This window comes from Anopheles bellator, chromosome 2, assembly GCF_943735745.2.
Source record: "Anopheles bellator chromosome 2, idAnoBellAS_SP24_06.2, whole genome shotgun sequence".
NCBI classification, from domain to species: domain Eukaryota; kingdom Metazoa; phylum Arthropoda; class Insecta; order Diptera; family Culicidae; genus Anopheles; species Anopheles bellator.
In genome coordinates this window covers 41573070-41643050 of record NC_071286.1, presented here as the reverse complement: position 1 = coordinate 41643050, position 69981 = coordinate 41573070, and the positions used below count along the sequence as shown (strand labels likewise).

At 49.2% G+C, this 69981-nt stretch overlaps 6 protein-coding genes across 6 annotated transcripts; 2 read left to right on the top strand and 4 right to left on the bottom strand.

Annotated features, from left to right (window-relative positions):
• Positions 1-946: 946 nt before the first annotated feature.
• On the bottom strand, positions 947-1933 carry LOC131210715 (uncharacterized). Its single transcript, XM_058203998.1, has 2 exons — positions 1832-1933; positions 947-1564 (listed from the first exon to the last, which is right to left on the bottom strand). The coding sequence occupies exons 1-2, from the start codon at positions 1931-1933 to the stop codon at positions 947-949; spliced, it is 720 nt and encodes a 239-aa protein (XP_058059981.1).
• A 31899-nt stretch (positions 1934-33832) lies between these two features.
• On the top strand, positions 33833-34661 carry LOC131207542 (uncharacterized). Its single transcript, XM_058200160.1, has 2 exons — positions 33833-34256; positions 34321-34661. Exons 1-2 carry the CDS (start codon positions 33833-33835, stop codon positions 34659-34661), a joined length of 765 nt encoding a protein of 254 aa, XP_058056143.1.
• Positions 34662-39136: 4475 nt separating this feature from the next.
• On the top strand, positions 39137-40207 carry LOC131207541 (uncharacterized). The gene is made up of 3 exons (XM_058200159.1): positions 39137-39515; positions 39594-39783; positions 39853-40207. The coding sequence occupies exons 1-3, from the start codon at positions 39137-39139 to the stop codon at positions 40205-40207; spliced, it is 924 nt and encodes a 307-aa protein (XP_058056142.1).
• A 4063-nt stretch (positions 40208-44270) lies between these two features.
• Positions 44271-47091, bottom strand: LOC131211127 (uncharacterized). The gene is made up of 3 exons (XM_058204484.1): positions 46978-47091; positions 46725-46909; positions 44271-44871 (listed from the first exon to the last, which is right to left on the bottom strand). Exons 1-3 carry the CDS (start codon positions 47083-47085, stop codon positions 44271-44273), a joined length of 894 nt encoding a protein of 297 aa, XP_058060467.1. The 5' UTR covers positions 47086-47091.
• A 5054-nt stretch (positions 47092-52145) lies between these two features.
• On the bottom strand, positions 52146-53365 carry LOC131207540 (uncharacterized). The gene is made up of 2 exons (XM_058200158.1): positions 52968-53365; positions 52146-52896 (listed from the first exon to the last, which is right to left on the bottom strand). The coding sequence occupies exons 1-2, from the start codon at positions 53363-53365 to the stop codon at positions 52146-52148; spliced, it is 1149 nt and encodes a 382-aa protein (XP_058056141.1).
• An 8895-nt stretch (positions 53366-62260) lies between these two features.
• On the bottom strand, positions 62261-64390 carry LOC131211098 (uncharacterized). The gene is made up of 5 exons (XM_058204452.1): positions 63961-64390; positions 63779-63892; positions 63576-63707; positions 62568-62955; positions 62261-62468 (listed from the first exon to the last, which is right to left on the bottom strand). The coding sequence occupies exons 1-5, from the start codon at positions 64388-64390 to the stop codon at positions 62261-62263; spliced, it is 1272 nt and encodes a 423-aa protein (XP_058060435.1).
• Positions 64391-69981: the final 5591 nt, after the last annotated feature.

Sequence of the window (69981 nt, the reverse complement as noted above, 5' to 3'; positions counted from 1 at the left end):
GGTAATTGGCCACCGCAGCCACCGGGTTACAGTTAGCCGGCGTGTCGGCTTTTGGCGTTCACAGTTACCGGGCACCGTGAGCGGGCGGCGCCTAACGGGCCCGATCCCCGCCGGAGCACCCACTTCGGGCCGGCCCCACCGATTGGCCGATTGGCCGATAATGGCCGCACCCCGGTGATCGGTGAAAAAAAAGTCTTGGGAACGCGCCCCGGTGCGGGACGCGCGAAAGACTAGATCTCGGTTCTACGGGGAACGATGGCAGAAAAAGGTAGCCAAAGTGGGAGACAGAGCGAGATAGAGAGAGAGAGAGAGAGAGGGAGACGGCGAACCGGTCCTTCACCCGGCGGAGTTCCGGGGCTTGCTGAGATGAGAAGGCGCGGATGGGATTGCGATGCGGAGCGGCCCGACTCGCTTCGAGCCGGGCACGTCCGCGACTCGGGCGACGGCACCGTCGCCACTACTGGGATCGAGGGACGCCAGATCGAATTACCTCGATCGGCCTTGTCCGCCAGAAGCGTTTAACCAAGTAAGGGTAGTAGACTAGAGTCGTGGTAGTAGTAGTGGTAGTAGTAGGTAGTAGTCTCAGTAAGTGTACGCGCGCAGCCTATCAGTGGTGGTGCTTGGTGTATGTGTGTTGGTTTGGTGTCGAGATTCGATCGCGCGCGGGATCGATGGCCCCTTTCAGGCCCGGTCCGGGACGCCCCGAAAGGGGGGGAGGAAATGGTTGCTAAGACGTGTTCTGACGGCCTGGTGCGGGTTCCGGTGGTCTAGTGGTGGGCATCCTTGCGTAAGGGTAGAGCAAAACCTGGTCACAACAAAACAAATGAACAAATTCCAATTCCTCATCCTCATCCTATTGGCTAAGTTAATAAATTAATCTCTCGTCGTCGCCGATCTCCACCGGTCAATAAATTAGGGGATGGGTGTCTCGTGCCGGACGGTCGCGTTACTTCCGGGCGGGCTTGTGGCCGGCGTAGGCGATCGAGTGGGCGGGCTGGCTGTGGGAACCGTAGTCACCGTAGCCGCTCGACTCCCAGCCACCGGACGAGCCGTGGTACGCGGTGCCGTGATCGTCCTTCTTCGACAGCAGCTTCTTCAGGAAGAGGAACTTGGACAGGACGAGGGCGATAACGGACACGATGAGTGCCTTCTTGGCGATCAGCGCGATGCCGAGCAGGGCGAGCAGCGCCAGGCCGACGATCTTCAGCTTCACCAGCCCGAGGATCGGCAGCAGGGCCTTCAGGATCTTCTTCTTGCCGCGCGCTTCCGCCACCATCGAGCGCATCTGGCCCTTGACCTCGTCCGGGATGACGGAGGACAGGCTGCGGGCGGCGCCGGCCATGTCGAGGTTGAGCGAGCGCTCCCGCAGGAAGCTGACCGACCGCTCGAACACGTAGTTCTCCAGGGCGTCCTCGCGCGTCTCCACACTGTTGGCCGACTCAACCGGCGCACCGGCGTCGACGTAGGCGCGGGAGTCCCGGGCGCCGGCCCCCTTCACGAACGACAGCCCACCGGCCAGGCTGATTTGTGGCTGGTCGAAGAAGTCGCGCGCTTTGCGGTAGAACTGCAAAGAGAATGGGAATTCGTTGGTGATCGGCTCGGGAATCGGGAATTCAGGGCGGGGGGCGGAACGCGCCACTTTGCTACACGCCAACTTCTCAACCGGTGCGCCCCAGCTCATGTCTGATTGCTTTCGGGCCAGTCGGGGGGCACTACAGCCAGTGGAACTTCACCAGAACCAATCACGACAAGTTCACGGACCTCCAAGGCGTACTACGGGACCAGGGGACACTTCGTTACGACACTGGGGCGTTTCACTAGGGGCACGTACCGTCATCTGGAGGCAGGAGATCGAATCCTTGTCCAGGCACTCCTTGAAGTCCTGGGCAGCGGCCAGGGCGCACACACTCAGCACACAGACTAACAGCTTCATCGTGGCGGTGGCGGTGAGGCGATGATCAACACACAAAAAGGCTTGGCACGCGACACTCTACGTTACGGCGTCACTTCGATCCGGACTTGGCTCTCTGGCTCTCTGAGGCTCCTCACCGGTACGGAACTAAACACGGATTGACAATTTCCCTCACGCTACCGAGGTGTTTATAAGCAGCGCCCGGAATCCCCGGGATTGCCCTCTCTCCGCTGCCTCTGGTGGCGCTACGGTGCTTTCTCCCGCTCTCTCTCTCTCTCTCTCTCTCTCTCTCTCTCTCTCTCTCTTTCTCTTTCTTCTTGCTCTCCTTTTCACCTTTCTTCTTGGTCCCGGGCCCCGGGGCCTTTCTTTCTCTCGGGCCAGCTCTCGGATCGGCTACTGACTTGGGGAGGCCACCCCCCCCCCCTCCCCCTCCCGGGGTTTGGGGCCACGATCGCTGGCGCAACAGTAACCGCACACACCTACACAAACACACGCGCGTAGAGGCCTTCTTTCTTCGCGGGGGCCTTTCCTGGAGCTTTCTCTCTCTCGCTCGCTCCGTGGCCAGCCGTGGCTTTTGAGTCCGAAGCGCGCCCGGATGTTGGGCCGTTTTTTTCTCTCGTCTCCTGTCCGGTGGTGCCTTTTCGGGGGCCGGAATCAATTCACAAATATTTACATTCTCCATCCCCTCGCCTCACCCATCGGGTTCCACCCATCGGGCCCAACCCGTATCCTGGGTTGTTCGGGCTGGCTCGAGCTGTTCTCGGTGGCTTGTGTCGAAAAAGGTTGATGAACAACAACTGTTTCAAAGGCTTAGGCTGCTGCCTCCCCCTGACCACCGTTGGCACCCCTTTTCCCCCCCGTTGACAGGGGGTTAGGGGCGGGTTTTTCGCAATCCCCAAACCGAAGCTATCGGCGCGCTGATTGCGCGATTAACATTCCAAGCGAGTGAGAGTTCGAACCGGACCACCATTGACCATCATTTTTTTGAGATCCGAGGTCCCCCGGGACCTCCGAGGGAGGCGCGGACATGCGAAACGGACGCGTGAAGATCGATTAGGCAGCGCGCCGTCGCAGTCTCCGGGGCGCCGGACCCGGATTTCCTGGGCCCAGTGGCGGTGAGTGGCGACAGTGATCCTTCGCATGGTTCGGGGGAAGAAAGTTCACGGGCCGCCCGCCGACGGTCGGACTTTTGCGTCACTGCGGTGAGATTAGGTGGCCCCGTATGCGGTCCACGGTCGCGTCCACGGAGCATCCGGCACGCGAACCGGACGTCGATTTCTTTGGGAACCGCGGCGAAACCGCGCGGTGCGGGGGATACTAAATGGTGAAATGGCCTCTAGTATTTTTTTCTTTTTAATACGGGTCGGGTCGGGTTGTGGTCGAAGAAAGACGCCGAAGCCTGTTTGGGTGGGCAATGGTCCACGGTCAATGGAACCACGGTTTCATTCATTCGGGTGCTGTAACTGAGCATCGTAAATGTTACTCCGCGTGCACGCAATTGGAGCACTGTCGAGTACTTATTTCGCTACTCGAGCAGCTTCCAACCGTAGACGGCAAAAGGACATGCATTTTGTAAACAAAAAGCACTCCAATGGCACTGTGGAGAATCGTATCTAGCACAGGTGTTAGCTGTTCTATGGAGTTCTAGAATGGAGATATTTATCGTCAAGAAAGAGATGCAGTGCTATGCTTTGCAGGCAAAAGGCTTCTGCAACCTAAGCCGTAATCCACGAAGGATCAATCCGCACGGAAAAAGCCGTTATCGACCTATAGAAACATGCATAAGAACTAGAAAGGGCCTGGCTAAAACATGGCTGCACTTCTTATTTGAATAAAACCAACAAAGAATGAACGAAGTTGGGAACATGGGGCCACCAGTCTTTCCATTTCGTTTAACGTTACCAGTTGTTGATACACATGGTGGAAAGAATTGAAAAAGTTCTTCAAGACTTCAGTCCCAATAGATTATTCGAGCCTCCATTGTTGGAAAGAAATGAAAAAAATAAGTAAAGAATATAGAAACTGGATAACAAAGCGAAGTGACAAATCCATTTCATTACAGCATTATTGACATACGCGGAGTGACAAATACAGGGTGGTCGAATAAGCGTTCTCTTTTTCATTTGGTTATAAAACAAAAACGGCCTCATATTTTCGACGCTTGAACAATTATTTGAAAGGTCGATTCATCAAATTTATGTAAAATATACAATTTTGGTTGGAGAAATTGGGAAATATGAAAAACTTTTTTCCGAAGTGGTAGGTCGTCAACTCAAACGGTACGATATTTGAATAGCTCATTTTCACTTCGGTGGCTAAGTAATTAAGCAGAATGGTCATTTTGGGATTCGCAAAATCCAAACGTCGTGCAAGAGAAGCCAATACACCCAAAACGACTGACTGTTTGATGTAGATTCAGGTCTGCCGTATGAATGAATGAAGAAGAAGCCGCACTAACCTTCGATGGCGTACGAGCAATGTTGGCTGATTGGTTCTTCTGTCAAATTTAAATTTGTTCAAATTTGTTTTCTTGGACGACATGTGGTGTCAAAAGGACGACGCTACGTGCCATACAGCGACAGTCACGATCGATTGTTTGCACAGCATTCTAAACAGTGTTCCGAATGGACCTCCAAAGAGTTGCGATTTTCCACCATTGGACTATTATCGTTTGGGGATCGGTGAAAGACAAATGAGACGCAAACAAACCCACAACCATTCACGATCTCAAGACCCAAATTCAAATGGCTATTGCCGAAATAGGACCTGATAAAATCGAAAATGTACTCAAAAATGTACTCAAATTAATGGTCAAGCATCGAAAAATATTAAGATTCCTAAATATAAAAAAATCCTAGACTCATACGACAGAAGGTCGACGGATCTCACGGATCCCAACCTTACTTATACGAAAATTAATTCTAAATTAAACAAAGAACTTAAATTTTAATTAAAGCTTGAACAGCTTCTCGTTGAACACACTGCCAACTCCCAGTGTCCCATTCTTGTCTTGTCAGTACTTGGCTACGGACCATCCCGTGGAGGATGGTCCATTGAGTCCATTGAGTGTTGGAAATTATTTGGATGTTCACACTTTCACGCGCTGTCGATGTCGGAGGGCTCTCTCTGCCCAGAAGGTTGCCCCTGATCTGAATAGGAATTGGACTAACGGAGACAGCGCACTTTCGAGCGACCGTGTGATGTGTCAACAATATTTGATCGGCCATTAAACATGATGGGGCCCGGATCCGGGGCCCCACTATTTAGCACGTTTAGCCCGTGCGACCCATTACGCCACACTTCCTCGAACCGCCGCGGAATGCGCAAAACGGAACGGCGGACCGGCGTAATATGGCCCCCCCGAGTCCTCCCCGTGAGTTTTGTCAACATTTCACCGATTTCGGCCCCCGGTCCCGGAACGTGCGCCACGCAACGCACACCGCTCCAGGGGCCGGGACCGGGACATTGCTCATTGCGTCACGCAAAATAAAATCACGCTCGTGACTGGCATGGGTCCCGCGGTGCGATGCGAGAGGAGAAACGGTCCGCCCGAATCCGGAGATCTCGGACGGACGGTCGGACGGACAGCTCCGATCCGGATCCGGTCCGAGAAGTCCGAGCGCCGCAGATGCAATCGCAGTGACGATTATCGGCCCGACCGCCGGAGATGAAAGTTGTTGTTAGGCCACCCACCCCCCACTCACCGCCCTCCCCGCACCCACCCTGTCCATCGTGGGAAGCTCCGTTGTCCCCGGGGAGTTGTGCGGTTGTGTGGTTCGCGCGTTTGATTTCCTTTCGCGTCGCAGTGGCCGCGGTTGCGGTTTTTAGGTTGCATCCGTCGGTCCCGACACCCGTCCCATTTCATCATCCCGATTGGGCCCCGCGGGGGAACAAGCAACCCATCGATCCGATCGGTGACGTCAATGGCTCCCTCTCCCTCTCTCTCTCTCTCTCTTTCGCACTGGACACTGGCAATGAAAGTGAAAGAGCCTCGGCCGAGGCCTTCGCTGTTCGGACGAAGATCGCGGATGCGTGCAGAAATGCATCTTCCGTTTATGTTGCCGGCGACGGTGAAGGCAAGCGCGTTACGTGAAAGCACTTGCATCACTGAGTCGCGGACCTGTCACTCCAAGTCGGCCCCGTTTATGGGGTTGCGGCCAGGCATTCCCGGGCGCTGGGGACACTTTCACTGGTCCATATAAACCCCGGCGACCGGAGGTGACTGACTGACTGACGGCTACGGCGGCCTTTCGGGCCAACGATCCCGGACCGCCGCCGCCGCCGCCGCCGCCGGAACGGAGCTCGGGTGTCATCTCCCGTTTCGGCCACGACCGGTGTCGGTGTATTAATTGTTTCGCCGGAAACACAATTACGGGCGAAAGAGCGCCGAAAGAGAAACTGGGGATTATGCTCTTCTCCGGGGCCGGGCCGATCGATTTTCCACTTTTCGCCGGGAACCACTTACTCGGACTCCCGGAGATTTGAACAACAATTAAAGCGGGAACGTCCGAGGGCATGCAAATCGGGGTCCTGGGGCCTCGGGAACCCCGGAGTCTGGCTAGTGGCCACTTCAAAGACTACAAAGTGCGCCCTTCGGGCAGACTGGGGAAAATCTCGTGACGACCGCGTGGAAAGCTGTTTCGCGTGGCTTCGAGTGGCCTCGGCTGCTGGGTGTGGAGTTTTCACCGGCAGAGGCGCCCGAGCGAAGGGAACGAGGCCGCGACGAGCAACAAAAATCGGTTCCAACAAAGTGGACTCGAGTCCTCTCGGCGGAGGCACCGGAGAGCTTTCTCTTAAATCGCCCAATTAGACTACACGCGGCTGCGTCGAAGACGACACCCAGCCGGAAGTCGGAAGCGCGTGGCCCGGTCCATTGTGCGTCGGGGCTGGGCTCGGGCTGACTGGAAACCAATCGGTCCCAGATCCAGCGATCGCCGTAGAAACCCTGCCGATCGAAGGTACCGTTGGCGCTCTGAGTTTGAAGACCGTCGGACGAGGCGGATCCTGGACCTGGGTGGAACTCGGCCGAATTACAGGGTACCAGGGCTCCGCAAAGCAGTTGCAAATTGGGCGGCGGCCAGCGCAACGTGACACGCTCGGTTCGCGTCGTGCCGTGCCCGTCTAGCCCGGCTAGCGGATTTTGGCCAAACCCCCCCAGCGGCCCGGGCCTGTGTCCGTGCCCGTGTGTGCGCGTGGCCTCGAGTTGGCCCAATTTTTGCGCCCCCGTAACTCCGAACTCATGCCTATTCATCGGTGCCCCACCGATGCCCCGGCGGTGTCCGGGAGTTTTCGGGAAAATTATCGCCTTCACCGTGTGCCCCGTGGCCACGGCCACGATTTTCGACTCTCGACCCCGCGCTGCCGCGGCATGGCGATAAAACAGCGCGAAGGCGACGGAGAGGCGGGAGCAGGCCGGGTTGAGATGGACAACATAAAAGAAACAGAAAATTTGTGCCGTTGGTAGATTTCATTTTAATGGCCGGGCAATCGGCAGCATTTAATTAGACGCGTGCGCTCGCTCGTGCGAATGGCCACCGCTGGCCGCTTCATGCTTTCTGGACCGATGGATGGCCCCGTGTCGACGGCCGACAGCTGGCTTTTTACTTTTGCTGCTTTGCTTCCGGCCGGCTGGCCAGCCCGGGGGCCACCGATTTCGCCGCAGCTCCGGCGCTCGTGACGGGGCGCGAACTCTACGGACACCTTTGGCCGCGCGCTCAGCGCTGGTGTGTAATTTTCTCTTTAAGTCTCTAATGACGTCAAGCCGGAGAAGCATAACGTTCGATATGCAAAATGAACCGAAATGAAAAAAAATGAAAACAGTAAGAAGCAAAGGAAGACGCAACCTTAGCGGGCCATTGTTTGCAATGTAGCGCATAGGGATTGAAGGTGTAACGAACAGCGTAACAAAAAAAGGCTCACCAGAAAGCAAGAAAGTAAGTGGAGAAGAAAATGCAACAGTAAAAGAGAAAAGTGCAATAAACATCCGACCAAAAAATGGGCAGGTTAAAATCGGAATGCAGACAATAAAAGGTTAGCCGAAGTAAGCAAGCAATGTTTAAAGTAACAGTGAAAGAATGGAAAAGACCAAAGCTGACGAAGCTTCCAATTAATGTGGAGCATTGAAACATGGAATTTTGGGTAAAAAACCAATTAAAATTAGTACAAAAAAGGAAAGAATGAAGGAAATAGAACATTAATACAGTTCGATCAACAAAGTAGAATAAAAAATTTAAAAATTGCAGAAATGAAGAAGTAAGTCTTTCGGGCTAATTTACAAAATGAAGAATGACAGTCGCAATGTATCTACGGTAAAAGCAGTAGCAAACAGCAAAGGAAAAGAACACAAAAAACATGAAATTCAGTTATCTCCTAACTAAGAAAAAGAAAAAAATGAGCATAAAATGGTCGCTGGCATTTCATCATCAATTCATCGATCTGTTTTCTGTTCGTAATTTCCGTTTCCCCATTGTTTATCTTTCTTCGAGCATTGTTCGTCCCCTGTTCGTCTATTTTTTGTTGTGTTTTGGGCTTAACCTAGAAAATGGATACTCTGTTTTCCACTCGACAACCGGATCACCGGATGCCGCGCGTGTTGGGTATCACCAAATCGAACGGCGCGGAACGCGTTCGCCGGTTCGGCATGACCGTTGACTCATCAGACTTTCAGACATCGCCAAGCTTTCCATTCCGCCCACACGACGCCCGGCACCAAAAAATGTGTGTTCGCCAAATTTGTAACATCACCCGCGGCCAGCGCCGGCCTGAACCAGAGTGGAACCGAGCGGCGGACCCCATTTCTCCCTCTTTTAGGCTGTTGACCGGTCAACGCGCCGGCCGAGCTCGCCGAGCAGCCCACAGCGTTCCGGTGTATTAGCCGCCCGGTTCGGCCCAGGACCCGGATCCGGTCGCCGATGGCCGCAACTAAAAGCCCGCGCGCGACCCCGCGCGCCCCACGCGGATCAGCGCGGCCCCGGAACCGGACCGGACGCAATCGAAATGAAATAGAAAGTGCAACCTCTTCACGCACCCATTTGGCTTCATCGTCGGCCGCCGGGCCGGGCCGTGGCCGTGGCCACGAAAACGGAAAACAACTCGGCCGGGCCGTGCCATTATGATGATTATGCGCCGTTCCGGTTGCGGTTCTCCACACAGTTCGTCTTCGCAGCTGCCACTAACCTCAAATATCACCTTTCCGCTCTTTCGGGTGAAATGGGCCTCGTGGGAGAGGCTGCGTTTTCGGTGCGCTCGAAATTAGGAGCGCACGGAGCGACTGGCTCTGGGCTCTAGGTGTGGCTGCAAATTACGGTACCGCGGTACTGATTTTCCCGGCGCGCGGCAAATTCGACGGACACCCAGACCTATCTTGCGTGCCGTCCTCTCGCGCCAGTAAACGTGCAATTACTTGCCCATTTAGCCGTGCCGTCGTCATCGGTGAGAGAGAGGCCACAACACAATGGGCGCCCTCGAGGTTTCCCGAAGCAAGGGCTCCAGAAGAAGGAGCTCGGGCCGAGAAGTGGAGGTTCACACGGCACTCCGAAAAGAAAGGCCACCAAACCGGGGTCCGGGGTCGGTTTTGGGCGTTGTTTTCTGCCGCTGGCCTCTGGCGTTGTTCCCGCCTTTCTTCGCAGCTTCCGCACCGGTGATTGAATCATAAGTATTTTCGGGCCCACGTGGCGCCGCACGGTAAATTGCGTCAATTTCCCGCGGGACCAGGCCTAGGGACCTCAAAGCGTGCTGCAAATCGTCGGACATTGCTTGTCGGACAAATGGAGTCTTAAGTAGCTGCGATGCTGGCCCTCAAAAACGTATCCATCACCGAGTGGCCAGCATCCGGACAGTGGCCCAGTCTGATTGACCATCCGGCGATGCGACAGGATTGCGAGTGACAATTGATGTACAAAATGGCGAAACAATATGCGGCGCTGGTTAACGGCTGGTTCGAGTGAACACACTTAATTAAAGTCCACCGATGATGGTGGCCGACAGTTCCTGACCTGCTGGCGCCTTGACCCGGTACGTGCCGGATCGCTACGCCAGATTGGCGTTTGACGGATTAGCGTGACCCGACCAGCAGGGACCACGGTCTGTACCAACATACTGTCCTGCTTTAGTTGAAATTAACAGCACTGGTGCGGAAGCTACCTTGACTCAGGGAAATGTTTTCCACAGTTCGTATCGTAATCTGAAGTCTCTGTACGAAGTGGAGCTCCAGAAACTGGTTTCCTGGAGGGCCTTGGAGCCGTTGTCTGGTCTTCTGGAAGTACAATCTGCTAACGAAACTAGGGTATGTTCTCTAGCGAATGAAGTGTCGTCATATCAGGCCATATAAGGCTGTTCAGTAAGTTTTGCGGTTCGATAAAAAAACCCTTTTTTTGTTTAAAATACTACTACTTAAAATATTACTACTGAACATTGTCTCACTGAACATTATTACATTTGTTCAAACGACTTGACTCCAATTTATGAATTCCATGGACGCGAACCCATTTCGGAGCCGAAGTACCAAGTTCACAACACTCTTTGGCATCTTGTTTTGATTCTGGATCATTGTAATAAACCTATTCTTACTCATTATGAAGAGTCGACCCACTGAATACATTTTATCCTTTCCAAAGAGACCAAGAATCCTTTCCTTTATCCTTTCTAAATGTTGCCGAGAAAGGTGCATTCGAATGTGTTGCTGTTCCATCGTTAACGAATGCGGCACTCATTGTGCAGACAGCTTTCTGAAACCCATCACTTTAGTCAAAATATTTCTTACACTGTCCAATGAGGTGTCTAGGGCTTGAAAAAATCTCTTACGATATCCGATACGATATCATCCTATTTTTTATACGATTTCAGAAGTAGCTACTGTTTTTTGACGTCCTTGACGTGGATCGCCTTCAAGACTTGTACGACCACGTTTGAATTCAGCATCTAATCGAAGGCGAAGAGTCCAGGATAAGGATCTGCTTTCATCATTCGATCGTAAATTTCCTTTGCTTTTAATCTTTCAAAATTTAATCACTGCACGATTTCTCATTGTAAAAATACTGTGAAACGTCGATTGAAATGTAACTTCAAATGTTGAAGTTGAAATGTTGAAGAGTGTACCAACATAACAAAGTATATTTAGGTTATTAGCAGCGCCCTCTTGAACTGCAAAACTCATTGAACAACCCAGCATATCTACGACCAAGCTGCCTCACGGTCAGGCGCAAAAGTTTCTCCGGAAAAAAGTCCCTATTTTATCACCAGACCTGTGCCAGGCAGATGCTCAAGTGCTCCCAGAGCACTGCTCGGAAGATGCTCGGTGTGGGTGGGACTCGGGTGTCATCCCGTAAAGTGCAGTACCCGAGTTGTCTTCCTATGCTGGTCACCCATTCGTATTCTAATTTTATCGTCACCATCACGAGCACTGCAGCCTGGGCTGTGCTGGGCTGGAGGCTATCGAACGGAACCCCGAAAATCCGGCTCGGGCGAATCGGGAAACTACCGCCCAATTTCTACCGTCAGCAAAGCACCGGTGAAGACCGCGGCCCAAGAAACGCTCATACACACGGAACTGCTGCTGGAACCGCTACACCGTTCATAAACGGGGCAAGATGCAGATAATTGTCCGAAGCCCATCACATTGGCCCATTTTTTTTTTCTTCTCCCCTTTCGATGGCTCAACAGCCCGTGGGGGTGCATTCCAGGCGCGATTCCGGCCACCGGAGGCAAGAATGTGAAAGTGTGCGGGCGGGTTGGATCGGGAGCCAGAGAGCTGCGGGTTCCGGGGGCTCCGAGTGGCCCCCCAGCATGGCTGTTGGGCGCGTAGAAATGGTTATCGATGAGTGAGCGCTGCTCATTCACCGGCCCAAAGATGGTGCGGATTAGGATCACCGAAATAGTTCAGCTCGTGGAGTGACGTTGAACGGGGCGATAGGGAGATCTCGCACAAGAACAATGCTCCTGCTGGTGTCTCCTTTCTCCGGCCGGTGTTTCTGCGGGCCATCTTGGGCCTTGGGAACTGTGGAGAAAGAAATCGGTCCCTCGTCGGGACGTCGAAAGTAAACGTTTTCTATCCGTCAACGTGAAGTGAAGCCTCGCTCCGGAAAAGCAACGAAACACTAGACTTGAATTTTCGTTCCGAACGCGAAGCGCATTCTGCCGCCCTGACTTGGGGTGAAAAGCGTAACAAGAGGCGATTCCGGAATCAATAAATCGATCCCCGCCCCTAGGGTGCACTGTTATCGCCTGCCTATAGCATCTCCGCGGGGACCGTTATGTTCCTCGCCGATAATGAGGCTCCAATTGGTAACAGTGTGAAGCGCGAAACGCGAGCGCGGGGAACGCAGAATCGGCCACAGAACGCGAGGCCGACCACACACGAGCACATTTAACGGCGAAATGGGGAAACGAGACAGCAACAGAGAGAGAGAGAGAGAGACTCTCCCAATTTGCCACAAACGCGACGCAGAGTGTGTGGTTTTTGTGGAACCGCTTCGGTTTAACCATTTCGGTTAATAAATATGCATTTGAAAGAGATTTTGTGGCGGATCTCATGCCTATGGAGCTGCTGGCTACTAACCTACTTTTCGGCGGGTTTTGGAGTACGCAACATCTACAGGCCTCTCGCGGAACGCTCGCAACTCCGGCCGTTATCGGGGAGGATTTCTCCGGAGTTTCACGGAGATACCAAACCCCCTGGGTCGGTCGAAGTCTGATATTAAACCGAACGCCCCGATGAGCCGTAAGCCGTGACAAATGGGATGCGGTTTTATTAGCCAGCAAGTGCTAGATGATAAGGAGACATATTTTGGCGAATCACCCTTTGGCGATTCGGAATCATTAGTGTCAGTTGAAGTGCGTCATAAGTGATCAAGATTGCCCCAGCTTATGACACTTTCTCTAGCACCTCCGACAACAGATGGGCTAGACGACGCACTTAGCGCGTCAGAATGTCGGCGTGGGGATGTGAATTGATACTCCCGTAAGCGGCTTAGAGATCCTTTATTTTGAAGGCACCGTAGCAAATGAGAGGGGTCCTTGTTCCTGGGCCGAAAGATTCACTTTCGAAACGCGCTTCGGGCCTGTCAAATTTTAGTACCCTGGATTATTCTGTTATTATTTATTATTATTTATTAATTATAAAATGTTCGCCGTTCAGGCTTAACAAATGTTGGAAAGAGAAAAAAAAAAAAAAAAAAAAACAAAATATACAGATGTAAAAAAGAGAAAGAAACGAAAAGAAGAAAATACTTACAGACTAAAGAGGAAGGTATGAGGAAAATAAGGTGATGAAGAAGAGGAGGGAGGAGATTATAAAAAGGATTCAAGGAGACGGGAACGGAAGAGTGAAAGGGAGGCATTATACCGTGGAAAACTTCGCATTGGTGGGTCTTATCACACAGGAAGTAAAACTTTAAATTATTCAGACCAAGTTCTCGAAGCCAATAAACTTACTTGTAATGAGAAAAACCATGCGAACATGTCGCGTTATTCGGTTCAAGTTGCTTCTACAATAGCTGAATGTTTCTTAGATACCGAGAAGAAACTTGTCTCCATAGTTCTGTGTGAAGCTGAAGACTCTTACGTACAAATCGTCCTCGATCTGTCCAAAATCTCCTGAACTTGGCGGTATCTTGTCAACATCAAACCTATTTGTTTGATTCTGTTCAGCAACATCACAGCAGGTCGGGCCAAGTGGCCGGAAATTATGTGGAAGTCCTCGCACCGGCATGAAGCGTAAGTGTACATCATTTCATCATTTTCCCGTAAATAGTGGAAGTCCAATTGTGAGAAAAAAGAGAACTCGATCAATAGGCTCACATCGGCCCCAATTGCGGCTCCTACGGTTGAAACCAGTTCCTCGCTGCGGCCCTCGATACTCGATACAAAATTTATTTATTTGCTCATCACGATTATTACCCTCGACGGGCCCCGACTGTGGCTCTTGGAATCGAGCCACGCTCAGCCGACCAAAGTAAATAAATAAAAAATGAATAAAAATAACATCGGGCACCGTTTGTGGGTTAGCAGGCTCTCGCTGCCAAGGTCCCCGAGTGGTCCAGGAACCATAAGGAGCCGCATTCGTCGCCGTCAAGTCAAGAGTCGGCCTCGTATCCGAAGGTGTCAGAAGCTCCTTCCAGCCAGGGCAAGTGCTTCGGGCAGCGTTTGAAGCTATTTCTGTGCGTCGAGGGTGACCTCCAGATGCGGCGGCAGAGAATGTGGAGAAAGCACCTCTGGCGGGTGCCAACCTGTTCCAGTGAGCGGTGTGATTGTTGTTCCTGGTGCTCCTGGAACACCCGTAGCTCCCCGCGGCTGGTGACACACGGGGTGGCCCACCCCAGTTTCGGGGGATGACGCTTGCCTGCGTGCGGTGCTAATAAAATGTGTTTCCTTAACTTCGATCGCTCGGGCGGATCGCGGATCCCGGACCTGTGAATGGAGCGCGGGCGCGCGCCGTGTTAATGCTACTTTTTCTTGTAGATTTCGTGGTTTTCGCTTCATTTTTCAACCGCTACGGCCACGGCGAGTGTGAACGAGGGAGTTGCCACAGAGTTGTGTGTGGCAACTGTGAATTTATCTCCGGTTCCGTTCACTTTCTTCGACCGGTACGCGCTTCCCCGCTGATGATGATCACTGTGTGGGGGGCTCTTAAGATTTTCGTTTTCGCTCGTTTGGAAGGAAATTTTATTGGTTCTCTTTCTTCGCTTCGGCTTCGTCTTCTTACTATTTAGGGCCGAGCTCGGAAACCTGTTATCAGTTGTGGCTGAGTGTGTCTATTGGTATTTGTCATTCCGTTGTAGCCTGCGCTGCTTCTTCCCGACCAAATTCTTCCCGATTCCCTGACTGATTGGCACAACACGCCCCAAGCGGCTTTCCGCGCAATCCGCGCAGAAAGGTCACAACAATCGCGGGCCCTATTGTTTCCCGGTACGAAAACCCGACCCGACGAAACAACGATCAACTTTACACCCCCATTACACTGGGGGTTGGCCCTCTTGGGGTCTTAAAGGGGTTGCGCTGGCGAGCATAGTTATCCTGCTCATTAGACGAGCGTAATTGATTACTTTACGACCGATGCTCGTTAATTGCCGAGGGGGGAGGTTAATGGATTTCATGTGTTGGCCGCCGTTGTTGCCGTGGTGTGGCCGGTTGATGGGCAACTAACCCACTGTGCCGTGCGCTTATGTTAATCCAATCGACAGCAGAGCGCGCCGCGCAGGAAGCGAACGCGAAATCAACAAAATGGTTGATCGCGGCCCGGGCAATAATATAACCCATCGATCCAAAAACGAAAACTTTCACCCAAAATTTAAACAAAAGAAGAAGAAAAAAAATCGGGGGCCCGCTGGATACCATTTTGTTCTTCACTTTCGCGGCCTCTCGGTCGGACCAGATCTTAATCAGGCCCTCTCTCGCTCTCTCTCTCTCTCTCACACACACCGGAGGATGAAGACATGTGCGCATTTCGTTACGAGTTTTCGATGAAAAGCCTCTCGGCTCGATCGGAGATAGAGAAACTTTCCTGCTCCGACCGACAAGATGTAGGCTAATTTTTGGTGGCTAATTCTACACGTTTGATCTCAAAATTAAACTCGTCCGGTCGTATTGGGTCATCGTGCAAAACCGACGGCCGGTGATGAATTTATTCCTCTTTTATTCAGGGAGACTGCATGATTCGAAAGAAAATAGCTTTCCCGGTTGGGGTCGGTTTGAAGCTTGCCCTATTTTGTAGCCGTTCTTATTGTTGGCGTGACTTATCACTGCCCCAACAGGTTGAGGTGGTCAACACTTTTACGGAAGAGCATCGTTCTGAGGCCCAATTCGGTGCCATTGATCGTCCTCTCAAACAAAACCGATGATTTAGTCTTCCTTTTCTGGCAAATGTTTCTTTTTGGAAAAATTGGTCACTGTCAATAAATGTGAAAATGGCACATGGCATTGGACATTGGATGACAATGAAAGAATCGTGCAAAATCTTTTTGCCAGCAATCGTTTACCAATTGACCGGTTCATCATTTTATTCTTTTTATCTTCTATATCCACCGCAGGCATACAACTCCTCTGAACCGTAAAAATACTTTCTAATCTCTAGTTATCAACGACCCTCTGATATCCAAGTCAAGCTACGCCCGCATGTAATTCACAAGATTTATTAATTTTTTTTATTATTATTAGGCGCATTGAGCCTCAACTTCAAGCGTTTAGCTTAAGGCGGCATGTTCTACGACGTCGATGGATGACCTACGGACCACGTCTTAGTTTATTCTCTTTTCTCAATGATCCGGCATTTCAGAGGATCGGACTTCCTGGTGACATATCTGATCGGTTTCCCTTCTCATTTCGCGATTGATACATGACAAACCTCACGCCAGCTGAATTTGGTTCAAATTGCTTTGAAAACGAACTGAGTTTTGCTGAAATTAATCTACGTTTTGTGTGGGAGTCCCGCTCTCAGGAGAAATAGAAGAGTCGCACTGTCCTGTATTCACCGTCGCGTGTCACTAAACGAAACTAAAATTCCGCGTGGAACTCTTCAGTAGTTTTTGGAAAAATAGCGGAACAGACGACGGATAGACACGACGGACGACGGACGCGTCAAAATCCTCTCGAAAGAGAACCTGTTCCAGCGACATTTTCAATAGGGCTCCATGTTGTACCGCGGAGGAAGCATCAATTCCACTGGTTAGAATCAGATCTAGCTCTCCTCTAGGCTTTCCTCGTCCAGATTTCTTATTGCAATATTATTGCTCACCAAATATGTTGATGCAATATTCCGGTGCAGGCTTGCAAGGAAAAATTTCGTAATAATTTTGCATGGTATGGTACGCATGGTACGATACTTTTGGCAATATTTCAGTATTATTACTTGCTAAATATTTTGGTGCATATTTTCGGTGCATGCTTCATCTACAAGCTACCTACCAGTCGCTCCCGTTCCCGTAGTGGTTTTGTGGCTCCAGTAAACCGATAAAACCTTTTTTCGGGTCGTTTGGCCGGGATGGCGATGTTTTGTCGAATTTTTGGAGCGGATTTTTACGATAAAAAAATGAGCATGGCAGAGAGCGTCGTGCTGGAGCGTCTCCGATCTCCGGGAAGCCTAGCAAGGCGGTAGAGTTCAGGTCGGCTGAACTTGCGTCGTTGTCAGGATCGGTGCCGATAGCCGATCCATCGACGGCAGGCTCGGCATCAGTGTGCGATTGTCGTGGGACCAAATTGCGGGGATCTGTACTCGGTACACCGTTGTTTCATGTCAGATGCATTTTTGTTATCCACGTTTTATAGTGACCTCATGGGAAGGCGGCCGGTCTCTTGGTTCTAAGCTACCTCCCCACGAATTTTCAGCCAAATCGGTTCATCGGCATTCTGAAGTTATCGGTGTGGATAGAGACACTTACTTTTATATATATAGATGTTGATTCAAAGTCAGTTCATGTTGTCAGTTCATTCTTCCATTACGAAACGAAACATAATTACGAATCGAATCATTAATTCCTTTGAACATTATGCATGCCCAGCGTCGGGCACGGTATAGGATTCCAACTCCAGTTATTGGTTTCTGGGTTTAATAAACGGGTTGTGTGCCATTCGTGTAGCTAATGACATTTGCGTTTCTCGCCTGAATGGCTGTGCACAAATATCGAAATTTAAATGAGCATTTGAGTGAGCTCCGCTTTCAATAACCAGCTGCCGGAATCACAACTTCTTCTGGGAACTGGGAGGATGCTGTCGGCATGCAAAAGCGTGCAGTGCAGAGTGACCATAGGCACCCCCCCCCGGTGGCGTGAACTGGAATAAAGTGCGCCTGCATTTGTGTGAGCTGCTCCTGTGGGTCATCTCCGGGGTTGCCGTGAAGCTGTGAAGTAAAACCGCGCGGTCGATTAATTTTCTCTTTTCATCCCTGGAGCCAGAGGCCGGCCCGGCCCGGCCCGGCTGGTCACTAACCTACTGTTCTACATAGCGGTCCCGCTTTTGCGGTTGTTTCGAGTTGGCTTCGCCGCATGCAGTGCATATGTCATGTTGGTCGTCCCTCCACACCGTGGGTCCACCTCGGACGCCGGAGAGAACTGTAGCAATCGCTGACACCTCGACTTTAGGCACGCTTGCCTCTCCCAGCGGACTATCCGGACCGGGGATACCTCCCGGCGGCGCCGACTCCGGGAGGTGTTGCGAATTGCGGTGCCCGGCAGGGGAGTACCGACCGCCGAACAGGTGAGGTCGCCGACCTCCGTTCGTTCGCGTCCGCTCGGCGGGTTTCTTTCTCTCCTTTTCGGCCGATACCAGTTCCGGTTATACTCCGGGCACCGCGTGTGTGCTTGACTTTTCCTTTCTGCGCTCACGTGCTGCGAAGGAAAACGAATCGCAGCGCAGCATGCATCTTGTCCGGCTGTTTCTCCGTTGTTGTTGTTTGGTTTCGCCCGATGCCCGGTTTTGCGCGCCCGCCACAAGACACAAGGATCTCCTGACCGAGACGCCAGCCGCCGCGCAAACCGGACACCTTCACCGACGCGGGGAGCCACTTTTTTCTGTGCGACGTCCACGGCCAGCCCGAGTCCAGTTTTGGCCGATTTGCGCGCGCGCGCGCTATTGATCGTTCAATCTGCTCGGCCGCCGTTCGTAAACGGTGGCAGCAGAAATTGCAGCCATCGTTAAAATGCCGTGGAGTTGGCTGGAGGTGTTTAACTTTTACTTTTCAACCGAACCCATTTCGTCGATTCGCCGGGGCCGGCGCCTCTCGGGGAGGCTTTTCGGGGAGGCATTCACAAAAGCGGTGACCGGTTTCCGCCCTGTAAGCAATGTTTCGAGCCTGCGCTGGATAAACCGCGTACCTGTTGGGCCCATACGGCGGACCAGATGAACGTTGGCCAAACAGTTTGCATTAAATATCGTGCTGTTAATTGATTTTTGGCGAATTCGGAACAAATTAAACTCGAACAATTGAGTAGAATACAGTCACAATCGAACCGAACCGAAGTGGAAAACGTTTCGACAGCACAGCTGATAAGTTGGGGAAGATTTGGTCAAAAGTTCCAATCAGAGTTGTAGTCACTGTTTTTGTATGTTCCATTCTTTTTTGTATTGTTTTACTAAAATTCACCATCATTGTTGCAATTGTACTTCTTCGGTGTTTGGTCAACAACGGAGTGTTCTTTAACTTACTAATGCAGCCTTTGCCACAGTGAACCGAGGAGTTGCAGTTCTAGGATGTAATGGCGCTTCACTGTCACCTTACTCGAACAGGGCCTTCAAAGGGGACGTTGCTTCAGGCGAAATCTAGAAACAGAAAGACCTATATTTTTCGTCGTTTATCTCAACAATCTGCCTAAAGTTTACTTTCCGTTTCTTATTTACAGTCGGTGCTGCGACGTGACCGTAGGCCATTATTTTCATTCTGCCTGCCACAGATTTTCTTAGGGTCGGCCGATTTATGATACATTTTCGCCGTGTCTTGTCTTGTCTTGGGAATGTCTTTATATCACCTTCTTTCAATCAGTGGACACCTCATTCCAAGTCAGTGCGAGAGCAGCATTCTGCACTTTCATATCTGGAGCCAGCCAGGGCAAGGGCCAGGGGACATTTCATCACCCATTTCCGGTAAAAAGTCACATCCTTACGAACCCGAACCAGTGTTGCGTGCTGTGGTTTCCATGCGCTCCGTTGTTCACTGCCATTGCCATCGCGTTTCTCACGAATTCCCTTCTTCGCGAGCAAAACGAATCCGCCAGCTATTGCGGTGGATGGAAGTGTTGGTCTAGGCCGGCAGTCCTTCAGCAGTCTCTGTGCCGCCATGGAAGGGCGCATTTTGTTGCGCAGCCCGCACGACCGGAGGCCAGTAATGAGTTTTCGCCCCCGGAAAGCCGGTTTTTCTGTTGCGTCTCGTATTTCAAGCTCATTGCCAAGATCAAAAGCACAGATCGGCGTGACGAAGAAGCTCCATTAACACACACCCTTCTGCCAGTGTACTTCACAGGCTCGCTAACCCTTCGGGGGGCATTGGGAACGATTTCGTCGAAAAGAAGGTGGCCATCGAATCCGGCCCCGCTCGGAGAGTTCGTCCGAAGCGGGCGTTGGAGAGTTTTCCTTCAATATTTAAACAGCAACGATAAACTGCTGATAGCGCGGGTCAGAACACGGCCCCCACCCCGAAGGGTTTCCCGGTAAGCATCCCACCCAGCGGCCGTACGCCAACCCTCCTGCCGTCGCTTCCGTTTGTTGACCTTCCGACGGGTTTTTTGGGGGACGGCGAAACTTTTCGCGGTCTTCGTTCACGCTGTCCACCCGCAACACACATCATCGTCGCTCCCCGTTTACGTAACACGTCACCCACACGGAGCCACAGCACACGCAAGGGTGGGCACACCCTAATTGGGGTTTCCATTGGGGAGCCACCCCCGGGGGCGCGGGAATAATTAGGAAACCGTTCACCCTTCGGAGCGGCGTCTTAAAGGGGCCTGCGCCGTAAAGAGCACACAAAAACCATCCACAGAACCGGATGAGCTCGATGCTCCGGATGTGTGGGTCGCGAGGAAACTGTGGCCCACCATCGGGGTGGTTGAAAAGAAAGGGAAAATTTCACTCCCTCTCTGAGGTGGCGCAACGCAAACGGAAAGTGAAATCTTCCCCCCCCCCCCTCGGGGGCCGGGACAGATGGAAAATTTTCTCCCAAAGATGAAAAGCGTCTCCGCGCGGGCAGCTACAATGGGAATTAATCATCTCCGTTTTGGATGAAGATGTTAATCACTGCGCAGCGGCTTCCGATGGCGCGCTACCAAGGGCTCCCGGGGGGCCGTTGGGCGTGATTGGGTGGATTGGCCGTTTTTGCCAGATCCGCCCCGGAGTTAATGCACTTCTTCAACTACCAACTACCCTGCGCGGGTTCCGTTAGGTTTTTAATTTCTTTCTGCGTACGGCGGTAAGAAGAAAGGCCGCGGCCCAAGCGGCCAAGAGCGATCGGTTTATGATGCCGAATCGAGTTAATAAGTGAAGAGAAATCGCCATTACGTGGAGCCTGGAGCCCCCACCCCGGCACCGGCCGCTTTCGGGGCAACTTTTGGCACGTGGCCACCAACTAGGCGCATGTGACCCCTTTCCACCCGCCCGCCGGAATTCCCGAATCTCCGAATCGGTGTGCGTAAATCACGTGGCACCACACGCGTCCGTTTGCGCGATAAATTTTGTGACTCGCGCGTCGTGTGGTAAACATATCGAAGATAACCGAAACGTTTGGGGTCGACGATGGAGAATTTATTTACTTCCCATTTCCGGCGGCCGGTGGCGCCAGCCGGGAAGCATGAGTTATGCTCGATGGCGACGGCCCATCGCTTGCGGTGGGCGGCAGTCGTAAAGTAGAACTTTACTGGCTCTCACCGGACCCGGGCCGAGGCTACGTAAGCTAAGGGCGTAGTAAAAGATTATGCCTCCGCAAGCAACATAAAAGCTCGATGGGTCCACGATCGAGCATCGTAACGGCGTAACGAGCATAACCAGACCTTGACGCCGGTGTGTGGCACGGGCCCGGGAATGCAAATTAATGTTTTCTTTGCCCCATTACCCAGTGTGTGATTATTCAATTGACAAAGGTGCCTGCGGGGGGTGGCCGCCGGGGCTGGTGCCTCCACCATCCGTACGCGTGTCACTAATCTTCAGATGATGGTACTTTAGCACTTCCCGCGAGCCGCAGCGCCCCGGTCGATGGGCGTCTTGGCGCCTCTAATTAACCGCCATTATAAGGAGCAGCAGGCAGAGGAGAAAGAAGAAGAAGAAGGCACTGCGAGGGGTCTTTCCGAGCGGGGCGGGATGCTTCACCGGCGTTGATTGTGTTATCACGAAGTGGGACGATAAAGTGCACGTGCGAAGGACCGGTACCTGCTGCACGTGGCGGTAAACCGGAATCGGAAGCGCGAGTGGGAAGCCATATTTTTTCCTCTCGCCTACCGGCGGAAGTCCTTCTGGCGGGGCGGCCCGCGATAACGGGGCCGCCCGGGTTGCGGCCGTGAGTTCATCGTGACTCATTCGAAAGAGCAGTGCCTGGCCGGCTATCGACCGGGTTCCGATAGTGATTGTCGGAAAGTCCTCGGGTGGTGTATTTATTGCCACGTGGGCTCGTGAGGTGACCAATTTATGGTGCCAACGAACTGAGCTGACACGAACCTGAAAAGGAATGTTTTGAATGCGATTTTTGGTGGTACTTTCAACGATTCATCATTCACCTATTATCTAGTTTTTTTTAACTTATCTTGTTCTAGAAGAGTGGTAGGATCACCTTCGGCGTCTTCACCATCTGGAGTGATCTTACACAATCTGTGTGAAAAAAAAAACTTGCCGGGATTTGTTGATGATTTAAAAACTTTAATGTTAAAGTAGTCCTTGTCACACGCGATACTTCTTCTTCTTTGTAATTTCGATAAGGCGATAAGGCTTCTTTGTAATTATCAAAACATAATAAAAAGTTTTCTTTTGGTATAGCGTTAAATTCCCCCTTTGTTTCGGCGCTATCGGCTCTAAGTGGTGATCGCGAAGCTAAGTCAGACAAATATGTTGATCGAGTTTGTGGCGAATTGATCACGCAAAACTGATACAAAATCCAAGAAATAGTATTCTTTGCTTACAGTTTGGTTGGATGAAGGAAATTCATAATGCACCACACACGATGACCAAAGACAACTGTTTCCCGTTATGTATTGCTCACAGTGGCTAAAAGAAAATAAATCGAATTTTGTGTAATTCTTCTAATATAGATAAAACGTAACCGATGACCGGTTAATGTCCACTCTACCACAGGAACAAGTGTAGGAAATGTTCCATTCCAGACCGAATTATCGGCTGATGAACGAGAAACAGTGTATCATTTATGACTTGTGACACGTTTAGATGTCACCAATGATACGAACCCAAAAAACTGGAAGGCAACACTTATGAAGCCTTTCTTATGGAGAACTCTTTCGCAGACTGCATAACGTGATTCGTTGATCGGTTTCCAAGGTTCATACGCACATTTCATTGTTGCTAAACCACATTCAGTTGATACTTAGCGTACTTAGCGTCTTCTCGTTTGTTCAGATAGTTTGGCAGTTAGGTAGGAATCGGCATGGCATCATCATCCGAAGGGGTACCATCTTAGTGTCAAACCCATCAAACCCCTATTGGCATCCAATTCCTGCTATTCCGATTGTAATCATTCATTCATCAATTCCATCATTCCTATAATTCCAATCAGGGTACTGTCTTCAATTAAACTAAAAATTCAAAAAATAGAGCCACATCTATTAGTTAGTGACAATACGTTCTTCCTCTTTCAAAACCCATTCAATTTCGTGCAAATCGGTTTACAAAATACAGAAAAAAGTTATGCGCGTTTATGTGTCAGCAGATTTACGGCGTGTGTTAAAAAAGTAAACATGCAACAAAGAGCCAATATTAAATATTGTTTTAAACTATTACCAAGTACTTATAACATGTACTGAAACGTATAATTTGTTACAATAAGTTCATAGTGATGGGTAGTGATGAGTAGAGCAAGAGTTTTTGTGTTCTATAAACGATTTTAAGAAAATCGTGAGGAAAGCTGTCCACAAGGGCGAAATCTTTGCCGTGGAAATTTCACTGTAATTTCACGTGTTTCACGATATTACGGTGTAAGGAAACCTCCGTATTCGCCTGATCTGTCACCATGTGACTATTTTCTATTCCTTAAGCTCAAATCGGCCATCAAAGGATGACTTATTGTCGACATTCTAGGGATTTAAGCAACCGTAAGACAGGTACAACATCTACTAAAACATAAACGCGCATAACTTTATTCTGTAATTTGGTAAACCGATTTGCACGAAATTAGATGTGTTTGAAAAAGGAAGCACGTACCTTTCAAGCTATGCTTCTAACTAATTGATTGCGTCGAATTTTACATTTAAAACAAATAAAAAAATTCATTGCACATTGCACATAATGTGCATACTGACCCCAATCGGTGCCAATGAAAGCTTCCAATTTCGTTCAAAAACAATGGACGACTTTCCGATTTCCACCATCGCTGAACACGTGCCAGTAGGTGGTGTTGGCTTTTACCAGAGCGCGGTTCTCGGGAGCTCAATAGCTTAGCCCCCTTTTGTCTGTAACTACGAGATCGCCTCGTTTAACAGACACGGGTAAGCTGTTTGTTCAATTCACCCCAAATTGGTCTCCAATAACAACCCCTAAACCCCACACTGCGATCGGAGCAATGGCTCCACTGAAATGGCGGTGGCCTCTTCCGACACTTTCGCCCGAACCGAATCGCAGCCGAAGCCTCATCATAACGCATTTGGTGATCGCGTTGTTTACACTTCAGCAAATAGGCAAACAGCTGATCGTTCCAACTGGGCCACTGTAAACACAGTTTAAAGGCGAAAAAGGGGAACACAATTATCCCCCATCGCACACACATAGACACGCAAAGGAGGCATTTTTCTCCGCTCCCATGCTTCTTGGCGCACAGAGTCACAGATTGGCGGCTTGGCGCCAGTAACAAGCGCCCCTAAAAAGGCGTAAAACCGGAACAAATCGGTGGCACAAGCACTCGAAAAGCGCGGCCACGGTTTGACTAACCTTGACATACGCGAACCCATTACGCCAGCTGCGGGGCCGCCGGTTTTGGGAGGCGACATTTACGAGGCCGGCGAGTAATTATGTTTCGTCAACGACGACGCCCATAATGGCGTGTTATTTGATTTATCATGTCGCTCCACCGTCGCCGTCGTGGCCGTGGAAACGCTTTTTCGGGACGCGCTGATCCATTTGGGAGTTTGGGTGTGAAGCGCAAACTTTAACGTCTTGCTCCGCGTTCCACGCCGTGGCCATCATTTTTTGCCGATAATTGTTTTAATGTCACGGAGAATCGGTGGAAGCAATAAGGTGCGAACGCGGGGGGAGGCCATTTCCCGACGGGGCCGACGTGGGACGCACGATTCCTATGATTGATGGCAGTGCTGGCAGCGCCAAGAATCGTGTTTTATTCCGACGGCCGCGCGGTGTCGGCACCTTTTAATTAACCCACTTCAACCGCGGCGACCGCCAGCGCCACCGGCGACTCCTTGGGCCGCGCAGAAAGCTTTTAGTGTCTTCAGGAGGAGGACCTGGGGGCGGCATCGCCAGCGGCCACCGATTCGCTGCACTATCAATTATCAATCCAACCTACCATCGCCACCTGGCGAACGTCACTTTCGTCGTCCGGCTGTCACTTTTCTTTCTCCTCAGATGCGCTGGGACCGCCCCCCTCGGAGCGGTGTCCATTAGTGGGCCTGTAGGCGGAAACGGACAACGGTCCAGGTCCAGGGCGAAGTCCGAAAGCTTCCAGTGGGTCCGGAACATCCGCGAAGTACACACCAACATCCTTCGACCTTGACCTTAACCACGTGCCACGGTGCGAGCAGTCGGAGGACCCACCCCCACCGTCCAGGGGGGTGGGCAGTGGGTGGCCAACACTTTCACATACGGCTGGCGATGATTTCAACGCGCTCCGGTGACCACCACTGGAATGTGGACGGCACAAAGGTGTCCCATTCTTATTTTCTCTCCCGGGGCCGGGCCGGGCTTCGAGCGTGACGTCGACTGCGCCGCCACAGTGACCTACAAATAAAGCACTGGGCCCCCACACACATACACACACACGAGAGAAACTTTTACTCCCGGCCGTCGGTTGTCATTCCACTTTCTGCGCCATTCGGCTCGGCGGCCCGGAGAAATTTGTAATTTCATCATTTCGATAAATATTTATTGACACCCGTCGTGGCCGTCGTTTGGCCGCGAAAATCGATGGCCCGACCGAGCGAGAATGGGGTCCGGGCCGCTCATTTGCATACTCAATTGCGCGACCTTCCCCGCGACCACCGGTAACCCCCCCTCGATCGGTGGTTCTGGGAGAGGGCCGCGCAGATCAATATTATCCTAATGTCTGGGGTGGGGCCGGGCCGGGTCGGACCGTGTGGGGTGTGCGTCGTGGGACGCACATCTTAAACTTTCCAACATGACACGCCGGTTGCTGGCGGATGCTGGCTCGCTGGATGGCCGTGGCCGGCACGATCTATAATTAATAATCATTTATTTTGGACGGCCCAAATTAATGCTCTCGTTGGGCTAAATAGCTGCCGGCGGACAACCCTTCGAAGCCCCATCGGGATGGCGCACGCAGGGAATGCCGCGGCCCATGGTCCACGTGGTCGCTCGGTAAGGCCGCCATTATGTTGCAGAAATTATTCAAATCGGCCAACGGTGTACGGATGATTTTTTTTTAGGGTGATTATTTTATGATGAGCCTAATTATTGATTGCATCTGCCAGCGGAATGTGGATTTTTCTTAAACTAACTCAAGCGAACTAACTTTCCGAAATTTCAAATTTGTTACCCCTAATTTTTTACATTGTTTCGGTGTTTCGATGTATAAGACATTGGCGGAACGTTCAAAGGGTAAAGTAAGTAACGTAACTTTTATTTCGAAATAGGATCGCTGTTTTGGCAAGGCACCCAGACCCGTTATCAAATTTGAACATTTGTGTTGTCTTTCGTCCCGTTAATGTTTTTTCCCCGCTTTAGCTGTTCAATTTCGGTGTGACCGTATATCTAACGATTATATGAATGATGATTTAAAAGGGTGACCCAATACAAGACGCTAAACGCGCTTCATAATCGTTCTCTCCTTTATCAGAATATGGAAAGAACTTCGCGCTACTATGAAGAACTGCGGTGTTCTATGTAGAATATGTTTAACACTCGATATACGAGTGAAATAACAAAACACTCCATTGTTTACACTTTGTTGGTTACAAAATCCGCGTAGATAGATTTTTCTCTATGTACACTTTCCGCATACAATTTTTACAAGTATATTGGAAATTTTTATAGTTTATAGTTTTATAGTTTATATTTTTATATTTTATTTTTGCCTTGAAGTGTGGAATTTTGAAGCGAATTTTTCTGCTAATCGAAACATAAATTCTATCCCTTAGATATTTCTTCCTGTTGTGCGTTTGTACAATAACCAGCTATTTCTTTGCTTTCTTTTCTCGGCTTTTCTTTCTTTATCCTTAATATACAAGGCTATTTGCCTTACATTCCGTTTCCTCCTCTTGATTCCTCCGATTTTTTTTGTAGAAACGAATGCATTGCTAAATCTCTGTAAAATAGCGTCTGTCAGCGTCTACTGGACGAAAATGGTGGTCCCCCCAAAAATGGTGCTAGTTGGTCTACAAATACTGAAGAATCAAAGAATTTATTTCGTACGGCACTCGTACCGGCAACAATGCTGCAGAAATGCAGCATTGTTGCCCAATTTTGGTTGTCCAATTTTTCCCCGAAACTCGAGAGGCATATAACTCTGTACAAATATGTGTATATTTCAAAATGTCAATCAGCAATTGGAACGCACTACTGAAATTCCTCCACTTGTCTGGTCTATATTGTCTTTTTCAGGAGTTTCCTCATCTCTCAATAATAGTACTGTTATCATAACTGCCTTGCACATTGTGTCTATCTAGAAATTCATTGTCGCTAACATATAGTTGTTTCAATTAGTTTATGTAGTTCTAAAGTAGTATAGTTCTGTAAAGTTTTTTTTTCAATGAATCATGCACAAGTAATTTGACAAGCATTGGTGTAAATGTCAATAACAAACAATATATTTGCTACTATTAAGATTATAATATGTATTCCCTTCTTATAGCTGTTAAAAGTCATGACATCTACGTTAAACGTTACTTGTGCTGGAAATTTTGAACTGATATTGCACGATTGACATATTAACAACCTAAAGCCAATATAAGGCATCAATCATGGCCGAGTCTATTATTGATGTTCGAGTCTTTTTATTTTGAAGTAATTATTTAATTCGGTAGCACTACGGACTGTCCCATAGGAAGCCCGCATTCAGTGGGCCCATCAGCCATAGGTGCTCATTAATTTGCTCAGCGGCGGCCGCGCACCGGTGCCGTTTGCTCATTTGATGGATCGGTTTCAGAAACGCCACTAAGCATTAGCGGATTTTCCCGCGCAACCCGAGCCACGCCGGTGCCGGTCGGAAACGCCATTACGCTCCAATCACCATTACGCGTGATGTGTTGGTGATTTTTCAAACGTCCACCCGGCTCCGGTTCAAAGCCTCGGCGTCGGTGTCGCTAACCAAACGCACCGTCGAATGCTCATCGCAAGCGTGACACGAGCATCGGCCATTTATCACGCGGTCGGGTGGTCCGCCAAACATGCACAAGTGCACTGGGCCCGTCCGGCGCCAAAGCAGCCATCAAATATGCGCCCCGGACGATACGCTCCGGATTAATGACGAAACTTGTCCACGTCTTCGGCGAGGTCCGCCCGGAGGTCCGTATGCTGCTCACCCACCGACCGGTGCAGCATAAAAAGAAAGTGTTGTTTTGTTTTGCTTTTCAATGGCGTCCCACATTGAAAGCGCTCGGTTTGGGTTTTCACTGGCGTTGGGTTCGCTGGGTGTATCCCGCAGGTGTCACCTTTCCGGTGTTGGATATCGATCCTCCCGTTGTTGAAGGGCACCGGCCCTTTGATGGGATATTGATAAGGAGTCGCCCGAAAGCGGAGGCTCCAGAAAAGTGGGTCTAAGACCCGGAGAAGATGCCACGGCGACCGATAACGGTCCGACCGTTTTCGGGGATGCTTTTGGGTGGCACAAATCGGGGCGGTTCCAGTTCACTTTCTCGCCGTTGTCCCGTCGTCGGATCCGGTGTCACCTTCGTTCAGAGGAATTTGGGTTTTAATCTCGGTTTGTAATCATTTTCCATCAATTGTCTGGCGGCGTCGATGTACTACGTGCTTCATTTCTTCAATGGTTTTTATGTTGCACGAACGGAAAATTCAATAACGTCGTACCGAGAAATGGGCGTGGGGGTTCCTGGTAAGTTTTAATTAAAACTGTTGCCTTACTACTGACGATGGGCGCACGAAGAATTCTTCAAGGTTTTTTTTTGCATCAGCTACAAAAACGAAGGATGTCTGTCTGGATGCTTGTTGTTGAATTGTTCTTCAAATCGAGTGCTGCGTGTTTAATAAATTCACCGAAATACTGTACTTTTGCCTGTGCAAACCAACACGAAAATGAAGAAATGAAAATAAATCCGAATCGGATCCGAATTTGTGTGCATGGCCAGATTTTGACTTTTAATTTACAAAGTTTGCATTGTTGGAGTTCATTGTGTTATGCGCAATGTTTTGATCACTCCATCCACAATCGTTTACCAATGCTTCAGGTAATTCTCTCCTAGCTTTTCGGTGAATGAAGATTTATTCACTGTCGGTCTTAAATGGTAGCACAGACCTACGATTAAATTTGAGAAAAAAACTACCACGATCAAGGCGACGTGCGCACGTGCTCGACCGTGCCGATTTTCACAGGGCTTTTCCACGTTCCACCTCTCCTGAATTCACCTGAATTGGTCCAAAGCTACATCCATTTGTTTCTAGACCTAGAAAATCATGCGTGCAAACCATTTTCAATCGAAGCTGTGAAATTCTTTTGAATGGAATGTTGTATTTTATAGTGTAGAATATAGTATAGTGTGGTGCAGATCACCGCTAGAGCGTATTTTTATTTGCACTTAGTATTAGTAATTAGTGGCGTGCAAAATAAAAAATCGACTACTCTGTTCAGCGGGCTAGTTCGATCTCGTCCTTTTTCGTTCTCTCTCCCTTCTCACTCCTTTTCTCTCTTCTCTCTCTCTGCTCTTTCGCCTGACTTTCTCCGGCGCCCCTAGTGCTCGCCGGTTGAACTAACGCTGTCGCTCGCTTGTTTGGCACCGGTGTGGAAGGACCCTAATAATTCGCAACAGAATTCTTTTCGTACTGTCACTGCCCTGGAATGCTCTAATCAAAAGTGACAGAAATGCTACAAAAGTCGAGAAATGTGGTTTGGTTTCAAGTTTCTGCAACGAAGAATACGTCATAATTCGAAGCGTTTCGAAGCGTTTCGAAGCGTTTCGAAGCGTTCCGAAGCGTTCACGTTTTCGAAGCAAAAACTGTGTGCGTGTGTGTGTGTGCCACTCACCCAAGATTATAGAAACTTACCCACGATTATACAAACCGGCAAAAACTGCCTAAATGTAGGCAATCGGCCATTCGCCGTTCGACGTTTCTATGAGAAATGTTTCTCTTGAAAGCCATCGCTGCGGCGTTTTTTTTTGTTTGAATTTATGTTTTCTGCCCTTTAAAAATCCGTTGTGGGCGTTGTGCACGTGGAGGCAACAGGTGGCCAACATGTTTCGGAGCTCTCATCGGTTTTGTTGGCAGCTTGTGCCATGTCTAATATATTTTTTTGGAAGCCAAAGTTTCTTGAGCGATTTATAATAAATTCATTCTTATGTTGTTTTTCCTGTTCATGGAAAAACTTATTCTAGGTTCCAATAAAATGCGTGTTGAATCCGTCTTTGACTTTTGTGATTTTTTACGAGGTGTTTGTCAAGTCCGTTTAGTTCTGGGACCAGCACCAAACCAACAAGAAAGCATCTGGCCTATACATCATTCCAATGAGGCGCTTCCAGCGCACGAAGAGGAACATCTTTCAACGCACTCCCATAGTCGTTGCATGTGCCACCAAAACGGTTCGTGAGCCACTCGCTCAACTGGCCCGCGGCTCTGGAACCTACTTACCTCCTTTTCCGGTAGTTTTTCCGCTAGTTTCACAGTCTTTTTTCTCGACCATCGCTGGCCGCTGTTCTGTTTTTCGTTCTTGTTTCGTGCGTTTCGTGCTGGTTTTAGTATTTACTTTATTTCCTTTTATTTCTGGCCCGCTGGGACCTCCTGCCACCGCGTACCGGAAATGAACCGTAAATCGCGGCAGGGGGCACGCACGGCACGCAATGGCTGGTAAATCGATTAGAGCAAATTAGATAATCGACTGAAGATCATTGCTGGAAGTGGGCAATCGGGAACGCGCTCCGTTCATTATTTCGATGCTGATCGTTTCACTTTTTTGTTCACATCACATTCGCCTGCGGCTCGCCAGTGTTTGTTGTGTTTCTAGTTCATCTGGGCAAGATGCTACGGGCAACTGCGGATCCGTTCATTCTTGGGGCACTGTTTGAGCTCAACTTTCTAATATCAGGCATCCGGTGTTTTGCGAAATGACCAATTATTACGGAACACATGTCTGGGAGACGTGCCCCTTGAACAGACGAAACGTTGTTTTTGGAACATAACGCACGATGATGATGCGTGTCTGGAAATACCAGAGTCTGAAGTAAGTGAGTGAAAATCTGTGGTTAGAATTGTGTGGTATGAGCCGTAGAATAGAACAAGCCGCAAAACCAATTACCGAAATGAGATCTCCGCGGAGTTGGGTTATGTTAGATTAACCATGATTCGACCAATTTCTGCACCGTATTGAGCACACAATGGGAGCACCTTGGATCGATGGATTAATGGTTCAAGCAAAAACAAAATTGCCCAAAGATCCAGAACGGTTTTACGTGCCCATGTTTGATACGTCTAGGTTTTGGAGTATATAGGAATTGGATTGATTTGAAGACCGAAAACTTAATCAAACCCAAATCAATGTATGAAATAATAAGTTTAAAATACATATCAGTTTGTCTCACGTCGATTGAAGAAACAGACACCAAAGAGACCACAAGAGCACTTAAACCAACCACGTCCGTACATCATCTTGAGATGAGATCTGCTAGCTCGGAACTAGTCGAAATCTCCTGTTATTCGCTCACCAATCCGCAGAGCAGCTTTTCCGTGGCTTTTTCCGGGGAAATTGAACCCGATCTGTGTTCGGTTTTTGTATTCGCGGCTCGTTCGGTTTTGCTTCTGCTTCCGGTTCCTTCCAAGCATCGTCACAAAATACGAACCCACGAACGGGTTTCAGGTTCGAGAATTTGCCCCAGCAAATCGACGCCAATTGCGGAACGGTACGGACTGAATTGGCCCCTTTACGGAAGGGCACGGCTTTTCGGGAGGGAGACGCTGTTCCGCACTACATGCGTAAATCTTGCAGCTGCTAATCTCGTTCCCCCTGCTCGGCAGTGAAAGTGAAACCAAACTCAGACGTCAGGCCGACCAGAGCGAATCCGTGGCCGTCGAATTAATTGTGAGTTGCTTCATTGAAGCAGGTGTTGCGTAGATTTACAGCCAGCGGCCAATCTTGTTCGCAACTTCGCTGCCATCCGTCGTAATAGCAACGAATTTGTCTTGTTACCGGCCACTCCGCGGTAGCCTTCCAGGTCCATGTTGAACCACGGATGGGAGCGCCGGTAGGTAGTCGGGATGTAACTTAAGGGAAACGCCGGCAAATTAGGTTCATTCCAGCAGCCCCATTTGGGTTAATCATCGAGCCCCAGTTTTGGCTCCCGTGCCACAAAGACACTAACGGTACGGGGTTGGCCGGGCAGGAGAACTTGCCCAAATTGCCGCACATCAAGCGAACCACTTGACAGTTCAATTAGTATCCTATCCGCTAAATTACGCACCATAGCGGGACGCAACGATCGAGCGAGAGAGAAAGGGAGAGAGATTAAAGAAGTGACATGGATCAAGTGACAGCCGGACAAAAAGGAAAGGCGTCGTTAGGATCTCTGCGCACGAGTCCTTGACCGCTTGTTACTCACGGTTGGCTTTTTCCATCATTAGAAAGCTTTTTTTTCGGAGCATTCCCCAAGGTGCTTTCTCTACGTGACACTTGGGGCTCCGTCCGGGGAGCCCTTGGCTGCGATTTCGGGGCGGATTAAATTCTTTTTCACGCACAGCTGAGCGCCACGGGGCGACGCCGTCGGTGGAAAACTGGCAAACCAATGAAGCATTAATTTATTGACCGGATTTTCCCGTGTCACCAACGACGAACAAACCGTCACTCGGAGCGCTGGTGGCACGGTGAGGTTTTGTGGTGGTCTGTCCCGTGGTCGGCGAGGCGCAGTGGCCGCCGGAAAGGGAGCGATGCAGAGGGAACCGCGGGTGCACCGATTGGAGTGTTGGTTGATTTTCTTTTTCGGAAGAAAATGCACCGGACCACCCGGGGTGCGTTCAGTGGCTCAGTTCCCGTCGAAATAATCAATATTTGGAAAATCACCTAAGTAAAATTCGTTTCGGAATCCATAAAATTTAAAACAATTTTTGGAAATTGTTATCTATCGTCGAATAAGTTCCTTTACTGTCCGTATAAATTATAATTATCTATAACCTACTTGCATTTAGCAATGTAATTTATGAAGGAGCAATGTAATTTAAGAAGGAGTATGAAGGAGAGAGATAATTTATGAACGATGCACGTTTGTACTGTTTTTATAAAATAGAATAAAACATGTTTGCCTATGATTTGACAAAAACGTTCATACAGCAAGTATTGCTCCATCAAACGCAGTGCTTTGGAGAACTCTATAAAAAACAACGGTACTTTGGTTGAAGAACGTTTCACGGGAACGTTGTGCTGCAGAATGCTGCTTCCTTCAGAGCAGCTAAACGCACTCGTACCGAAAAACTTGAGAAATGAAAAATGATAGAGAGAGAGAGAGAGAACAAAGCACTGGGAAGCAGTATTGGCATTAGAAACTGTAAGTAATCAATTTCTGCGGTTGATCGTATGACCGATCGCATTGCTGTATCGCTCCGGGTGTGCCTGGAGTGTGCTCCCGGCTCCCAGCCCGGTGTTCCAGTTCCGCTTTTCGGTTTTGGGCCTCCGGATCTTGGGGCCCGAGGGAGAGAGAAGCAATAATTTCGATCATGGCCGCGGGACCATTCTTGAGGATCACGGGACCGGGGAAGTGGATAATTTACCTGTATAAAAGCGGCTTGCGCAATTGCAGTTAGTCGTCAGTTGGTGCCCAGCCGTTCCCGGTAGAAGATCCGTTCGTGCACCAGATCTGAGACAGCTCGTTCGTCACCGCACTCGCCCGTGAACTGTGATTTATTGCCCGCCGATCGTGTGAACAAACGATACTGCCGTGGGACTGATCCATCATGAAAGTGCTCCTAGGTGCTGTGGTCACGTTCGGGTGTGTGCTGGCCATCGGTTCGGCTCTGTCGGTGGCGAAAGATCAGAAGGACTGTGGTACCGGGGAAGGCTCCTTGTCCTGCCACGGTGCAAAAGTGGCACGCCATCTGCTGAAGCGCCTCGCACGGCCCGTCAAACTGGAAGAGGTCAGTGTGGTTAAGCTGTTCCCGGGGGTTGAAATCGTGGATGTGTCCGACGGTGAAGAACGTGAGCGATCGCTCAACGAGGTGACGGAGGAGGATCGGTCCGTTTTCGGACGGGTCGGAAAGTATCTGCAGAGCCACGAAATCAAGATCAACTTCGGTCAGCTGCTGAAGCGGAGCGACATTCAGGACGCCATCCGAACTGCCTTCGGGTCGCTGGATCAGGACGTCATTGCCGATGTTGCAGGTGAGTGACTCCCTGATGATCCGCGCCGTGCCGTGGTGACAAGTCTCTGGTTTTGTTTTTGCAGAGGCTCGTAAAAAGGACAAGGGAGGCCTCGGGGCGATCATGATGATGGGCCTGATGATGGGCAAACTGTTGGCTGCGCTCGGGTTCGGTGGCGTCGGACTGCTGGCACTGAAAGCGTTGGGTGTGTCGATGGTCGCCCTGCTCCTGTCGGCCATCCTGGGGCTGAAGAAGCTCACCGAACAGGGTGACCACAAGGGACGGCACAACGACGAGCACTTCGAGGTGCACTCGGATGACTACGTTCAGCACGCTGACCGGAAACGCCGCTCGCCAAAGAGCGACGTGGTCGCCAACCAACTGGCGTACAACGGATGGGCACCAATTGCGAACTACAAGTACTAGCCGCGGGCGAACCTAATTTATTTATTACCTAATTTATTATTACATGTGTAACTGAAAAGCTCGGCTACTAGACATCCCAAAGGCGCAATAAATGAAATCGGTCCATCATCGTGGTTGGTCAAGCGCTAATCAGTCAAATGAGAACTAAGGTTTTGTTTCCTCGCAATGGTTTTGTCAAGAATTTGATGAAACCACAATTTATAACTTTGAGTATCTTTTTTCTAATAATTTTTTTTATGCGGTAAGTAAAGTAAGTTGCTTTAAGGCAATAAACTTCTGCGTACAACTTTGTGTTACGGCATCGAGGCCTTGTCTCATATGCACAAATAAATTATTTTTTTCAAAGCATGGCCATTTTTAAAGTATTAGGTTGGCTAAAGAGAAATGCATTATTTTTGCATGCATTTCAAAATATTATACAAGAATTAGAATTGTTATAGAAATCTTGGTCGTTATAAGCGAAAAATTCTAGCAATCTATTTTCACAATTTTTCCTCGATCTCAATTTCTTATCACTCAGGAAGATGGAAAAGGTGGTAATCGCTTGGAACAAGGTCCGAACTATACGGTTGATACATTAAAACTTCCCAGAGTAGTAGGGAAGTTTTCTGTGAGTCAATATAGACGTTTTTCACGGAGTTTTACTGCGATTCAATATAGGCGTTTGTGGCCTTGCGTGGTCCTAATGCAACACAACACCTCGTCTGATGGCCGATTCTAGCCGTTTCTGGTCAATCGATAGTTTCAATCGATCTAGTTGTTGGCAGTAGAGATATAAATTTAGTGTTTGGGTATACGCAAGCAACAGTAGCAATGTAGTAGATAATAATAAATGATCCTTTTCAAGTCCACCGTAGAATCTTCCTGGCCGTAAGTCGTAGCTTAGCCACCGTTTGAGCTGCTTCTTCACGCTTTGACCACAGTCGTTTTCACACAATATTGTCGTAAGTGACTTATTTATCATCACTAGTGACCATCCCTTAAAGAAATGAGTTTCATTCCGAGTTCCGAGTTTCATTCCTGTTGATTGGTGTGGCACTCGTTCTTGTTATTTGTGATCGAACTTGTTTGTGAGTTCATTTTTGCGCAAATGGCTTGAAAACGTGCATAAACTTGAAACGATATGATTTATAGTTTACAATTTATCGATCACTAAAGCCATCTACCGAAAAACAATTAGCCAACCTAATTATTAACCGTTGGGCATCATGCAAGGGTTCTTCGTGCGCCAGTGGCTATTTCCAAATTTAGTAGTAAATGTGCTGATTTTGGACCGTTACAGAGCGTAGTGTAATGATTGAAACTTACACAAACCAGAAATAAGAGACCTGCTGACAACGGTGATCTGCTGGATGGGGTTGCATCTGTTAGGCGCAACGATCTGTCGAAGAGCTTTTGAGATGCGAGTTTTCCCGACAGAAAGCTTCCACATTAAGTTTTCATGGCGCTTCGCTAGACTCAACGAATCCTTGTTGTTGATCGAAATTCATTGTTCATTAACATTTTCGTATTCACTTATTTTATCCATTGAATCAAAGACAATCGATAACAAATAACTTGGACGTGGCAATTAAAATTTTATTTATTCCAAACGTTAGCTTTCACAAATAAAATCTCTGGACGGATACCACAACAATATTATTCTTTTCTCTACCAACGGTAACTGAAATTGCTTCAGCATAGGTTCCGGAGCGACTTAGCACAGCTTGCGCTATCTATCGACAGGATCGTCACTCCATTTGAATGATTTCTTCTAATAACATGATAATTTTTCAACGGGAAATATTTCTCTTAACGACAGTGTGTTCTCAAAATTATCGGCAAAGCTTGGTCCTCGACCATTTTGGCATGGACGATGATGTCTAGTAACACCACAGTAATGATATTTTTTAAACAGATTTTTCTAGATCAGCCAATGAATAGCATTGGGACATTCATTGAACTCTACACTCTCATTGAAGATTTTATGGAGTGCATCACAAGGAGGAATAATTTTAGTACTACGAACAGCAAGTAATGTTTGATTTACTGAATTTACCAGAAAGATTAGAAAATAAGAAAGTTTGTACAACGCCCAGTCAGGATGTTTGTGCAATATATATTTGACTTAACCTGTACCCCAAACATCTCGAGGAACAGTTCTATCACCAATTGGCGTAAATTGAAAACATCTAGCGAAACGCTGAAACTATCCTTCGAAGTTAAAGTACAACCCAACGGTCATTTGCGGTAGTTTTAGTTTGCAAAATGTAACTCAACGTAGGTTCCTCGCTTAACGTAATGTTGAAGTCTTTCGATCGCAATGCGATTAAGATCTTGCTACTTATTACATTTTTAATGGAAAACCAGACAGGTGGCGACAGGAAAACTCGATCACGATCGTTTCTTTTTAATTTTTACGAATGAATATTGAGTGAAATAGTGTGAAAAGAACCCTGATACGGATTATTTTTGTACAAAAATGCAGCATTTTTCCTAAGCTTGGTTAAAAAGGTGGTGAATTACTGCAATCAATGAGTGATGAATGCACTTTTCAATCCGTCCGTGCGAGCAGCGGTGATCATTAAAAGGCTGCCGAGCATATGTGCCACGCCCGGTCCGTAACGGAATCGCTCAGTTTGCCGATCTTCGGCAGTAGTTTTCACATTTAACACATTTTGTGGCGAATGTTTCGTTTACTTTTGGTTTCTTTTGGCCCTGCACAGCCGGACACTGCACCGCCCGGTCCAATGTGTCCGGTTAGCCCGCTTTGTTGCCCATTCCCTGCTGCCCTTCGGTGCGTGACGTTTTGCTGTTGGCGTAGTTTTTCTGCTGAATATGTTTGATTTGGGTATTTGCTTGTACGGCTCTCCCGGTTGGCCCTCGGCTGTGGAAAAGTAGGGCCCCAATGGACTCAAACTGAATGGTCAGCGACCGTGGGGAAATGCAGCGCACTCTGGCTAAGTTTAACGATCGCGTGGCGGGTCGCTCGGCTTTGGACGGTAATCTGGGTTCGGGGAATTCGCGGTTTATGCTGGTGCTGTTTCGCGTCGGTCAATGTTTGCCATTGCTTTACGTACACAATCCTTTGAATAGACGGAATGTTTGCTGTCATTCCACGTCTATGCTATCGATTGGTATTTTTTATTACCATATTAACAGGCCCGAAGGTCGTTGGTGTTAGAAAGGTTGATTAGAGGGCCACTTTACGTACACGGATCAAACGATCACAGTGTAACGTGAGCATGATCGAGCATGATCACCAGCGAAAGGAGAAAACATCGTTACAACATATCACCACTATGTTGCAGCGCTTGGGCGATGAGATCGGGATGTGGTTTAAGATGCATCGGTTAGGAAAATGACAGATCGGGCAAATCGGCCCATAAATTATGTCCTTCTTTCAACGCCTGGCTGCCCGGCTTATGTAAACACCGAGCTATTCGCCACAGTGCCACACGGTGGCTCTTGTCGCTCCGGAGTGATGGAAAGTGAAAAATCATCACCCAACCCGGCCCCGGAGGATCGCGCCTCGATACGCCGCCGATTAATGATAACGCGGCGTGGCTTGTTAGCTTTCAGTGAAAACGGCCCGACGGCTCGACTGTCTGCGGCCCCGGCCCAGGATGCTCGGGAGATCGCTCGGGAAAACGGGGCCCGCCTCTACGCATTCTACTGCGCCGAGTCGCGGGCGAGTGAAAAACTTTTCCCTCCAGTCATGCGGCACAACCACGCAACAAGCGCCGGGAGGGCGTGCATTGGCCAGGAGCCCGGCACAGGGTTGGTTGTCGAATGAAAAGTGAAAAATCCTAAACGCCTGCGCGCGCGGTCCTTGGGGGCCCCGGTCCGGTGCGGACCGAAAGGCCCATGTTGGCACACTTTTCCCGTCCGACGGTTCGCTGGATGGCAAACAAACAACCCACGCAAAAACCCACACAGACGCAGGCGCCCGGTTTTCCCGAACCCCCCCAATCCGCCGTGTGTGCTATGTTTTGCGTGTCCGTGCCTGGCTTGTTAATTAATCCAATTTGAAAACGCGCCCCACCCGAACGCGCCCGTGCGCTTTTCTTCCTTCAAGGGCGCGGCGAAGAATTTGCCACTTGGCGGGGGCTTTTCCTAAGGCTTTTCCCCGCGCTCGGTCGGTCCGCTTCAGCAGCCGCTTTTCCGGCGCAGGCCATCCCGCTCCCGCGAGGGCCGCCGGGTGGGGATGGCCCGGGCTGCTCACCAACTGTGAAGTGAATAAAACTCGTTGGATCCTCGCCAAAAGCATCATTTTATGGCTTCTTAGTGTTTAGTGATAACATCGGATAAGGCGGAGTGCCCGAATGAGAGCTAGCCAGCGATCGTCGAGCAGCAAGCGGGTTGGTGTGTGTGCGTAGGCCATCTGTGTGTGTGTGTTTGTGTGAGTGTTGGTGCGCGCGTGTGAACCCTCCAGAGCGCCAAGAACGCCTTGCGCCGAGAACAGTCGAACACAAAGTAGCCAAAGGGGAGCCAGCATGTCGTTCAAGAAAGTGATCTCCATCCTGGTGATCTGCGTGGTGGCCGTGAAGGGGGCGAGCGTGGCGTCGCCGGCCTCGGACGGTGGGGTGGTGGGCGAGCTGAGCTGGTCGTGCGTCAACAACGTGAGCTGCGTGACGGGCCTGGCGCAGGACGTCATCCAGAAGCTGAAGGACCGCCGCTCGATCGACTTCGGCGTGTTCAGCGTCCAGCCGGTCGACCACATCCCGCTCGCCGTCGAAGGCCGCTCGTCCCGCGCCCTCGACTTCCTCAGCGGTAACGCCCTCCAGGTCTCGGTTGGTCCGATGGTCGTCAACGTGGAGCGCTCCGGGGACTATCCGAACTATATCGAGGTGTCGCTGCTCCGGAAGGCCGATGGTAGGTCGTCGTGTCCCATGCCTCCTTCCCTCTCTCTCTCTCTCTCTCTCTCTCACGTGCAATCTCTCCCGGTGGCAGGTGCCCGTGGAAGGACCCGCAAGCATATGCGCTTCTTCGTGCCCGCATTCTTGGTCTTCAGCCAGATCGGTTGGTATGCGCTTGCCATCGCCGGTGTGAAGCTGCTCGCGATTAAGGCCTTTTTGGTCGCTAAAATTGCCCTAATTGTCGTAGCAATGATGACGTTCAAGAAACTCATGGAACCAGTCGCGTAAGTTTTCACTTTTGGGTTTTGGGTTCCGATCCTAAGGATCTGACTACGTTCCCGACTCATCTACAGCGTTATGCCGCCGCCGTACTTTGACCATCCGGAACCGTTCATGATGCCGTACGGTATGGACTTCCACCACGGCTTCCCGGGAGCTAGCAACGACGTGTACTCGATGGGACTGGGCGGCCACCTGGGACACCACGACGGGCCGTCGGCCCTGCACGGCGCCGACGGGGGCCTGGGAGCGGCCAGCAACGTGAACGCCGCCGTCGTCGACGCCAACGCCGCCGCGGACAAGTCCGGCAGCTCGCCGGCCCAGCCCGTGTCGGTCGCCAGCGGCAACGAGCGTCATCATTTCAGCGCCGGCAGCAAGATCAAGCGGCAGGACTTTTACCCGACCCAGGGCGCAGCCAAGTACCTCTAAAGCGGGAGCCCCCCCGAAGGATCCCGAAGCAGAACCCGTCGCCGTCCGTCGCCTGCGGACCGGACCGGAAACGGCACTCTAGGGTGCGGCGATAGGCGCGGCGCGAGCAGCGAGAGAGAGAGAGAGAGAGAGAAGAACCTTGCGAAGGACACCGCGGGTCCACGAGTGACACAGAGAAAGAGAGTAAGTGTGAGAGGGAGCGAGAATGGGACATGGTCCAGATATTCTGGACATGGACCCCCCCCAGGACCCCCGCCAGGATAACCAAAGTGCCGAGCGCCAACACACTGTAGAACCCGTCCGTAACGCGTCTGTTGTATTATTTGTTTCTCATGTCTCCCCCGGTCGGCCCCGGCGCTGATCGGGTCGGACAACGCTGACGAAACTGGGCCCCGCCCCCCCCCCTGCCAATTGCCGGCCCCACTTGTCTTAGTCCGAAAGCCTGTCCCCTGTGCCTGTGTGTTTCCAAGAGTTTTGCGCCAATAAAATATTTATTTATTTATTTGCTACTTGCGACGAAAAGTGAACCTGCGTCGACGTCCATGTCCTTTTCTAGTCGGGTGCCTTCCGAAAGAACCTAACAGGCTCACCCACTGGCCGGCTAGCATACTGACCCACTAAGGGACCGGCCAGTCAGCCACCCAGCAGACCGTGCCGATTGCTTCGTGTCATGCTTCGGCCCGATGCCCGAGGAATGTGCAGTCGTGCGGGCATTATTGGGGCAGTTGGGCAGCGGCAATGGACTGAGACGGGGATTGAGGCTGGACATGCAAATCCTCACTCACCGAAGGGTGCCCTAGTCCGGTCCGAGTGATGGAGAGAAGCGAACGAAAGTGTTTATGAATCAATTAGTCTGCAGTCTATCAATTCTGGAAAGGGCCGCCTCCGGACGTCCGAGCGCCAACGAGTCGTGAAACGAGTGGCACGGCGAAGTGGAGCACCGCTGGACCGCTGGTGGTGCGGAAACTACAGGGCTGTCGATGCGGTCGATGCCGAAGTGTTCGTTATGGTCGGAGTCGAAAGTAAACACCCTTTCGGAGACCTGCAGGATGCAGACCTGTGTTCCTGTGCTCTCTTCGCTTGTAGAGCGTGTGTTGTAATAAGCACCTGTACCTAGGATGGGATGGGGTGGATTTCACATTTCGTATCATGTTCGGATGCTTTCGAAAGCGTTACGATATGAGCATGATCAGCTGCACGGCGGTGGCCGTAGACATGCAGCCGATTAATTAAGTGGCAAGTGGTAACATGATACCTGACGGCGTACCAGCCAATCGAGGTATGAACGATGAAACACAGGATACGGTCCAGCCGGAAAAGCTTTTCAGTACAGTTTCACTCTGGCAAAGTGCGCTGTTTTACTGAAGGTAGTTGTTGAAAGGTACCAATTTGTGGAGGAAGATTATGTTGAATAGTTATAGCGAAACTACGCCCGGTGTCCGGATCTAGGCATTTTTATTAACTTTTCCGTTGGACTTTACTCGTCCCAGAATATCTTCACTCGTTCCAAATACATTGCGGGCCTAAACATTGTTTAACGACTTTATCCAATTATACTAGATTTTCAAATCGTTTATCGCCACGCCTCATTTCATTCTCATTTCCCAATCGTCGCGGGTAGCGTTTTCCCAAATGTTTTCCCTGCAGCTTCCGACGGAAACTGATTTTCTTTCGTGCATTGCTACGAGTGTTACCTTACTTACCTCCTTTCGAATTATGTACCCCCATTTCTTACGAATTCCAACGGAAATAAAGAAAATTAGCGAAAGGAATTCCGTCAGGATCGGCTTCAGCGATCCATCCCTGAACGAACGATCCCCACAAACGCCATTAAGTCCATTACGCAAGCTACAAAAATCATTCTGAAAGGCCAATTCTTTATTTTAGAAATGATTTTCCCAGTTTCCGACGTTCTTAAGGTATTTGGTGACCGTGTGCTAACCTTTTTACTAATGTTTATAAGTTTATGTTTTTGATAAAACTGAGCCAACGAAGGGCTTCAAATTCAGACGTTTCTTTGAAAACGCAAACAATGTTTGCACCCTCTTTGGTCAATCTACAACAACATCGCCAAACTTAACACTGCAGATAGCGTTCACATTTAGCCTCATTACGACTTACAGTTTGCTCAATTGGGTAGCGACACGAATTTAAACAAAGATTTACAAAAATATACACACATCCTTTCATAAAATGTCCAGTCGCTGTAAGAGATCGAAAGCGAACAGGTAATATTTGTATTTGTATTTGTATTTCCAGCTTGACGAGCGTACGGCTAAATCAAGCGTAGGTAACTTAGAATCTATTACAAACATTTATCTTATATTATACACCGGACAGGGGCGAGTTTGAACATAAATTAAGACATACAAACATCGATCACTGACAAACGTAGACGCTGGCGATAACTGGATACAGAATTGTGGTAGTCAAAATATTTGTAGTTCCCGGTAGTGTAGTACAAATAACATCCCGGATCTGGTTTTCCGGAACGCGACTTCGAGACCCGGAATAGAACGCAGCGAGCGAGCCGGGACTGCCAGATGTAGTTGGCGTAGCAACGACGGGGAGTCGATCGTGTTGTTCATAACTCCAGCAACGAAACAGCACTGTGCAGTGGCCCGCCTGGAGCATAATGGTTCAAGGCCCAACAACAGACAGCGCGTGTTATAGTTCGGAATAGAGTCTCTGGTATACCAAGGTAATCGAAGAATGGCGTAGCGGGTGAACCTGGGCTGTATACGTTCCAGGCGGGACATGTATATATTAAGATAAGGACTCCAAACAACACAGGCGTACTCGAGGACCGAACGGACAATACCGCAGTATTTGAGACAGACAGATTTGAGACATACCGGATCGCGGAAATCGCGGGTCATACGGACTACCAGACCTAATAGTCGGTTAGATCTAGAAATGAGGGAATCTAAGTGGTCGTTAAATGTAAGTTTATCGTCAAGAATAATACCAAGATCCCTAATTTGATTAAACCTCGCAATAGCATTATCTCCGAACGTATATGTTCGGATAATGGAGGTCCGCGATCGGCTAAAACTAATTGTTTGGCATTTCGGTATGCAGAGCGATAGTCCGTTTCGACAACACCAAGCCCAAACATTGTCAAGTTCCATTTGTAATTTGTCACAGTCATTTGCGTGCCTAATGCTACTGTATAACCTAACATCGTCAGCATAACATAACAGATGACACGAAGAAACCACTGACATCAAGTCATTAAGGTATAAATTAAACAACAAAGGACCTAAGATGCTGCCTTGCGGTACTCCTGAGGTTGCAACAAAGGGGCGAGACAATACATCCTTAAAACTTACACGATAACACCTATTTACTAGATACGAGCGAAACCAGCAAACCATAAGAGGTGCGCAACCCATTTTTTACAATTTTGCTAATAATATGTCATGGGGGACGGTGAATATGTAGCGTGTATAGACTCTTATGGTAATATGACTTGAACTATTGCATGGGTCTTAGGCCTGTAGATCATAAGCAGAAATTGAGTGCCGTTGATAAGTTATGTTACAGCACTAGCTAATGATTTATCGGATAGAACATTCGTCTTAGATCCTGTTACGGTCACCAATAATCTTGAGTTACTTCAAATAAAATTTACAGTGAGCATTTGAAGAGCGGTAAGTTTATGGTACTGCGAAATAATAGCTGGAAATCATATTAGACCCTCGATCAAAGAACTATCATTATGTGCCTGCTTATCTACCGATGGTCAGAGTAATGCATTATTTCCCTGGTATGTCTTCCGTTACAGTTGGTTGCCAGTGTCGAGGTCAGTATCGAAATTTGCTAGTTCTTCCTACAAAACAATCTCCTTCAAAGTTTGAAGCAGTCCACTACCGAAACGCATTCGAAACAAGCCCACTTTCAGAGTGTAAACATAAATAAAATAAATAGTTTATTGCAATAAAAGCTCCCCAAGCCTCGAGTGTCTCGATGAAAGAAGAATTTGGCAGATGAAACGTCTTAAGGCGACGCACGCCGCAACGCACGGCGCCACAGGTACCTCGCAGCCCTCCCCAGGCCCCCCCTAGTGGGTGGGTAGCTGTTGCTGGTAGGCAATCTCGTGCGGGTCGGAGATGAGCCTCCGGTTGAGCTCGTTGGAGAACGACTCCACGAACCCGTCGAGCGCCCGGGCCCAGCCCGAGCTGTACGTGTCCACGTGGTGATGCGGTTCCGGCGGATGGGCGATCACCTCGTAGGTGACGTACTTCTTGTGCAGCAGCTTCTTGATGCCGAGGATGCTGGCCAGCACCAGGGCCAGCTTCGAGACGAGCAGCGCCTTGCCGACGAGCAGCGCCACGCCCTTCAGCACCAGCGCCCCAACGAGGACGGCCTTCATGATGACGGCGCCCAGGATCGGAGCGAGCTGCTTCAGGCGGCCGCGACCCTCCTCGAACAACTTACGCGTGTCCAGCGAGATGCCAAAGTTCAACTTGCCACCCTCGCCCGACGCCACCACCACGTCGGCGGCCCGCGCCGCCCGCCACTTGACGCTGCGGCTGTGGATGAAGCGCCAGATCTTGTCGGCCACCATCACGCTGAGCTTGTGGTCGTCGGAGGTGTTCGCGCGGCCAAGCACCGCCAGCTCCTCGGCCGAGTCCGCGTCCGTCGCCAGCTGCTCGTCGCTCCTGCGGACGAAAACACAACAAAGTGGTTCACAAACAATAACCCTTACACCAAGTTACACAGGCTCCGATTGCTTTGTCATGTGGCCCCAACTCGGGGCTACCATCTCTCTACATCACTCGATAAGGACACACCGCAGCACCGACATAGGTTATCGAATATTCACTGGGCCACGTATCTAAACGCCGGGAGGAGTGGAACACACGGGTTCCAACAAGGAACAATAGCAGGAGGCATAATTCAATCTTCCGGTTGAGACTCCGGACGGCTGATTGAACCCTCGTTCGGTATGCCCGACGGCGCCACGACATCTTCGGTTCGGTATTAATGCAAAAACATTCTCCTCACGCAACCACTCGGGCTCGAGGCCCTGGCCTATCAGTAGTCAGTCAATGGTGATTGTGAAAATGGGAAGGACCACAGATAGGGTGGCCTGGTTGATAAGCAAATAGGCATTATAGGGCGGCCGTCTACAAAGCAAACGTCGGCCGGCCAATCATTTCTCATTTTCCCGTTTTACGTAGAGCGTCACAATAGGGTCCACAGAAACCTATCAGCCAGCGGATTGAGAGCGCATCTAATCATGCGATGTAAATAGTATATGTCGAAGACTCGGGGAGGACCAAAACTTTAATATCTGAAATCATTACTGGGAGTTCTTTTCAAAACGTCCTACCAGGGGCAGAGACTGAGTTTTTTTGCGTAGCCTGTGATGCTTCCCAGCCATAGCCCCAGCACACGACGTGACCACCTTAATCTGTTTCTACTGCTTCAAGACCTCGTATATGCACTCAACCTTTGATGCATTGGTAACGGTGTGTCCGCTCCGTCGGTAAGGTAAGCTAGGGTATTAGATTCTAAACTTATCGTTAAGGAAAGTTACGAGGAAACTACCAACAGGGCTATCATGATGCTAGGGCTTATCATAAGCTGGTTCAAAGGATCTTACTGACGGATTGTGTTTGAAAACTCTTTCATGTGCTGCTACTCATGCAACTCCTTCTTACGGTTGTATCATCCTTACACTTAATGGGGTCGGATAGTTTCATCATTACTAACATTGAAGCTCCTTTTCTTGTTGCAAGACACTCTTTTCATTAACGCCTTATGGCCAATATTCATCTATCCTAGGTGGGTTGTCAGGAGTCATCCAATATCACAGTTGAATGTCTGTATGCTAATCAATATTCTTCGATTCATCCTAGACCCAGTGACTCGTTGGCCTTTAATCTGAGGCTGTGCATCGTCGGCACTTGTCTTTATCATGACTGGTAAAAAGTTGAATATTCTTCATTGGTTCTTCTGGTGGTCTTATGTCGTCTTGTGTACTATCCAATTTTAAGATATTCTTATATTTAGGATTAAGCATTAAATAAATGACGCCTTCGTTAATGCCAGGGAGAGAGAGATAAAACAATAATAAAACCACAACGCGGAAGGCAACAGGCACTCGACGAATTTGGAAATCACAGGGTAATGGAGTGAAAGTGATAAGCGCAAGAAGCCCAAATGGACTCGAGACGATCGTTAAAGAACACGCAATGAAGGGATGCCTTAGCTTCCAGGCCATAAAAGCAGTAATGATTTGAAAACATAGCGAAGCCACAGAGAGTTTATTTTTGTTGACACGATCGAGCTCAAAGTCTAAAAGTATGCAGCGAGAAAGTCTGACGAATGACTCACGTCCAAGTGGAGCGCTCAAAGCGACAACCGAAATGACCGACTACTCTAAATTTCCAATCGACGGAATGGCGGTTCATGAAAAGGGATCTTGCATTGGAGCACCACTTTGCTTTGCTGCCCAACAAATCCCCCTTTTCAACCTTCCATCAACACGTTCGCCGCGTGACCTTACCGTGTTTTCATCAGCTCCACACTGTCGCTCAGGCTGATGGAGGACTTCTTCAGCATCCGGTTCATGTAGGTGACCAGCTTCAGCATCACGCACGAGCTGTTGTCCTTCTGCGTGCACTTGCCGCCGAGCCTGCGGATGAAGCCGTCCTCGAGGGCCGCCTTGCTGAGCGTCCCGTGCTCGGCCTCCTTTGAACGACATGGATTAGCGAATTACTGCCGGGGCGACCGGGTGCCAGGGGTGGTTAACGCCTCACCAGGTGATTCACGATACTGCCACTGTCCACCGCAGGGTTGGCCTCGATCAGTGCCACCAACGCACAGACCACCGCCACCAGCACCAGACGGATCACCACTTTCGCCATGTTCACCGCGGGATGCTGCTTCGTGCTTCGAGTTCGAGGTCGCTGTTTCCCTGGTTCACGCACGGACGCCCTTCACGGACGCTTCAATACACTGGGGGCCTACACTGGACTACACCGTTGCACCACTGCACGACGCCCGGTGGCCACTGCACATCTTGATCCTAGCGGCGGCGAAGAGACAAAACTACGCCCCGTCGTCGGCGGCAGGCGTATTTATAGGCGGCTCAGGCGAGAAGATGCACCGACCCCCGGCAGCATCCCGGCCACGCCACCTGGAGCGCCCGGGCTCCAGCAGGGCCAGCAGGTGAAGAACCTGATCGGCACGACCGGTACCGGTTTCCGTCCTGCGTGTGCCGCCAGGGGACTGGAGGGCGCGCGAAGTAGGTTAAATTGGCGAAGAAACCGACCGACCGACCGAGGGCGCTCCTTTGGGCGGCTGTGGAAAGGAAAAACGATGTCGTTAGTCGGCCGCTCCGGCATCGGCATCCGCTGGGCAGTGAAATTGTTTTTCCATCAACCATCGCGGGGAATGTACCCGGGGGGGAAAACATTCTCGTTTCGTGGCCACCATCGCCACCGCCATCGACGCCCATCTAAGGAACTTGTTTAGAAATTTTGCCGTTTTCCTTTCGCAGAGGCCCACCACCTCAGGTAAGCAAACAGAACCACTTTCCACGCCATCCGGTGCGCTGGCCGGTGGCCACAGGAAAATGACCATTAAGGCTGGTGCAGTAACCCCCCGGCCCGTGCGCAAAGTGAAACCATTTTCTCCCGAACGAGGCCCAACGAGTCCTGCTCGGGGCGCCCTAGTGCATCGATCCGACGGACTAGTTCCCCCAACGGTCAACACACCGACCGGTGGTGGCTCCGGGATTATGTTGCCACGCTGAGCATAAATAGAGTGCAACGGGCAAACTGGAAGCAGCGTGATCTGCGCTTTATAGCGCAGCCCTTCTGGAGTCTCTTTTATCCTCCGATGTTGTTTGTCTTCAAAAGCATAAAATATTAATTGCACACACACATTCATTGCGTCGAAACTACTCACATAACCCCGCCTAGGTTCTAGGAGTGCAGGTGAAGAACTTGGACCTTAGCGTCATTTATTGGCATGTTGCGCTTTTGGGGCAATCTGTTTTTCGCATACTTCTAGGAGATGTTTTAGGCGGACAGATTACAATGAAACACCAACATAGTTTGTGAAAGTTAACTAGCGTCCTTACGTGAAAGCGTGATATGGACTGTCATTTCAGTCACGATGATGATATCGGAAGGCCGCCAGTGTTTCGAAAAAGTAATTCCAAATCATTATCATTTGCCATCAAAGCTTCATCTAGCGAACGAATAATTATCCTGCGTAAACTAACAAGCCCATGAATTAACTGCTCCCACGAGAGGGCAATTTAACGGAGCAAATATTTTAATAGGAATATGTGATGGAACATTTGGAAGCCAGTAACGGACCACGAAGCACGAGCTGATAGACTCTGAAAAGCATACGAAAATAATCCTTCTTTGAAATGGAACCTTACCCATTTTCCAACAATCATACTGAAGCATGTATGCCAAGCAAATAAATATCCAATGAGTGGTCTATGATATTGCATCATTATTTATGTATTTCAGTTCAATGTTTTAAATGAAAGTATTCACAATTGGATGTACCGTATTTTTCCGTGTATAACGCGCACCTTTTTCCCAATTTTTTTAGCTCTAAAATCTGGGTGAGCGTTATACAAGGGGAGTAAAAATTTTGTCTCCTCTAAACATATAAATGTGCCCTTTTAGGTACATATTTTATGGTATTATTGAATAATATTATGAAATGAAACATTTGTTAGGAATATAATTATCCACACAATATTGTTACAAATAATGTATACCTAAATTTGGGGGTCTTTTATCTTATATACATTCTATCAAATAAGTACCGGGAATTTGTGATTTAAAAAATTTTCTTCCAATGTGTGTACTCCATTTCTTCCAATTTTATTTTCATTCCAGGAGGATTTGTCAAACCTTCTTTGGGCAGAACATAACATTTGCAAGACGGTTTTCTATGACTTGTGCTTTCGAAAGACGTTGTCTTTTAAATAGAAACACTAACTCTGAATAAATGTCCGTTTGGTGGTTGGTACATGACGGACAAACGGTAAAACGGGAAGAAATGTCGCCGTCCCCGGGGGCACTGACAGCTGTAGAATGTCACGGACGGCAGCGAGTCCGGAATGTGTCGCTTCGGATGCTTACGGTCCAGAAATGATTCAACCAGCGTTCCAGAAGAGTACCCGGAACACGGTCACCCAATCGTGTTGGTGTGTTTCTTTTCTTGTCCCAAGCTCCTTTTTAGCACGAATGTGGCATGCCCCGGGAAAAGGGGGCACCACCGCACCAACCAATCCCGCGACGCCGTACCCGTGGCCGTGGGGGGCTTAACGATTCTTTTTATCACGACGAGATCGGCGGCCATCATCGTCGTCCGGCACCGGGAACGCTACGTTTTCGCGCCGTGGGCTCCGCGACGGAAATCCAGCTCCCACGTCGTCCGGAAGGGGTTTTTCACTTTTCCTCCCATTTTCCCGAACCGGATCGGACCGATAAAGGAGCAACTTTCATTGATAAATCACGATTTTTATGCTCGCTAAGTAGTTTGGGAGCTGTGCAGTCACCGCAGGGCAGCTCCGGCTGCTGTCGTCCGAAGTCAGGTCGCATCGCCTCGTTACCGCGTTTCTTGGCGATGGTGGCTAGGCGATAGCGATAATTTAAAGCACACACTCGGGAGCGGGACCCGGCAGAGGGCACACCAACGAGCGGGGTGCCTTCTCGATGGGTTTGCGCGAGGCGCAAACAGCGGAGCAACACATGCGTACGGCCAAGGCACCCCACAATCATCGCCGATCGGCAGCGGGCTGGTGGCGAGAAAATTGGAGTTTCCTTCCGTCCGGCTCCACCGGTCCGCCCCGTTGAAATGGGAAACCAGAAATTGGATAAATATCACCTATCTTGGGGTGGAAAATAATAAACAAAAATAACCACGGGGTTTCGGGTTTTCGGATGACGGCATGGCTGATTGATTTATCCTACGGAGGCGTTCCTGTTCACCTCGGCTCAAGTGGCCGGATCGCTAGTGGATCGCTTCGTCACCTAGTGCCGTGCCCCACTTTGGCCGGGGTTTGCGGTCGCCGGATGGCCCGCGGACTTGCGAAGCCCAAATTGGCGGCTAATAAAAAGGTACGAAATGTGACAGAACTCCACGGACGAGCATTGAAACAAAACCTCGGGACCGGGACCGACATTAATCGTGACCCGATCGGGGGTAAGTAGTCATCGTCATCGTGTGCCTGTGCCTCGGAGTTTTTTGTGTCGTTTTGCCGCCGGAAATTATTTTCCCTACTTAACGGCGCTTCGCGATGCATCACGCTCCGGATTACACGCTTTTCAGGGTGCCCTTTTTGCAACGTGTAGGGTGAGCGAAGAAAAGAAGTTTATTGACGGCAAAACAATTACATGCTACAGACATGTTGGTTGAGGGTGTTTTCGCAAGAACAACAAGGTATGTTTTGGCCTTGCGCTCAATTTGACGAAAAGACCGAAGTCTACTCAATACTGAACTTTATATCAGCAACATATCGGTTCAAAGTAGTAACAGCATGAATGATTCATGATTGTAAACCTCAAATTTTCAGCCTTGTTTCAAGGAAATCTGTTGGGGACAACGCAACAGTCAGGTTCGGCAGACAGTCTGCACACCGTTTCTTCTATGGTTGGCGTTACCTATAATTTATAAAAGTTATAGTTAAGTTTATAAAACTAGTGAAGACCAGAAATCCAATGGACTCCGAAAGAAGCACAGCAAATGTGGTATTTATTATTTTATAAATTGGATGGTTTTCCATATGGATAGAAGTAGTATGCAACATTCTGCACTTGCCTATTTTCACAAAAACAGAATGCAGGGTGCCCGAGTGAAGTGAGATTATATTGAAATATTGATGTTAGAGTCTTTCCAGGTGTTCTTGAGGGTAGAACCTCTTTTGGCACGATGGTTAACTCCTCGTCCAGCAAAAGTGTTCTGATACGGTACTCCGAAAGAATAGGGTGATTCAAATAGTTTTTGGATTTTAAATCGCCGATTAGTTGACCTTTAAACTGGTCCATCGACTAATTTTATACTAAATAAATAAATAAATAAATAAATAAAACGTTAAATTTCATTCTGAAAATTGGAAATATTCAGTAAATACTTTAAACTTTACGTAGAAAAGAAAAGGAAAATATTTAAAACTTAATAAAAATATTTAAAAAAACGGAAAACTCACACGTCGTGCAAGAGAAGCCAATGCACCCGAAACGAGCGATTGTAGCGGAACGGATTTCAGTCTGGCGGCATTATCGACCCAACGTTCTTCGAAAATGAAGGAGTCGTAACCGTCGATGGCGTACGCTGCCGAGAAATGTTGCCTTTTGGTTTTTCGATGAAATTGAAGCTGAAAACATGAAACAACTGAACATTTGGTAACAAAATGAATTTTAATGGTAATTCACTGATCAGTTTATTACAAGACACTATACCGCGATGTGCTGGCAACATTTACTATTTAGTTACAATCTTAAGATTCATCTACTAAATTTTACTGATGGCCCTAAAACTGTCTCAATTATTCGGACGCTGTTTGAACCTTCTTCTTGCAACTTCTACTCTTCTTATCCGGTGTGGTGATCTTCGGGCGATTGATCTTTTCGAATGACTAAAACACCTTCAGACAGTGCCCCGGCAGAAGAGACATTTTCTGTGTGACTTCCATTGTGTTTACCAGCCCTGCCCGCATGATGGCAATGAAGTGGAGGAACCTTTAGCAACTCGCCCAGCTTTGCTCCCCCCTTGGTTGACGTCATTTGTTTTAAGTGTCATAAATATTTACACTACTTTTGGTTCACACGCATACATACTACGTTCGTTCACAATCCGATCACTCATGCTACGTCACAGGACGCGGCCAACTCACAGTACCACCGGTTACACTCTTAATTACAGACCACCCGTTAAACGCAAGTTTCGTGCTTCAGTTTTCCGCCTTCACATCCTTGCCCGCGGCACTAGCCCGATACTCCGAGTAGCCTTGGTAGGCGAGGTCATCACCGAACTTGACATTGCTGCCCTTCAGGTCGGGTCGTCCCGCGTCGCGATAGTAGTTGCCGTACGGCGAAGCGTAGCTCACGTCCGGCCGGCCATACAGTACGGAGGGTCCACTGGCGTGCTCCTTGTACGGGTTGTAACCGATCGATCCGAGACCCTGCGGTGAGTACTGTGGCTGGTAGCCACCGGAGAAGATGTCATTCGTGCAGCAGCTCTGGTGGGGTTTGAACAGTTTCAGATACCCGATGACACCGGGGATGATGATGGCCAGGAATCCGAGCAGCTTCTTGAAGCTCGCCAACCCGAGGATCAGCGGCAGGAACAGCAGGAGCTTCAGTTTAAACACCTTCAGGATCAGCAGCAGCGGGATGAAGATCTTCTTCAGGCGGTGGCGCGTGAAGAGCGGTGCCTTCTTGTCCTCGATCACATCGATCTCGTCGGAGATTTCGTCGATGAACCGCGCCGAATAGCGGCCCTCCTCGGTGACGGTGTCCGGCATCTGGAACTCCAGGGCCGTCGACTTGACGAAGCGCTCCAGCCGTCGCAGGGCGTACTTGTACATCAGCTCCCACTCGGAGTCACTGTGACGCGACTCTCCCACGTACTCGAAGCCCTCCTGGCCCAGCGAACGCAGCTGAGCTTCGGGCATCCGTACGATACGTGCATCGGTCGTGAGTCTGTGAACGGCCAACGGGACCGCAGGTTAGCATCAAGAAGAACCCTTCCCAGAACCCCAAGCGATACTCACTCGTACTGGTCCTTTTCGAAGAACTCGCCGAAAGTGTTGAGGGCCTGCGACTTGAAGCACTCGGCCAGCTCTCCGTTCAGACACTGGGCGTTGGTCCGGGCGAGATACGGATCCACGTTGCCACCCGTCCCGAGGCCGATGAAGTCGAGCAGGTTTTTGCCCTGTCGTCGACCTTCTCCTGCCGCGGGCTGCTGCTGCTGCTGCTGCTGTTGGAGAAGTTGGATGGGTGTCTCCCGAGATCCCGATCCAGCGGATCCGGTCGTTTGATCGGGCAGTTTGATGCCCTCCAGTTGGCCCGGATCGACCAGACAGCCCAGCACCAGTACAGCGAGCACGATCGCATATCTGAACCAGTCCGAGCGATCCGGCCTACGTGGACACTGTGCGGAGATTCCCATTTCTGGAAGTGACATAAACGGAAGAGACTTGTGAGCTCATGGGGATCGTGGCGGTTGGCAGTCGTCGGACACGACAGAGAGGTGGAAAGACCACGCAGCGCAGCACTTGCTCGTCGATGGCGGTTCCTGCTGATCACCCCGACTCGGTGCGATGAATGATCCATTTCTTCGTGCCGGGCCGCGCACTAGCGGCGATCTGCGGCGGCGGGAAGAAAATGGACCAACTCTCTCTCCCTCCGATGGTGGATGGTGGGTCGAAAGTCTGTGGCGCCCCCCTGATGGGGTTGTCATTTCTCTGTCTCTTGCACTCTCACGAACAACGCTCTGAGCGAGCCCCGGACTCTCTTGCGCTTTTCTGCGCTTCGTGTTTTGCACTTCATTGGACCCCGTCGGCTCTCTCGTACCCCATCTTCTGCTCCGATAAGCGCCTCGATCACGTGTGCAGCAACGCGTCATCGAGGGAACGTAACCGACCGTAACGCGGGCGGTCAGCGTGCGTGGTCAGCTGTCCGAACTAGGGCCACGCGTAGAAAGCAGTGCTCTGCGATTTCCCATCGCCCACGTTGCTCGGAGCATGGCGTGGAACATGCGATCGACACGTGAGGCGCGATGTACGCGATCGAACGATCGGACTTTTTGTGTTATCGGTCGTGAAAGTGTCGGCCATCTGGCCAGGAATTCTTGCATTTCCCCCAAACAGTGACGCACGGACACGCGGGTAATTAGTGAGCAAAGGGACAGACCCGGCACACAGGGCTCTGGACACGGTCAACCGAGCAGTGTGATTGCCTCAACCGAAACGACTGCATTTGCAACAAGGGCATCGTGAATATTGCATTTGGAGGAAGGAAAAAACTCAGTGGTCTAAAACGCGCCCACAGTCGTTAGGACCCAGAAAGAAAGAGAGAAAGAGAGAGAGAGAGAGTGTGTGGACGTTATGGTAATTCAGGCAACATTGTTGCCGACAACGGGTGGGCCGCGACCGTTGACGTGTTGAATTTAATCGCTTTACACCAAACGAAACATGACACGTTTCCGAATGAACGACAAAAAATTACGCCTCACAACGTTCGAGCGGGATGCGAAACGTATTAAAATCTGTCTCTCTCTCTCTCTGTGTGCGGTAAACAAAAAACCAATTTAAATTGGTATCGAAACCTGATCGAAACCGAAATTAAAATCGAGTGCATTACGTTGAACTGTGAACTCATATTTGGTGTAAAATTGTGTCAGCTTGGCTTGGCGTCCGAGCTGGCACACTTTCCCCACCCTCAACCACCCCCCTGGCACCCAACATAACACCCTTCAATAACCCACGTGTGACATAACCTACAAATCCGCATCCGACGGCACAACCCGTTTTCGCTTTTCATCGTCACGCTCGCTGCCGAATCCAGTGCCGACGCGGGAAAACCGGTTGACGCGGCCGTTTGTTTGGCCGACGACGATGCGAAACATTAGCATCCTGCAGCATCCACCTCTCGCCACTCGCGAAAAGAAAGAAAAATGGCGGCACTCTTTCTCTTTCGCCGGACGGCGGAAAGCAAATATGAGCTTTGGTGAGAAATGAAACACAAATAGAAGTCAGTCCGTTGGTCGGGAATGTTGTCGAGAGAGGGTCTTATTTGCTCCTTTCAGTTGAGACATTCCCGACCCGGCGGTGTGTGCCCTGGTGAGTCACGTGTTTGCGGCGTTGTCCCATTCCAGTCACGGCGTTTGAGTTGTCACTTTTCGGTTACCCCAAATTTTGCTCTACACTTGCTCCATCGGGTTGGAATCGTTTCATCGAACCTTCCTGAGTCCTGAGTCCACCGGCCGACAAGTGACTCCCGGAAAATCACTCACTAGGTGCGCCACGCAAGCACTAACCACTCATCGGAGCCGAGCCTTCGGCCTGAAACGGAGCACTTTCGCTTGCACCACATCTACCGTCCTTAAGCTTCCCACAACGCTCCACGCTCTTCCAACGGCCAACTGTCATCCGGCCGCGGCTCTCGTGGGGGGAGCGATGCATCCGAAAACTCACTGGCCAACTGGCACTTTCACTTACTCACTTTCGAATTGTCATCAGTTTTCGCCGGGTCGCCACCGTTCGTGTCTGTGTGGTGGTCGTCGGCCGCGTCACTTCCTGATTCTGACCACCAACACCGTCACGCGGGTTGCCGGCCCTGACATGCCGTGCCGTGCGAATGCAACCTCCGTGCCGACCTCTGAACGATCGGAGGTTGCGAACGTGTCTGCCGCGCTAAGGCTAAGCCGCTGCTGATCGATTCGAGCAGAGAAAGGAGCACTCACCGGGACACTCACAGAGGCCGCCACCAACAGACAGCATGCCGGGGGGATAATTTCATTAGGTTTCAGGTTGTTGGCACAAATCGGCGGGCGACCGTCTTCTGCACATCGCTGCGCGCCTCGGCAACTCGGCACTTTTGCGCGGTTCGTTGCATTCGGCGCCGCTCCGCCGAGGAAACCGGTTCCAATCTGATTCCGTAACACCGGCGCGAGCATGATTGGGTGTAACGATGCCGACTAGGTCCTTGTTACCGGCCGTCTAGGAACGGGGGTTTTACTTCTAGTTCCCTGCGTGATGCGTGGACTCCGGGAATGGCCATTTAGATAACTCAAACTAATCCAATTTTATCAACCGTAAAATGAGCGTAACAAGCGCTCGAAAGACAACGCGCAGTTGGTTTGCATAATCAGCCAGACTTTGGTGGGTGCGAAGAACTCCGATCTCATTTACACCACCCGGGTCTTACACCATTTACACTTCTTGGAATTACGTCGAGGAAAATTTGGCGATTCTACATGAATAAACACCATGCATTAGGCAGCAACTTTGGCACTTAAGTTGATGGATTCACTGTCGGAATTCGTACGTAGGTAGTGTAAGGCACCCAAAATAGCCCGTAAGGTAGTTCTATTAGGTCTACAAATTAATTCGTGCCGTTTTACAAGAGATGGTATTTTTCACTAATTATCACAATTTTTTTTACGAAACGTGATGTTGACTGCTACTCTCGTGAAATTATTGATGGACAACCCCATTAACAACAATTGACCAAATTTGGACCAAAGCTTTGGTCATACGAGAAACCAAACCAAACGACGAGAATGGGATAAAAGACATGATAAGCTGATTTTGAAAAATGTCGGATGGGAATTGTTATCCAGATGTTGCTCTTTCGGACTAGTATTTGTTCCGTTACATGAGTAACGATTTGGCAGCACAGCGGTTCACTTCTTATGAAAGTATTAAAAAATGGGTCTCTGACTGGATCGCTTCTAATGATGAGGAGTTCTATCGATACGGAATCGAGGAACTATCTAAAAGACGGGAGAAAGTAGAAGCTAGCGACGGACAATACTTTCATTAAGGTAGTCACACGTTTTGTTGTTGTAGTTAGCTCACAAATGTCGGATAAAAAAGGCACGAAATAATTTGCAGACCTAATACGTAGTAAATATATCAGCCTCAGCGTCTGTAACATTTCTCCATTTGTTTTGACAGATTTGCAATTTTCCTGAAGCACTCCGCAGCTTCTGTAAGCGAAAGGTCAATGTTTTCGATTACTCCCTGTGTACTTACTAGTTGTTGGCGGAGCACGAAACCTCAGCGTGGCTCACGTGGGAGCATATTTGTTCAGTATGTTAAGCTAGTCGGAAAATGTTAACACATTCTTGTAACGGGCCGACCGGAGTGTAAAGTTCGGGGTAACCTGGCTGCTACCTTGCTGCTGGCGGCGGTCTCGAGCGAATCTGCGAGCAGCCGAATAACCCACACACACCGTCGATGAACCAAAATCCGTTTTGTTTGGGTAGCACTTCGCGCCATTCCCCACCGGCCGACTTGCAGGCGAGACGAGTACTTCCAAAGGGGCCAAGCGTTACGTTAGATTACGTGAGGCACTTGCGGGGCCGGGGCTTGCTAACCCCATGTCCGTAAAACAAAAAAACGGACACCGATTCCGGGGCCGACCGACCCGGTGGGTCCTACACTTGCCCTATTTATTATGTCGATTCATGCCCATCGATGCTCAGGTCGGCCGGTTGTGGCCGTGAGCTGAATATTTGATCGCTCCAATCGCACCGTAGTTCGGGGAAGAGCCTGGCCACCAGGCGTTTCCAAACTCGCTCCAGTCGAGACCAGTTTGTACGGCGAAAGCCAATTATTTAATACCGGGACCACCGGGCGTGCGACTTTCGAGCGGATGGCTCGGGCTGCCCCAGGCTGCCAGAATTGATTAAAAGTTAGTAAATATAACGATCGCGTAAAAAGTGTCCATACTTCCCACCACTTCGCGTAGACCGCAGCTTCACTGACGCTCGGCGCAAAATTAATTAGCCCGCAGCCAAACAGCTGTCGGGAGTCGAGTGTTTGAAGCGACTCGACCTGAAAGTGCTCGAAACGCTCGCATAATCCACCGTGGCCGGCCCATTTCGGCTCCGAAACGGTTTCCGAAAAGAAAGGTCACGTCTTCGCTATCAATCTTCGCCGCGTTTCTGTCTTTTTGCTGTTGCTGTTTTGTTGGTCCAGCGTTGTCCAGCGTTTTAATGCTTTTGGCACTTTCCGGCTCCTCTCCAAGCGTTATTCCACCCGCTTTCCGGTACAACCGGTCCGGGCCGGTCCCGGCCGGGTTGTGTTTTTCTTGACTTTGGTTTTCCATTAATTTTCATTATTTTCCTTCGCGGCCCCTTGCCGGGTTGGTCACTTGACTCGGTTTCGCGGGTCCAAAATTGTCACAAACTTTTCGTGTAGTTGGCATTTCTATTGGTTTTGTTGAGACGCTTTCAAGCGCCACACTTCACTGGCTCGCGGAATTCGGTGGCTGCTGTTCGGACCGAAGTTACACTCACCGAAAGGCCAATCCCTGGCGGGGATATGTCGGGCACGATGATGCTTGCTGGGTGACGTCTCGGACGGCGGCGGCTCGAACGAGAGCGAAAGTGGTACTGAGTTGTCGAAAGTTGGGCTCTTTCGGTTTTATACGACCGCCAACCATCATCGCCTTCGTCCGTGCGCTGGGGTGGGCTATTTGCGCCCTCAACTTACGACGGTTCAGCCGGTCGGACGTCTAGCAGCGGAGGGAGTTCCTCAAGGTTCTTTGGGGCCTCGTTCGGGATGTGCCGGCAGTCGCGACATGTAGGTCAGAGCCGTGCCGTGGAAGCGATGTGATCACAACAATGATTCATCATGCGCCACAGGGTGACTCCTTTGTCAAGGAGTCCACTTCCAATCGAAAGTGTCGGTTCGTGCGAAAGTGAAACTTTCCCCAAGCGATGTCTGATTAGCATTCTGTATGAGCCCCACACGTTCTAAGCCGGCGGATAAATTCGATTCCCCGACGAATGGGCCCCGCCTGACACACCGCACATACGCTAATTTGAATATTTGTTTATTCTGCTCGTTTGGGGCTTCGGTTCGCTTATCCGTTCAGTTTCAGAAGAAATCTCGATTACTCGTTAAAAATGCAGGAAAAGCTCGGCGAGCATTCCGAGCAAAATGAAAGGTCACCGCAGCATTGCGAGAAAGAATTCGCCCAACTTTTGATTCGGCGTGTTCTTGCGAAAGAATTTTGGTCGTTTTCCAGCTCAACTTTTAACAACGGAGAAAGGCTCGCCCTGCGTACTGTCTCACGTGGTAAACGCCACATATCGAGCAGAAACGCTGCGTTCCGGGTCCACCAGTCGAACTTTTCATGAATAATAATGTTTTTCCCCGGTTCCCGCAATCTGGCGGCGGTTTTTTGGAATTTAAAAATAACTTTCGGTCTGATTTGATCCTTCACGTGGGGTGTCTTTTTGGAAGGCGGAAAGTTATGCTCTCGTTGGCAGATGGATTGTTCATATTAATGCCATTCAGTGATTGTTTGCTGTAAAGGATCGGTCCCGATTGCATAAGTTCCAGTCCGCTCCAGCAACGGCTTGTTCGGTGGTCCCTGTTAGTCTGCGGGGCACTCAGTTCGTTGATCCGGGATCGTCATGCCAGCGTAAGTGTGATTTACTATGACGCGCCGGTGAGTGAAATCAACGAAACGGGTTTGCTACGCCTCTTGCCGTGTGTTCCCCCTCTTCCGTTCCATTCGGGTGCGCCCACTGGACCCCGAAGTATTATGCAACACCGTGCCCCGGTAAATCCAAACAACAGCTCACCTACCGGACTTCGGTTCGCGGTCACATGGCGCACGGTAAACGCGCCACTTCACACTTCACTGCGAGTCCGAGTGCGGATTGCGGTGCACTGGGTCAGTGGGTGAACGGACTCATCGTGGACGGGGTTTTCCCCTGGCAATCAAGAATCGAAAACCTTCACGGAGTACGCCAGATCCGGTTCCAATGGGTCCAAAATGGTCTTACGAAAGGGTGGACTGGCCCACGTGCAAATCTGGCGGCTGTGGTTGATTGCGTCATCGTCGAGCCGGGAGGTGTGTTGAAGGCCCACCGAAGTACCGTTGCAAACCGACGAGCCTCACCGACGAAGGCTCGTCAGTTCATTAGCGAACGGCCGTCTTTGCAGGGTTCCAACTGTGCGAGAAGCATCCTTTTTGTTGGTTGATCCTGTTGTTGTTCGAATAAACTTTCCCCGTACCGGTGGTTGGAATCGGAACACGGCAAGGGCGATGGAGTATAGTGAAGCTAAATAAATTCTTTTGTGATAGAAATATCGCCAATCACCTACCACATCAATTCCAATCTACTACGTATCCAATCAACCAAGAAACCGGCTACCATCCGGCGTCCATCCGATGTGCCGTCACCCGGATCCGGGAAGGATTATCGGCATCGAGCTCCAAATCCAATCCTCGTTCCCAAATCGAATGGTCGCCTGGGGCCCGGTCGAAGAATTTGTTTCTCGTACGACATAGCATTCTCGTACGACACCGGAAGCTAGCGAAGCCGTTTACGGAAAACCATCAGCATGGACCCGTAGACAATCGAACGAGCAAATGCAAAGAAAGAAACATTGGACAGCAACAACATCCTGGTCGCTGCCGTTGGCCGTCTGAGCAGAACCGTGAAATGAAAAGCAGTTCAACACTCTATGAAAAAGGAAACCCACAAACACGCTCTTCCCGGGTTTCCCGTACCGGCCGCGGGAAAATGGATACCGTTTAATTTGGCACTGTTTTATGGGATGATTATGCGCCGTTGTGTTTGCGAAGCAGTTAAGCGAAGAGGACGCACGGCCAAAAACGAATTTCCTACAGATGCGCCACCGCCATCGAGAGCCTTGTCGCCTAATGGGTAGAAGTTTGTCAAAAGCCTTACCTTAATTGAAGCGTGAAATGTATCGCCCATTCCGGACAAGCAGCGACGGGACATTTGTCAATTTTACTAGCCCCTTGTATCGCGCGGCCGATGAACATAAATGACTTAACTGCCTGTGCTCTTCGGCCGTGGGAACGAGCATTATGATATTTAGTAGCATTCAGATTAGACCTGGGACTTTCGATTAAATGGGCACATTGAGTTATGTGCCCTTTGCGAAGAAGAACGGAGCCGTGTAGATTGCCGCTTCTGCACTTCTTGAGTATTGCGTTATTAATTGTGATGTAATGGTGAAGCTAAACGACTAGAGCGAAAAAACCCCGATGGGTTCGCTATAATCTCATTAAGCTGTTCAACTCAATTGCATGATCCTTTCATCCTTTGGCAAGCCTGTGTAGTTCATTAATAACGTTTTGCAAGTGGCACACAAAAAAGGGCGACATGTTGCATGGTCGCAAAGAGTTCATACTCACCACCACCACATAATAGACTCAGTTTTGCTTCTGTTTCGTATCTCTACCAGCCTATATTTTCACTGACACCAAACCGTGTTTTCTTCCGTCGTTCGCCCGTAACCTACGGCACGCACGCGTCATTTGCCATCCTTTCCATAACAAAGACTATATTTTACATTAGCGCTTAACGTGCTGCCACATACTTGTCTCGCAATTATTTTCCGTCTCATTGCTTTCATGTGGCGGCCCTTCGCAGTCCTTCGATGCTGGGCGCGCTCGAAAGGACCCACGACGAAACAACGTTCTTCTGAGCATTCACTTAGGTTTGTTCCTTTTTTCTGAGGAGCGGACCCATTGGGCGAATAACCGAGTGCGCGTGAGAACCGACCTCGCCGTTGCCGGTAGCATTATTTCTTCTTTCCTTGACAGCATCGAGCAACCAGGAGACCGTTGATTCGTTGTCTGATTGTTTGTTAAAAGAAAAAACAACGCAAAACGACAAACAAACCGCAGCCGCAAGGTGCGTCGTCCTTATTGCTATTCTGTACAACACATTTGTTGCAGACAGCCAGAGGTAGCCAGACCGTCGTTAAAGTCGCACGTTCAATAAGTTAATAAGCATACTAATAAATAAATATATAAATAAATAAATAGATAAATAAAGGGAAGTGAATAAAGGGTCAAGATAAAAGCCTTCCAAAGACAGAAACGGAAATAGACTGTTGAAAGTGTCCTACCAAAAAGAAGCTCTACTGGACTAAATGCCAGTCGGGCATTCGTCGGACGCGTCCACCTAACACTTGACTATGGTCAGTCGCGGGATACTTCGTTATCCTACAGTTCGCTGTGTCGTCGCACAATCAGCGCCACATTATCGTGCTCGATAATCGTACATTGTGCTGGGTTCTGCGACTACTACTACCGCTACTTCCTCTCCACGTGCCGGAAAGCTTTCACAAGAAACTCATCACCCGATGGCGTGGCGGCCAGAAGATGATGCAGTTTTTCATGAACAACCTTCCCCGTCGTCGTCGTCATTGTCGCCCGGGACGGACGTTGCGTGCTCGCGGTGAAATCTTGTGCCACCCCCCAAGTCCTTTCGTGTGGGGGCGATCGTAAAACCCGGAAACTCCGGAAGCTCCCAATTATGGCCGCGTTCCGGGGTATCGGGTTACAGTTTCCGGGCGTGCACGAGTTTGTTGATGTCGTTGAACGTCGTTACCATGGCCGGATTAGTGAGGTCCTTGTAGCCGGTACAGTCCTTGTAGTGGCCGTCGCAGTCCACCCCATCCTGGCCGTCCTTGGCCGCTCGCATGTACTTGAAAAACCGCAAAATATCCGGATTGTCGTTGGTCGGCTTGCGCAGCTCGTCCAGCTCTCTGAAACGCAGTGAAACGTTACACAGGTGTGTGGGTTTATACGGGAGTGGCCCTCCCCGATTAATCTAGTTCCCGGTGGGACCCCCCGTTGCTGCTTACCTGCTGAGCTGCGCCGAGATGAGGTTGCTGTACGGCGCGTACTTGGCCGGGTTGGCGTACATCAGGCAGACCAGCTTCTGGCGACAGGGCTCCTCCTTGCTGGACAGTCCCATCTGCGCGAAAATGGAGTCCAGCCGCGACAGCAGCGGGCTGTAAAACGGATCGTAGTTCGTGAGCAGCAGACTGCTACTGGGGATGTCGTGGAAGATTTTGAAATCGTTCTTCGCCGATTGCTGCTTCCGGCGATCCGCGGGCTGCGCGCTGACGTACGTCACGCGGCCACCGCCGTAGCCGAGCCGGGACAGGGCGTTGGCCGCATTGCTGTGGCCGCCCATCACCGATGGGTCGTACATTATGCCGTTGTAGTTCGTCGCCGACGGATGGCTGTCTGCAATGGGCGTTACGAGGGAGAATAATAACATTAGTGACCCGGCATCCATCCTCCGGACCTTCGGCATTTTTCTGTTTTTCCAACCCAACCCCCGCCGAATGGTGACGTTAATAGGAATTGTTGGCAATATTTCTTTCCGGTGGCCGCTCGGTGCGCAAACATTCTTTCCGCGGCCGGCATTCTCCGAATCGCTCGTCCGTGAAGTACACAAAGTAGGAAGCTTTAATCAATTTTAAACCCTGCCCGGGAACTACCGCGAGTGGCCATAAAATTGCCCCTTGGCCAGAAGTGCTTCTGTTGCTGAAGCGACATAAATATGGTCGTGCCTCGGAACCGTGAGGGTGAAAAACCTGCGGTCGCTAGCGGAAAACCGACCAGCTATTTTATTTTTCCCTAATCCCATTGCTTTGTGGGCAAAATGATGCCCGTAAGCCAGAGGTTCATAATGTTCACCGTTCCCAATATTTTTGCGCTGCTTGCAAAATAGTTCCTCTGTTTTAAAATAATTATATTCTAAAGCACTTCGAAAATCCTACAGAAAAGCTACACTAATCATAACCCATTTGCTGCCGATACTCCTTGATCGAAATCGAATCCTCGAAACACGATGAACTCACCATCCGGTGGTAGGTAGCCGTGGCCGTCGTTCATACCGAAGTCGTGGTCCGCATTGTACGAGGTGGCATCCTTGAAATCCAAATCGTCTACCGTCTGCACCGGATGTGACAGCCCGGACACTGACGACAGTCCTAAAACGGGAACGGGATCGGAATTAAATTAATTAAACAAATTACGGTTGCTGTCGGCGCGTTCAGCCCACCTTTGCCCACGATTTTGCCCAGCGACCCGATGATGCTCGGCAGGAACATCATCACGAGGACGGTTTTGACAATCTGCAGTCCGATCATAATTGGCCAGAGCAACTTTTTCATTCCTGCAAGTAAAGGTGAACAGCGAGCGAGTTAGCGAATGGTACGCGTATTGGCGCTGTCCCAAGCGAACCTTTGAAGAAAAATAGACGCCCGGATCCGGAAGACGCTTTCAGCGAGCGGCTCGTGAAGGCATCGGAGGCTGTGCCGAGCAGACGGGCCATCCCCTTGATAACGGTCCGGTCGAACTCGCTGAGCGTCGTCGGCGACTGACCGCCACCTGATGAGTCCGTTTGCCGAGCTTGGCGATTAGTGAACGCGTTCTGGATTAATTCCAGCGAATTGCGATCGAACCAATCGCTGACGTAGTCAATTAGGGCGTCTTCAAACTGTTGCAGCTCGTTCGTCCTCGATCCGGACCGTTCCGTTCGATTGGCAGCTGCCGTGGCTGACGGTTGCTGTTGTTTGCTGGTTTCGCATTTCACACATCCTGTCATAAGTGCAATCAACAGCAGGACCGTTCCGAGTGCCATAGGCCGTGCCGAGCGTCTGCTAGGGACCATCGTAAGGCCTGTGAAGTAAAGGCTTAACGGACGAATTTCTTGGATGACCTGTTGAGACACTAGAACTGCTCTATGCGATGGAGCAACACTTTCTATTTCCACGCCGTTACTCCAGACGACAAGCCATTGAAGGGATCCCTATTACGGACACCGAAACCGTTTCATCGAATAAAAAGTGTCACTGGTCGTATTCTACGCGGCTAGTCCTTTCCACGGAAACGAGAAAGCATAATCTGAAACGAAAAAACAGCAATTAATTAGAATCGGTACACTTGTGGCAGGTGATTGGATTAATCTTCGCGGTCACATCTGAAGTTGATAGCCCGTTGATATTGGACCATGTTTTTGTTTTGCTTTCATGCCGACCATAACACGGATGTAGCGTTCGATGGCCAATGTTGGTCAGGTATTTGCAAAAATAACACGAAAAATTCATCAAGCATCAGGTAGCCGAACCGCGAGAGTCTCTTGTGGCATGCTTTTCGATTATTTACGGTTTTTACAACCACGGCCTCTTTTTCTGGGCAGTCTTTCCGGTGTTCGGTGCAGTTGTTGACCGACGGTAATGGAATTTGTCCCGAAACGGTCGATGATGGATTATTTTTTAATTTTCACAACCTTAGCCCTAGCAAACAATAACTTCCGAGTAAGATAAATTACATGTTGTGTACAGTTGCAGGGGTATGATAAGACACATAAAACAGTATGAGGTGAACTTCATCGATACCAGAAACCTGTTACAACATATCGATTACATGAAATTTTAGTTTGGTTTTGTAGCCCAACAAGCGACCCATTAAATTTCTCCGATATGAACTAAATTTTTAAATCTGAAACGTTGGGAAGAAAGTTATGAAAAACTGATATGATATGTTTTATTGGTTCAGTTTACATGTTGCGGGAGATATCTGTTCGATTAACATAACGCCTCAGAACTACATGCCAAGTAAAAGATCTGCCACTTCAATCTTTATTTAATGTTACGTACTTGTGGATAAGAACTCCAATGGATCGCAATCATGAGCGTAAATATGCGTAACATTTTAGTAAGGGTTTTGATTGCCGCACGCGAATAGAGCAAATTACGAAGGTCACTATTTATATTTCGGGAATTGGCAACACTGATGTCATGTGAGTCCTTCTGATGGTTCCATCGTAAAGTTTGACATTTTTGACGACATACGTACTCAGAACATTTTGTCATACGGACGCTATTTGTTTATTTTATATTTAGTTGAAAGTTTCGTCTCGGCAAAAAAATGGAACTGAATCGTGAACATTTTCGAGCGATGATTTTTTACGACTTTCGACGTGGATTATTACAACAAGAGTGCGTCAATCAACTTAATTTGACTTTTGGCGATGAAGCTCCATCAAAAACCACTGTGTATCGCTGGTATAGTGAATTCAATCGTGGTCGTAGTTCGCTGTCCGACGAGTTTCGTGAAGGTCGTCCAAAATCGACTGTAGTGCCAGAAAACATCGATGCTGTGCACGAAATGATTAAGCAAGATCGTCATGTAACCTATTGTGAGATTGAGGCATCCCTAAGCATTAGTTCCACCAGCATATATGCGATTTTACATGAACACTTAGCTGTGCGAAAATTATGTTCACGTTGGATCCCACATAATTTGACAATCGCTCAAAAAAAGGCTCGTGTCGATTGGTGCAAAGAAATGCTTCAGAAATACAATCGCGGTGCTTCAAAAGACGTTTATAAAATCGTGATAGGTGACGAATCATGGATATATTCGTATGAGCCCGAAAGTAAGCAGCAGTCGACTGTATGGGTGTTCCAAGATGAACCAAATCCAACAAAAGTTGTTCGCACACGAAGCACTTCAAAGAAAATGGTGGCCTGTTTCTTCGGAAAAACTGGTCATATTGCAACAGTGTCTCTAGTAGAACAGTAAATTCTGAGTGGTACACAACCATCTGTTTGCCAGAAATCTTCGGTGAAATAAGGAAAACAAACAAGAGACGTCGGATTGTTCTTCATCATGACAATGCCAGCTCTCACACATCGGCTCAAACAAGAGACTATTTGAGCACTCAAAACATCGAATTGATGGGTCATCCGCCGTACAGCCCTGATTTGGCACCCAATGATTTCTTTTTGTTCCCATCCGTGAAGAATAAACTGCGTGGTCAACGATTTTCATCGCCCGAAGAAGCTCTTGAAGCGTTCAAAAATCATGTTTTGGAGATACCTCATTCGGAATGGAATAAATGCTTTGAAAATTGGTTTAAGCGCATGCAAAAGTGTATCGATCATCGTGGCGAGTACTTTGAAAAACAATAAAAATATATTCGCAGCTTCACTATTTGTTTTTGTTCCTATTCCCGAAATATAAATAGTGACCCTCGTACTAATTGAAAATAAATTAACACTAGATATACCACCGTTGGAATATACCTATTTATACCAGACCAGTCAAAATGACTGGTCATGTGAAAAATTGCTTATTATGACTTCAAGTGTTTATTCACTATATACAAACGATAAAATAAGTTTAGTAATGTTAATTGTAAACGATAAATGGATTTGTATACATTTTTATATAACAAAACACTTAATTTTTATCAGTTTGTTGGATAATCTATATACTAGTGTGTGTGTACCGCATTTTCTCCAAAACTACTCAACCAATCCGCGTGAAATTTTGCACAGCGTAGTTTTGTGACCCCGGATTGTGAATAGGAAAGTTTGATCCTCCCACACCTCTGGGAAGGGGGTGCTCCCATACAAACGTAACGTTACGTAACGTCTCATACGTAACGTCTCGTGCGTAACGTCCCATACAAACGTTTTCGAGCAAATCGAACCAAATTCGGCAGGCGGAGGTTTTAGGGGTGGGGAAATGTTCTGGTTAATGTTTGAAACCCCTCCCCTCTTTACAAAGGGGGGCTCCCATACAAAATCTGGGTGAATCTCAGAAAAATTCGGATAGTTTTCAAGCAGTTTGAGCCAAACTCAGCTGCTGCGAGTTTTGACGTGTATTTGGTTCCATTATAAAATGATACAGTTTCAGCTAATTTCTTAGAAGCTTTATCAATTTTTACATGCTTATGTCTTGTACTTAGTATAAGCACTTTCTTTTTTGATTTGCTCTTATAGACAGTAAGCGAGCATCCATTGCAAGTGTATAACAACGTTGAGAAACGTATAAATAAAGTTGGTCTCAAGATTGGCGGCTTTTTCGTCAGCCGTTACACGTCAAACGTTACACGACAACGGAACGGCGGCACTTTGATGCGTTGATTGTTCAATAACGCCGATGTCGATAATGTTGTGATGTCCTGGTACTACAATTTTGGCACTAGAACAGCCCAGTTCTGGAGTGCTGGCCCGATGGAAAAAAAACATCCTCAGAGTCACAGAACAGCGCAAGGGTGCTCATGTGAAACAGCGAAGCGTTTTAATTAACCTTGTCTTCTCGATGTGTCCAGTACCTCCACCGACCCCTGTTGCCAGTCGTGCGCTGGCACTTGATGGGATATGAGTTGTTGTTGGGATATGAGTTACAGCCTCGCGCAGCGGAATGAACTGTTGGAGTCGCTAATATACGACGCCCTCATATCGAGCGTCCTGAATTTCATTACTTTTCTTCAGCATGGCTTCGTTCCTAAAAAATCTACTAATACGCTACTGATGAAGTATACCAGCTTCTGTCTACGGAACATGGACTCTGGATCACAGGTTGACGCCATATACACGGATTTCCAAACTGCCTTCGACACAATTTCACACGACATCCTCCTTGCCAAGTTGAACAAGATTGGCTGTCCGGATCAGCTGTTAGCTTGGCTCCGATCATACCTTATTGCAAGAAATGCCTTCAATTTTGCTTGCGAAATTGTCCAATTTTACCCTAAAACTGTAGAGGCTTCTAACCTGTAGACGATCATGGGTACATCAATTGGGATGTCGGCGAGAGGAGAAGGGAAAGGGGTACGGTAAACAATTTTTTTGTTGCACACACCAACGATCTGGAGTGCCCAACCTACGATTCAGAGATCAATAGATTACATTCTGAGCGAAATTTCCCGTTTTTGCCTAAATTTCTTCACGGAAACAAGGACCAGTCATTTTGACTGGTATGGTATAAATCTCAAAAAAAAAATTTTTTTTTTTACTAACCTGTATAAAAAAAAAATTACTTATGAAATGTATTCTTTACTTAGAGCTATTAAAAGTCATGACATCATTTCGGGGAAAAAAAAATATATGTACTGGAAATTTGCAATTCAAACTGCCCGACCAGTCAAAATGACTGGTGTGGTATATCTAGTGTTAATTGTATTACAGTAATTAGCGACAAGAAATTGAGATACTCTCAATATTCAACAGTAGTCTATCTTTAAACAAACTATCCTCAGAATCCTTAGCAGTTTTAGAAGCAGTTCGTATCATTACAGATTCTACAGATGGCTGAAAGCCAGTAGGTAAGCAATTTTGGTTTCACCAAACAGATGCGAATGTCTTGGAAATGCCTTCTCTAGGGTTGATTGAATTATTCTCAATTTTTACAACAAACTGTGAAATAACAACTTGCAAACGGCACAAATGGTTAACAAAATAGACAGAAACCACAAACAAAATGTAGATCATTTCACGAATGCCCCACAAACTTTCTGTTCGTTAGTCCGAGTGCATTTCATTCATTTTCCATTCCCATCATATGGCATATCCATGCAGGAAAGAAAAACATAATTACTTTTCCTTTCGCAAGCAGCATTTAGCAAAGAAGTTTCAATATCTATAATTTTACGTGCAATAGTGGCACACATATTGCACCTTGTTACGACCCACTTTCTACGCCGACACTGCCAAGTTTCTGAGCGCCTTTTACTTTAGGCTAATGCACCTTTCCAAATAGCGGATGCGGGCGCGACTTAGAAACGTTTGGTGCATGAGCAACCAAAAAAAACAAAACCGGCATCTCGGAACGGCGAAAGTCGACACTTGAAAGCTCGAAACCGCCAATTGTTTGTCGAAAAAACACGCTCCGGGCTCCGGGGAGCGCACACAAATTGTCCCTTGCGATGGTTCCGATGCTGTTCCCGAGGAGAGTTTTTGTCATAAAATAATATAAAATATCATTCGACATAACGCCTCGTCTCGTAATGGCCACTTATTCGCAACCCACTACGGGCCTGCCAATTACATCACAATCGCCCATCTGGATGTGACACTTTAATTGCCCCGGTGTCTATCATTTCCACCAAAGTTCGTTCGCCATTTTCACTGCGAATGGTGTATGAAATTTTCATTTCTGTTGCCCTTCACAAGGGTGCAAGGGCGCCACCAACACACGGGACGCGGCCGAATCATTTATCACGGAGCATCGCGCCACATAAACAAATACCCTCACCTTCGGTACGCCCGTCACGTTTTATGTTTCTCGGGAGGTGGGCATTCACACCCCAAAGGGAACGCAGAGAGCCGCCGAGTAGCCAAACAATGGCACCCGCGCCGGGCGTACATGTAATGCATACATCGGAAAGGAAAATGGAAATCTGCTGCACCACGATGCAACTCTCTGGCCAAGCCGCATTCCATTTCTCCCGGTGGCTGGCTCCAATCG

Coding starts and splice junctions, on each gene's coding strand:
- LOC131210715 (XM_058203998.1), bottom strand. CDS start 1,933: ATGAAGCTGTTAGTCTGTGTGCTGAGTGTGTGCGCCCTGGCCGCTGCC. Junction 1,565..1,831: donor TCTCCTGCCTCCAGATGACG/GTACGTGCCCCT, acceptor TTCTCTTTGCAG/TTCTACCGCAAAGCGCGCGA.
- LOC131207542 (XM_058200160.1), top strand. CDS start 33,833: ATGAAAGTGCTCCTAGGTGCTGTGGTCACGTTCGGGTGTGTGCTGGCC. Junction 34,257..34,320: donor CGTCATTGCCGATGTTGCAG/GTGAGTGACTCC, acceptor TTGTTTTTGCAG/AGGCTCGTAAAAAGGACAAG.
- LOC131207541 (XM_058200159.1), top strand. CDS start 39,137: ATGTCGTTCAAGAAAGTGATCTCCATCCTGGTGATCTGCGTGGTGGCC. Junction 39,516..39,593: donor GCTGCTCCGGAAGGCCGATG/GTAGGTCGTCGT, acceptor TCCCGGTGGCAG/GTGCCCGTGGAAGGACCCGC. Junction 39,784..39,852: donor AAACTCATGGAACCAGTCGC/GTAAGTTTTCAC, acceptor ACTCATCTACAG/CGTTATGCCGCCGCCGTACT.
- LOC131211127 (XM_058204484.1), bottom strand. CDS start 47,085: ATGGCGAAAGTGGTGATCCGTCTGGTGCTGGTGGCGGTGGTCTGTGCG. Junction 46,910..46,977: donor GCAGTATCGTGAATCACCTG/GTGAGGCGTTAA, acceptor TGTCGTTCAAAG/GAGGCCGAGCACGGGACGCT. Junction 44,872..46,724: donor GTGGAGCTGATGAAAACACG/GTAAGGTCACGC, acceptor TTTCGTCCGCAG/GAGCGACGAGCAGCTGGCGA.
- LOC131207540 (XM_058200158.1), bottom strand. CDS start 53,365: ATGGGAATCTCCGCACAGTGTCCACGTAGGCCGGATCGCTCGGACTGG. Junction 52,897..52,967: donor TTCGAAAAGGACCAGTACGA/GTGAGTATCGCT, acceptor GGCCGTTCACAG/ACTCACGACCGATGCACGTA.
- LOC131211098 (XM_058204452.1), bottom strand. CDS start 64,390: ATGGTCCCTAGCAGACGCTCGGCACGGCCTATGGCACTCGGAACGGTC. Junction 63,893..63,960: donor GCGTCTATTTTTCTTCAAAG/GTTCGCTTGGGA, acceptor CTTTACTTGCAG/GAATGAAAAAGTTGCTCTGG. Junction 62,956..63,575: donor CGGCTACCTACCACCGGATG/GTGAGTTCATCG, acceptor CGCCCATTGCAG/ACAGCCATCCGTCGGCGACG.